This window comes from Myxine glutinosa, chromosome 1 (genome assembly GCF_964187855.1).
Source record: "Myxine glutinosa chromosome 1, kmMyxGlut1.1, whole genome shotgun sequence".
In the NCBI taxonomy this organism is placed as follows: Eukaryota; Metazoa; Chordata; class Myxini; order Myxiniformes; family Myxinidae; genus Myxine; species Myxine glutinosa.
In genome coordinates, this window is record NC_136261.1 from 214,548,100 (window position 1) to 214,619,723 (window position 71,624).

Below are 71,624 nucleotides of genomic sequence, written 5' to 3' on the forward strand. Positions count from 1 at the left end.
AACAACAAGTTTATTGCCAAAAACTCTTCATTTCAGTAAATAGGAGTGCTTTTGCATTCACAATGTTCCACAATTTGATGAAACACGTGTTTCAATATTTGAAGTGTGATTCGGGACAATGAGGGTGCAATTTGTGCAGACAATAAGTTTTTGCTCCAAAACGCCTCTTTTCACGACAGCGGAGGAGTTTTTGTATGAATCATTGCACACTCTGCAAAATGCGGAGACACAAAGTTTTTGGTCCAAAGCGCGACATTTCAGGGAAAGGACTGTTTTCCATTCACAATGTTCTTCGTGGAAATGACTTGTGCAAATGTAATAATTCTCGGGGAAACGTCCTGATTATAGATAAATAAATCTTTAGTCGGAGATACTCCGGGGTTAAGAATTTCTTGTCAATCGATCCAACGGTGGCTGAGAATTTTTTTTTTTTTAATGCAGACACGCACACACACACACACACACACACAAACACACACACACACACACACACACACACACCCGATCGCTGAAACCTGCTTTGCACTTCGCAAGCACAGTATAAAAATTAAGCTGCGATGACCAGGAATCGAACCCGGGTCAACTGCTTGGAAGGCAGCTATGCTCACCACTATACCACCATCGCTCCATGAAAAATATTCTTTTCAAATGTTAAATATTTTATTCATACAATTACCAAACTTATCAAATATCCTTTCATCAATAATTATAAACCAACATCAGTGAGTGAGTCATTCTGTGAATAAGTGAGTGAATGATTGAGTGTGAGTGAATGAGGGAGTGAGTGAGTGCTGGAGTGAATGAGTGAGTGTGTGACTGAATGAATGAAGGAATGAGAGGGGCAAACACTTCAGTCATTAGCGTTTGAACCAAACACACAGAATTTGACAAATCTTGGCCAGAAACTTCATGTCTGATATATCTCACGAAGGCATATTTCGTAAATCGGATTTCAGTAAATAGGAGTGCAATTGCATTCACAATCTTCCTCGTGGAAAATGTGTTGTTTTGCTTGGTACGTCAACTCAGGTGCAAACTATATGATGAAACACGCATTTCTGCATTGGAAGTGTAATTCGGGACAATAAGTGTGCAAAATGTGCAAACAACAAGTTTATTGCCAAAAACGCTTCATTTCAGTAAATCGGAGTGCTATTGCATTCACAATCTTCCTCGTGATCGGATTTCAGTAAACAGGAGTGTAATTGCATTCACAATCTTCCGAGTGGAAAATGTGTGGTTTTGCGAAGGACGTACAACTCAGGTGCACACGATATGATTAAACACGCATTTCTGAATTAAAGTGTAATTCGGGACAAGAAGTGTGCAAAATGTGCAAACAACAACTTTATTGCAAAAAACGCTTCATTTCAGTATATAGGAATGCTTTTGCATTCAAAATGTTCCACAATTTGATGAAACACGCGTAAGAAGAGTGATTCGGGAAAATATGGGTGCAAAATGTGCAAACAACAAGTTTATTGCCAAAAACTCTTCATTTCAGTAAATAGGAGTGCTTTTGCATTCACAATGTTCCACAATTTGATGAAACACCTGTTTCAATATTTGAAGTGTGATTCGGGACAATGAGGGTGCAATTTGTGCAGACAATAAGTTTTTGGTCCAAAACGCTTATTTTCAGGAAATAGGACTGTTTTTACATTCACAATGTTCAACTGTTTGAGGAAACACGCGTTTCAATATTAGAAGTGTGATTCGGGACAATGAGGGTGCAATTTGTGCAGACAATAAGTTTTTGCTCCAAAACGCCTCTTTTCACGACAGAGGAGGAGTTTTTGTATGAATCATTGCACACTCTGCAAAATGCGGAGACACAAAGTCTTTGGTCCAAAGCTCAACATTTCAGGGAAAGGACTGTTTTCCATTCACAATGTTCTTCGTGGAAATGACTTGTGCAAATGTAATAATTCTCGGGGAAACGTCCTGATTATCGATAAATAAATCTTTAGTCGGAGATACTCCGGGGTTAAGAATTTCTTGTCAATCGATCCAACGGTGGCTGAGAATTTATTTTTTTTAATGCAGACACGCACACACACACACACACCCGATCGCTGAAACCTGCTTTGCACTTCGCAAGCACAGTATAAATAATTAAGCTGCGATGACCAGGAATCGAACCCGGGTCAACTGCTTGGAAGGCAGCTATGCTCACCACTATAACACCATTGCTCCATGAAAAATATTCTTTTCAAATGTTAAATATTTTATTCATACAATTACCAAACTTATCAAATATCCTTTCATCAATAATTATAAACCAACATCAGTGAGTGAGTCATTCTGTGAATAAGTGAGTGAATGATTGAGTGTGAGTGAATGAGGGAGTGAGTGAGTGCTGGAGTGAATGAGTGAGTGTGTGACTGAATGAATGAAGGAATGAGAGGGGCAAACACTTCAGTCATTAGCGTTTGAACCAAACACACAGAATTTGACAAATCTTGGCCAGAAACTTCATGTCTGATATATCTCACGAAGGCGTATTTCGTAAATCGGATTTCAGTAAATAGGAGTGCAATTGCATTCACAATCTTCCTCGTGGAAAATGTGTTGTTTTGCTTGGTACGTCAACTCAGGTGCAAACTATATGATGAAACACGCATTTCTGCATTGGAAGTGTAATTCGGGACAATAAGTGTGCAAAATGTGCAAACAACAAGTTTATTGCCAAAAACGCTTCATTTCAGTAAATCGGAGTGCTATTGCATTCACAATCTTCCTCGTGATCGGATTTCAGTAAACAGGAGTGTAATTGCATTCACAATCTTCCGAGTGGAAAATGTGTGGTTTTGCGAAGGACGTACAACTCAGGTGCACACGATATGATGAAACACGCATTTCTGCATTAAAGTGTAATTCGGGACAAGAAGTGTGCAAAATGTGCAAACAACAACTTTATTGCAAAAAACGCTTCATTTCAGTAAATAGGAATGCTTTTGCATTCAAAATGTTCCACAATTTGATGAAACACGCGTAAGAAGAGTGATTCGGGAAAATATGGGTGCAAAATGTGCAAACAACAAGTTTATTGCCAAAAGCTCTTCATTTCAGTAAATAGGAGTGCTTTTGCATTCACAATGTTCCACAATTTGATGAAACACCTGTTTCAATATTTGAAGTGTGATTCGGGACAATGAGGGTGCAATTTGTGCAGACAATAAGTTTTTGGTCCAAAACGCTTATTTTCAGGAAATAGGACTGTTTTTACATTCACAATGTTCAACTGTTTGAGGAAACACGCGTTTCAATATAAGAAGTGTGATTCGGGACAATGAGGGTGCAATTTGTGCAGACAATAAGTTTTTGCTCCAAAACGCCTCTTTTCACGACAGAGGAGGAGTTTTTGTATGAATCATTGCACACTCTGCAAAATGCGGAGACACAAAGTTTTTGCTCCAAAGCGCGACATTTCAGGGAAAGGACTGTTTTCCATTCACAATGTTCTTCGTGGAAATGACTTGTGCAAATGTAATAATTCTCGGGGAAACGTCCTGATTATAGATAAATAAATCTTTAGTCGGAGATACTCCGGGGTTAAGAATTTCTTGTCAATCGATCCAACGGTGGCTGAGAATTTTTTTTTTTTAATGCAGACACGCACACACACACACACACCCGATCGCTGAAACCTGCTTTGCACTTCGCAAGCACAGTATAAAAATTAAGCTGCGATGACCAGGAATCGAACCCGGGTCAACTGCTTGGAAGGCAGCTATGCTCACCACTATACCACCATCGCTCCATAAAAAATATTCTTTTCAAATGTTAAATATTTTATTCATACAATTACCAAACTTATCAAATATCCTTTCATCAATAATTATAAACCAACATCAGTGAGTGAGTCATTCAGTGAATAAGTGAGTGAATGATTGAGTGTGAGTGAATGAGGGAGTGAGTGAGTGCTGGAGTGAATGAGTGAGTGTGTGACTGAATGAATGAAGGAATGAGAGGGGCAAACACTTCAGTCATTAGCGTTTGAACCAAACACACAGAATTTGACAAATCCTGGCCAGAAACTTCATGTCTGATATATCTCACGAAGGCGTATTTCGTAAATCGGATTTCAGTAAATAGGAGTGCAATTGCATTCACAATCTTCCTCGTGGAAAATGTGTTGTTTTGCTTGGTACGTCAACTCAGGTGCAAACTATATGATGAAACACGCATTTCTGCATTGGAAGTGTAATTCGGGACAATAAGTGTGCAAAATCTGCAAACAACAAGTTTCTTGCCAAAAACGCTTCATTTCAGTAAATCGGAGTGCTATTGCATTCACAATCTTCCTCGTGATCGGATTTCAGTAAACAGGAGTGTAATTGCATTCACAATCTTCCGAGTGGAAAATGTGTGGTTTTGCGAAGGACGTACAACTCAGGTGCACACGATATGATGAAACACGCATTTCTGCATTAAAGTGTAATTCGGGACAAGAAGTGTGCAAAATGTGCAAACAACAACTTTATTGCAAAAAACGCTTCATTTCAGTAAATAGGAATGCTTTTGCATTCAAAATGTTCCACAATTTGATGAAACACGCGTAAGAAGAGTGATTCGGGAAAATATGGGTGCAAAATGTGCAAACAACAAGTTTATTGCCAAAAACTCTTCATTTCAGTAAATAGGAGTGCTTTTGCATTCACAATGTTCCACAATTTGATGAAACACCTGTTTCAATATTTGAAGTGTGATTCGGGACAATGAGGGTGCAATTTGTGCAGACAATAAGTTTTTGGTCCAAAACGCTTATTTTCAGGAAATAGGACTGTTTTTACATTCACAATGTTCAACTGTTTGAGGAAACACGCGTTTCAATATTAGAAGGTCTTAGGTCTTTCCCTCGCGGTCCCTATGTGCTGTCTTTGTCTTTCCCTCACGGTCCCCATGTGCTGTCTTTGTCTTTCCCTCGCGGTCCCCATGTGCTGTCTTTGTCTTTCCCTCGCGGTCCCCATGTGCTGTTTTTGTCTTTCCCTCGCGGTCCCCATGTACTGTCTTTGTCTTTCCCTCGCGGTCCCTATGTGCTGTCTTTGTCTTTCCCTCGCGGTCCCCATGTGCTGTCTTTGTCTTTCCCTCGCGGTCCCTATGTGCTGTCTTTGTCTTTCCCTCGCGGTCCCCATGTGCTGTCTTTGTCTTTCCCTCGTGGTCCCCATGTACTGTCTTTGTCTTTCCCTCGCGGTCCCCATGTGCTGTTTTTGTCTTTCCCTCGCGGTCCCCATGTACTGTCTTTCCCTCGCGGTCCCCATGTACTGTCTTTCCCTCGCGGTCCCCATGTACTGTCTTTGTCTTTCCCTCGCGGTCCCCATGTGCTGTTTTTGTCTTTCCCTCGCGGTCCCCATGTACTGTCTTTCCCTCGCGGTCCCCATGTGCTGTTTTTGTCTTTCCCTCGCGGTCCCCATGTACTGTCTTTGTCTTTCCCTCGCGGTCCCTATGTGCTGTCTTTGTCTTTCCCTCGCGGTCCCCATGTACTGTCTTTGTCTTTCCCTCGCGGTCCCTATGTGCTGTCTTTGTCTTTCCCTCGCGGTCCCCATGTACTGTCTTTGTCTTTCCCTCGCGGTCCCTATGTGCTGTCTTTGTCTTTCCCTCGCGGTCCCTATGTGCTGTTTTTGTCTTTCCCTCGCGGTCCCTATGTGCTGTCTTTGTCTTTCCCTCGCGGTCCCCATGTGCTGTTTTTGTCTTTCCCTCGCGGTCCCCATGTACTGTCTTTGTCTTTCCCTCGCGGTCCCTATGTGCTGTCTTTGTCTTTCCCTCGCGGTCCCCATGTGCTGTTTTTGTCTTTCCCTCGCGGTCCCCATGTACTGTCTTTCCCTCGCGGTCCCCATGTACTGTCTTTGTCTTTCCCTCGCGGTTGTCAGCTCTTTCACGAGCCTCGATTCAGTATAGAAAAAAAAAGAAAAAAAAAGAAGTGTGATTCGGGACAATGAGGGTGCAATTTGTGCAGACAATAAGTTTTTGCTCCAAAACGCCTCTTTTCACGACAGAGGAGGAGTTTTTGTATGAATCATTGCACACTCTGCAAAATGCGGAGACACAAAGTTTTTGGTCCAAAGCGCGACATTTCAGGGAAAGGCCTGTTTTCCATTCACAATGTTCTTCGTGGAAATGACTTGTGCAAATGTAATAATTCTCGGGGAAACGTCCTGATTATAGATAAATAAATCTTTAGTCGGAGATACTCCGGTGTTAAGAATTTCTTGTCAATCGATCCAACGGTGGCTGAGAATTATTTTTTTTAATGCAGACATGCACACACACACACACACACACACACACCCGATCGCTGAAACCTGCTTTGCACTTCGCAAGCACAGTATAAAAATTAAGCTGCGATGACCAGGAATCGAACCCGGGTCAACTGCTTGGAAGGAAGCTATGCTCACCACTATACCACCATCGCTCCATGAAAAATATTCTTTTCAAATGTTAAATATTTTATTCATACAATTACCAAACTTATCAAATATCCTTTCATCAATAATTATAAACCAACATCAGTGAGTGAGTCATTCAGTGAATAAGTGAGTGAATGATTGAGTGTGAGTGAATGAGGGAGTGAGTGAGTGCTGGAGTGAATGAGTGAGTGTGTGACTGAATGAATGAAGGAATGAGAGGGGCAAACACTTCAGTCATTAGCGTTTGAACCAAACACACAGAATTTGACAAATCCTGGCCAGAAACTTCATGTCTGATATATCTCACGAAGGCGTATTTCGTAAATCGGATTTCAGTAAATAGGAGTGCAATTGCATTCACAATCTTCCTCGTGGAAAATGTGTTGTTTTGCTTGGTACGTCAACTCAGGTGCAAACTATATGATGAAACACGCATTTCTGCATTGGAAGTGTAATTCGGGACAATAAGTGTGCAAAATCTGCAAACAACAAGTTTATTGCCAAAAACGCTTCATTTCAGTAAATCGGAGTGCTATTGCATTCACAATCTTCCTCGTGATCGGATTTCAGTAAACAGGAGTGTAATTGCATTCACAATCTTCCGAGTGGAAAATGTGTGGTTTTGCGAAGGACGAACAACTCAGGTGCACACGATATGATGAAACACGCATTTCTGCATAAAAGTGTAATTCGGGACAAGAAGTGTGCAAAATGTGCAAACAACAACTTTATTGCAAAAAACGCTTCATTTCAGTAAATAGGAATGCTTTTGCATTCAAAATGTTCCACAATTTGATGAAACACGCGTAAGAAGAGTGATTCGGGAAAATATGGGTGCAAAATGTGCAAACAACAAGTTTATTGCCAAAAACTCTTCATTTCAGTAAATAGGAGTGCTTTTGCATTCACAATGTTCCACAATTTGATGAAACACCTGTTTCAATATTTGAAGTGTGATTCGGGACAATGAGGGTGCAATTTGTGCAGACAATAAGTTTTTGGTCCAAAACGCTTATTTTCAGGAAATAGGACTGTTTTTACATTCACAATGTTCAACTGTTTGAGGAAAGACGCGTTTCAATATTAGAAGTGTGATCATCCACACCATGACCATGGAAGACCACATTAAGCAAATCCATGCATTTTTTCAGACGATGTCCGAGGCAGGTCTGACCATCAACTTAGCCAAGAGTGATGTTACATATTTATGTGAATGTATGTGGATTACCATTCAGGTCTTTGCTTATCCGTGTGTAGTATATTAAGGGTTGTTGTGATTGGAGGGTCAGGAGCCCTTCTGAACAAGTGGCCGGAAACGGAAGTGACCGGAAAGGGAGGAGGAAAAGACACGAGGAAAAAAGGACGAGGCTTCTTCTTCCTCGCCCGCACCGACGAAAGGTGGGATTGATTGAGCCGTGTGGAAAGGCGGCATTCCGAAGCCCGCCTGGCGAGAGGAATCACCGGGACGTGTACCTGCACGGTGGAGACGTCAAGTTGACGTGGGGCCGTGCATCGACCCCGCGTCTGGCACCGTTCCCAACACCGTCTAAAAAGACGCGTACGGGTCGCCCGTTGGGGCCTAACACGCCTGGCAAGCGGCGTGGGGCTTTTGGCTTGCTTTCCCGTCCCCGCGTCGCGTGGCCGCGAGGGGCTGTAGCCGGGGTGCCGGGTACGATACCTGCCCGGTGGAAACACGTCCACCCGGGGTTCGTTCAACCGCCCGAGTGCGGCGACGCCGACTATCATCTTGGTCAGGAGGGGCCCAGGGACATTGTGCGGGACCGAGACCAAAAGGGTGTCGTGAGTACTCACCGGGACACACGTATATAAGATGGCCATCTTACTCATAGGGAATTGATTGTGGCTGGGGAATTGTTGATGGTAGTGTATTGTTGATTGCTCGGGGAAAATCTCCGTGGTTGTGTCATTGAAATATTGTTGATGGTTGTGTATTGTTGATTGCTCGGGGAAAATCTCCGTGGTTGTGTCATTGAAATTGTATGGTATCATTACCATTGGAAATATATCCTTGAACATCAGTTGTCTCCTGGGTGAAATTCATATGGATTGCGTGGCGAAAGCGCATATATAATACAGCTTGCTGGCGGAGTTCCTCTCACGGTCCGGGGGTCACCGAGACCAGGTATTCACCGAGGGGACCACGTAACAGAATTGGGGGCTCGTCCAAATTACGATTTGCGGTTTCGCAATTGGGTCTACGTCCGGGATTTAAAATTGTATAAAATAATAAAATAATAATTTTTTATTAATTAAAATTTATTAATTAATTATTAATTGGTAAATTTTTTTGAGAAATTGGGGTAAAGTCTTGGGTGAAGGTTAACAGGTGTTAACGATAGGCACCATGGCGTTTGTGGCACAGAACTTTGGGGTAACCCCGAGTGAGGCACAGTTCCGAGCGTTGCTAAAGTCGGACCTCTTGAAATTGGCCAAACATTTTAACTTGGAGGTCCGAACTAATTTGAGGAAGGCAGAGTTGCAGGCCACGGTGATACAATCTATGGTGGGATTAGGAACATGGGACGAGTTAGCCTGGGAGTGGCTACCCGAAGAACCAGAAGACGTTGAGCTCCGGAAACTGGAGTTGCAATTACGGAGCCAGGAACGGATTAAAGAAGAAGAAAGGAAAGCAGAAAAGGAAAGAGCAGAAGAAGAAAGGAAAGCAGAAAAGGAAAGAGCAGAAGAAGAAAGGAAAGCAGAAAAGGAAAGAGCAGAAGAAGAAAGGAAAGCAGAAGAGAGGAGGGAAGAGAAACAAGCGGAGGAAAGGAGAGTGGAACGAGAACTCCAGGAAAGGTTAGAAGACAAAAAAGCAGAGGAAAGGAGAGTGGAACGAGAACTCCAGGAAAGGTTGGAAGAGAAAACAGCACAAGAAAGAACCGAGGAAAGGAGAGTGGAAAGAGAACTCCAGGAAAGAAGAGAAAAGGAACAAGCAGAGGAAAGGAGAGCTGCAAGGGACCTCGAAGCAGAAGAGAGAAAAGCGGAAAGGGAATTAAAGGAACGTGACATGGAGCTTCAGCAAGAAATCAAATTCAAGGAGCTGGAGTTAATGAGGGAACGGGGAGAGGCACCACCCTTGCTGACGGGGTCGACACCTAACCAGAAAACCTGGGATGTGGGCAGACATGTGAGGCTGGTTCCACCGTTCAGTGAAAAGGAAGTCGCGAAATTTTTCCCACACTTTGAGAAAGTGGCTCGACAATTAAACTGGCCGGAGGAGGCCTGGACCATACTCGTGCAAAGTGTGCTGGTGGGGAAAGCTCAGGAAATTTATTCGGCGCTACCAATGGACCAATGTGCAGATTATGAGGTACTGAAGACGCACATCCTCAAAGCGTATGAGTTTGTTCCGGAAGCTTACAGGCAAAAATTCAGGAATGCCAGGAAGAGGGAGAGTGAGACCCATGTGGAGTTTGCCAGAGTGATAGAAAACATGTTTGATCGGTGGTGTGAGTCAAAAGGAGTCGGGAAAGACTTCGAGACATTGCGGGATTTGATCCTGGTGGAGGAATTCCAGCAGTGTGTCCACGAGGACATCAAAGTGTACCTGCAGGAAAAGAAGGTACCAAAGTTGTGGGACGCAGCCACCATGGCAGATGATTATGCCTTAACCCACCGAATAGGGGTCCACGAACCTAACTCCTCGCCTAGATCTCCGCAGGGGAGGTGGGGAACAGCAGGTGCGGAGAACGACCATACATGGCGGCGGCCTCGAGATGATTATGGGGACAACTATGATACCCCACCTGTTCGAAATCAGAGGGATGCGGGCCCAAGACAAACTTATAGTTCGGGGGGCCCGAGGCAGACCACGAGTTTTTCCTCTGGGCCTACTTGCGCTTTTTGCAAGAAACCTGGACACTTGATGTCCAGTTGCTACCGCATGAAAAGCGAAGACCCAGAGCGGAGTCCGACTACTACGACTCCAAACGCAATGGCCATTGTGAGAAATCGCCATCAAAAGGGTTACCAACCATTTATTTCAGAGGGGTTTGTGTCACGGGATGGAGCCTCGACTAACCGGAAACCGGTTAGGATATTGAGGGACACAGGGGCACATCAATCTTTAATGCTGGAAGGCATTTTGCCATGGTCCGAGGAGACGGCAACGGGGGATAGTGTTCGTTTACAGGGGATCGGGGGCGGTGTTAGTGCTCCCCTTCATGTCATCCATTTGGAGTCCGATTTGGTGTCAGGACCGGTCACCGTCGGTTTACAAGCCACGCTTCCTGTAGAGGGTGTATCTGTGGTTATCGGGAATGATTTGGCCGGGGGTCAAGTTTATGGTAACCTGAGGGTTGGTAAAGAGCCCAGCAGGGAAAATAACGCCACACCAGCTCGGGATGGCGACAAAAGTGCCAAGTTATTTGTAGGGGGACTGAACTTCAAAACAGAGGAAGAAGTTCTGACCTCTGTCTTCAACAGATATGGGCCGCTGGTGGAAGTGCGGTTGGTAAGAGACTGGGAAACGCAACAGTCAAGAGGGTTCGGCTTTGTCACGTTTGCCAGCACAAAAGACGCCAGAGAGGCAGAGAAGAATTGGAATGGCAGGGATTTGGAGGGTCGGACCATAACAGTAGGGAAGGCATTTCGTAGACGTCGAGAGGTCTACAGGAGAGGACAACTGGGCGGTAGTGTTGGTGGTGGCCGCAATCAATATTATTATGGAGGCTCCCTGAGTTACGGCCGCTCCCGAAGGAAGGATTGGCAAAGTAGTGGCCGAGAAGGAGACCGCTATTCATGGGACTACAGGGACAAGTGGTCCCACCCTAATTATTAGGGAAGTTCTGAGAAGTTGAAGCACTGAATGCGGCGGAGCCGCCGAGCCAAGATTCCTACACGGATTAACCGTGAACGCCGTTCCTAAAGGCGTCCATGTAGTGAACTTTCATGCACAGACTAACCGTGAACTCCACGTTCCTCAAGGCGCCCATGTAGAGAACTTTCCTGCACGGACTAACCGTGAACTCCACGTTCCTAAAGGCATCCATGTAGTGAATACTCGGCTTGGCCTCCCAGAAAAAGTGCTATCGAGTGGCTTAACTTTGGATCTGTGATCAACCCCTTAACCTTCATTCACAAGAAACTGGCGGTCAAAGTCAGAGGGTCATGAGATGGAGTTTGATTTGGCAGGGACAATGTCGTTGCTGGTGCTTAGTCCAGAGTGAGTAATCTGGAGGGGTTGTGGTGAAATTTTGGTTGCTTTATTTTTAAGTGATAACTGTGCCCGGGGGCAACTGATAATGTGGGGGGGTTGAGTTATCTGGTTTGTTTCTCCAAATTGGCCGGCAAAGAAAGTTTTCGCTGGGTTCAAACTTTCTTTCTTGAAGGGGGGGAGTGTTACATATTTATGTGAATGTATGTGGATTACCATTCAGGTCTTTGCTTATCCGTGTGTAGTATATTAAGGGTTGTTGTGATTGGAGGGTCAGGAGCCCTTCTGAACAAGTGGTCGGAAACGGAAGTGACCGGAAAGGGAGGAGGAAAAGACACGAGGAAAAAAGGACGAGGCTTCTTCTTCCTCGCCCGCACCGACGAAAGGTGGGATTGATTGAGCCGTGTGGAAAGGCGGCGTTCCGAAGCCCGCCTGGCGAGAGGAATCACCGGGACGTGTACCTGCCCGGTGGAGACGTCAAGTTGACGTGGGGCCGTGCATCGACCCCGCGTCTGGCACCGTTCCCAACACCGTCTAAAAAGACGCGTACGGGTCGCCCGTTGGGGCCTAACACGCCTGGCAAGCGGCGTGGGGCTTTTGGCTTGCTTTCCCGTCCCCGCGTCGCGTGGCCGCGAGAGGCTGTAGCCGGGGTGCCGGGTACGATACCTGCCCGGTGGAAACACGTCCACCCGGGGTTCGTTCAACCGCCCGAGTGCGGCGACGCCGACTATCATCTTGGTCAGGAGGGGCCCAGAGACATTGTGCGGGACCGAGACCAAAAGGGTGTCGTGAGTACTCACCGGGACACACGTATATAAGATGGCCATCTTACTCATAGGGAATTGATTGTGGCTGGGGAATTGTTGATGGTAGTGTATTGTTGATTGCTCGGGGAAAATCTCCGTGGTTGTGTCATTGAAATATTGTTGATGGTTGTGTATTGTTGATTGCTCGGGGAAAATCTCCGTGGTTGTGTCATTGAAATTGTATGGTATCATTACCATTGGAAATATATCCTTGAACATCAGTTGTCTCCTGGGTGAAATTCATATGGATTGCGTGGCGAAAGCGCATATATAATACAGCTTGCTGGCGGAGTTCCTCTCACGGTCCGGGGGTCACCGAGACCAGGTATTCACCGAGGGGACCACGTAACAGAATTGGGGGCTCGTCCAAATTACGATTTGCGGTTTCGCAATTGGGTCTACGTCCGGGATTTAAAATTGTATAAAATAATAAAATAATAATTTTTTATTAATTAAAATTTATTAATTAATTATTAATTGGTAAAAAATTTTGAGAAATTGGGGTAAAGTCTTGGGTGAAGGTTAACAGGTGTTAACGATAGGCACCATGGCGTTTGTGGCACAGAACTTTGGGGTAACCCCGAGTGAGGCACAGTTCCGAGCGTTGCTAAAGTCGGACCTCTTGAAATTGGCCAAACATTTTAACTTGGAGGTCCGAACTAATTTGAGGAAGGCAGAGTTGCAGGCCACGGTGATACAATCTATGGTGGGATTAGGAACATGGGACGAGTTAGCCTGGGAGTGGCTACCCGAAGAACCAGAAGACGTTGAGCTCCGGAAACTGGAGTTGCAATTACGGAGCCAGGAACGGATTAAAGAAGAAGAAAGGAAAGCAGAAAAGGAAAGAGCAGAAGAAGAAAGGAAAGCAGAAAAGGAAAGAGCAGAAGAAGAAAGGAAAGCAGAAAAGGAAAGAGCAGAAGAAGAAAGGAAAGCAGAAGAGAGGAGGGAAGAGAAACAAGCGGAGGAAAGGAGAGTGGAACGAGAACTCCAGGAAAGGTTAGAAGACAAAAAAGCAGAGGAAAGGAGAGTGGAACGAGAACTCCAGGAAAGGTTGGAAGAGAAAACAGCACAAGAAAGAACCGAGGAAAGGAGAGTGGAAAGAGAACTCCAGGAAAGAAGAGAAAAGGAACAAGCAGAGGAAAGGAGAGCTGCAAGGGACCTCGAAGCAGAGGAGAGAAAAGCGGAAAGGGAATTAAAGGAACGTGACATGGAGCTTCAGCAAGAAATCAAATTCAAGGAGCTGGAGTTAATGAGAGAACGGGGAGAGGCACCACCCTTGCTGACGGGGTCGACACCTAACCAGAAAACCTGGGATGTGGGCAGACATGTGAGGCTGGTTCCACCGTTCAGTGAAAAGGAAGTCGCGAAATTTTTCCCACACTTTGAGAAAGTGGCTCGACAATTAAACTGGCCGGAGGAGGCCTGGACCATACTCGTGCAAAGTGTGCTGGTGGGGAAAGCTCAGGAAATTTATTCGGCGCTACCAATGGACCAATGTGCAGATTATGAGGTACTGAAGACGCACATCCTCAAAGCGTATGAGTTTGTTCCGGAAGCTTACAGGCAAAAATTCAGGAATGCCAGGAAGAGGGAGAGTGAGACCCATGTGGAGTTTGCCAGAGTGAAAGAAAACATGTTTGATCGGTGGTGTGAGTCAAAAGGAGTCGGGAAAGACTTCGAGACATTGCGGGATTTGATCCTGGTGGAGGAATTCCAGCAGTGTGTCCACGAGGACATCAAAGTGTACCTGCAGGAAAAGAAGGTACCAAAGTTGTGGGACGCAGCCACCATGGCAGATGATTATGCCTTAACCCACCGAATAGGGGTCCACGAACCTAACTCCTCGCCTAGATCTCCGCAGGGGAGGTGGGGAACAGCAGGTGCGGAGAACGACCATACATGGCGGCGGCCTCGAGATGATTATGGGGACAACTATGATACCCCACCTGTTCGAAATCAGAGGGATGCGGGCCCAAGACAAACTTATAGTTCGGGGGGCCCGAGGCAGACCACGAGTTTTTCCTCTGGGCCTACTTGCGCTTTTTGCAAGAAACCTGGACACTTGATGTCCAGTTGCTACCGCATGAAAAGCGAAGACCCAGAGCGGAGTCCGACTACTACGACTCCAAACGCAATGGCCATTGTGAGAAATCGCCATCAAAAGGGTTACCAACCATTTATTTCAGAGGGGTTTGTGTCACGGGATGGAGCCTCGACTAACCGGAAACCGGTTAGGATATTGAGGGACACAGGGGCACATCAATCTTTAATGCTGGAAGGCATTTTGCCATGGTCCGAGGAGACGGCAACGGGGGATAGTGTTCGTTTACAGGGGATCGGGGGCGGTGTTAGTGCTCCCCTTCATGTCATCCATTTGGAGTCCGATTTGGTGTCAGGACCGGTCACCGTCGGTTTACAAGCCACGCTTCCTGTAGAGGGTGTATCAGTGGTTATCGGGAATGATTTGGCCGGGGGTCAAGTTTATGGTAACCTGAGGGTTGGTAAAGAGCCCAGCAGGGAAAATAACGCCACACCAGCTCGGGATGGCGACAAAAGTGCCAAGTTATTTGTAGGGGGACTGAACTTCAAAACAGAGGAAGAAGTTCTGACCTCTGTCTTCAACAGATATGGGCCGCTGGTGGAAGTGCGGTTGGTAAGAGACTGGGAAACGCAACAGTCAAGAGGGTTCGGCTTTGTCACGTTTGCCAGCACAAAAGACGCCAGAGAGGCAGAGAAGAATTGGAATGGCAGGGATTTGGAGGGTCGGACCATAACAGTAGGGAAGGCATTTCGTAGACGTCGAGAGGTCTACAGGAGAGGACAACTGGGCGGTAGTGTTGGTGGTGGCCGCAATCAATATTATTATGGAGGCTCCCTGAGTTACGGCCGCTCCCGAAGGAAGGATTGGCAAAGTAGTGGCCGAGAAGGAGACCGCTATTCATGGGACTACAGGGACAAGTGGTCCCACCCTAATTATTAGGGAAGTTCTGAGAAGTTGAAGCACTGAATGCGGCGGAGCCGCCGAGCCAAGATTCCTACACGGATTAACCGTGAACGCCGTTCCTAAAGGCGTCCATGTAGTGAACTTTCATGCACAGACTAACCGTGAACTCCACGTTCCTCAAGGCGCCCATGTAGAGAACTTTCCTGCACGGACTAACCGTGAACTCCACGTTCCTAAAGGCATCCATGTAGTGAATACTCGGCTTGGCCTCCCAGAAAAAGTGCTATCGAGTGGCTTAACTTTGGATCTGTGATCAACCCCTTAACCTTCATTCACAAGAAACTGGCGGTCAAAGTCAGAGGGTCATGAGATGGAGTTTGATTTGGCAGGGACAATGTCGTTGCTGGTGCTTAGTCCAGAGTGAGTAATCTGGAGGGGTTGTGGTGAAATTTTGGTTGCTTTATTTTTAAGTGATAACTGTGCCCGGGGGCAACTGATAATGTGGGGGGGTTGAGTTATCTGGTTTGTTTCTCCAAATTGGCCGGCAAAGAAAGTTTTCGCTGGGTTCAAACTTTCTTTCTTGAAGGGGGGGAGTGTTACATATTTATGTGAATGTATGTGGATTACCATTCAGGTCTTTGCTTATCCGTGTGTAGTATATTAAGGGTTGTTGTGATTGGAGGGTCAGGAGCCCTTCTGAACAAGTGGTCGGAAACGGAAGTGACCGGAAAGGGAGGAGGAAAAGACACGAGGAAAAAAGGACGAGGCTTCTTCTTCCTCGCCCGCACCGACGAAAGGTGGGATTGATTGAGCCGTGTGGAAAGGCGGCGTTCCGAAGCCCGCCTGGCGAGAGGAATCACCGGGACGTGTACCTGCCCGGTGGAGACGTCAAGTTGACGTGGGGCCGTGCATCGACCCCGCGTCTGGCACCGTTCCCAACACCGTCTAAAAAGACGCGTACGGGTCGCCCGTTGGGGCCTAACACGCCTGGCAAGCGGCGTGGGGCTTTTGGCTTGCTTTCCCGTCCCCGCGTCGCGTGGCCGCGAGAGGCTGTAGCCGGGGTGCCGGGTACGATACCTGCCCGGTGGAAACACGTCCACCCGGGGTTCGTTCAACCGCCCGAGTGCGGCGACGCCGACTATCATCTTGGTCAGGAGGGGCCCAGAGACATTGTGCGGGACCGAGACCAAAAGGGTGTCGTGAGTACTCACCGGGACACACGTATATAAGATGGCCATCTTACTCATAGGGAATTGATTGTGGCTGGGGAATTGTTGATGGTAGTGTATTGTTGATTGCTCGGGGAAAATCTCCGTGGTTGTGTCATTGAAATATTGTTGATGGTTGTGTATTGTTGATTGCTCGGGGAAAATCTCCGTGGTTGTGTCATTGAAATTGTATGGTATCATTACCATTGGAAATATATCCTTGAACATCAGTTGTCTCCTGGGTGAAATTCATATGGATTGCGTGGCGAAAGCGCATATATAATACAGCTTGCTGGCGGAGTTCCTCTCACGGTCCGGGGGTCACCGAGACCAGGTATTCACCGAGGGGACCACGTAACAGAATTGGGGGCTCGTCCAAATTACGATTTGCGGTTTCGCAATTGGGTCTACGTCCGGGATTTAAAATTGTATAAAATAATAAAATAATAATTTTTTATTAATTAAAATTTATTAATTAATTATTAATTGGTAAATTTTTTTGAGAAATTGGGGTAAAGTCTTGGGTGAAGGTTAACAGGTGTTAACGATAGGCACCATGGCGTTTGTGGCACAGAACTTTGGGGTAACCCCGAGTGAGGCACAGTTCCGAGCGTTGCTAAAGTCGGACCTCTTGAAATTGGCCAAACATTTTAACTTGGAGGTCCGAACTAATTTGAGGAAGGCAGAGTTGCAGGCCACGGTGATACAATCTATGGTGGGATTAGGAACATGGGACGAGTTAGCCTGGGAGTGGCTACCCGAAGAACCAGAAGACGTTGAGCTCCGGAAACTGGAGTTGCAATTACGGAGCCAGGAACGGATTAAAGAAGAAGAAAGGAAAGCAGAAAAGGAAAGAGCAGAAGAAGAAAGGAAAGCAGAAAAGGAAAGAGCAGAAGAAGAAAGGAAAGCAGAAAAGGAAAGAGCAGAAGAAGAAAGGAAAGCAGAAGAGAGGAGGGAAGAGAAACAAGCGGAGGAAAGGAGAGTGGAACGAGAACTCCAGGAAAGGTTAGAAGACAAAAAAGCAGAGGAAAGGAGAGTGGAACGAGAACTCCAGGAAAGGTTGGAAGAGAAAACAGCACAAGAAAGAACCGAGGAAAGGAGAGTGGAAAGAGAACTCCAGGAAAGAAGAGAAAAGGAACAAGCAGAGGAAAGGAGAGCTGCAAGGGACCTCGAAGCAGAGGAGAGAAAAGCGGAAAGGGAATTAAAGGAACGTGACATGGAGCTTCAGCAAGAAATCAAATTCAAGGAGCTGGAGTTAATGAGAGAACGGGGAGAGGCACCACCCTTGCTGACGGGGTCGACACCTAACCAGAAAACCTGGGATGTGGGCAGACATGTGAGGCTGGTTCCACCGTTCAGTGAAAAGGAAGTCGCGAAATTTTTCCCACACTTTGAGAAAGTGGCTCGACAATTAAACTGGCCGGAGGAGGCCTGGACCATACTCGTGCAAAGTGTGCTGGTGGGGAAAGCTCAGGAAATTTATTCGGCGCTACCAATGGACCAATGTGCAGATTATGAGGTACTGAAGACGCACATCCTCAAAGCGTATGAGTTTGTTCCGGAAGCTTACAGGCAAAAATTCAGGAATGCCAGGAAGAGGGAGAGTGAGACCCATGTGGAGTTTGCCAGAGTGAAAGAAAACATGTTTGATCGGTGGTGTGAGTCAAAAGGAGTCGGGAAAGACTTCGAGACATTGCGGGATTTGATCCTGGTGGAGGAATTCCAGCAGTGTGTCCACGAGGACATCAAAGTGTACCTGCAGGAAAAGAAGGTACCAAAGTTGTGGGACGCAGCCACCATGGCAGATGATTATGCCTTAACCCACCGAATAGGGGTCCACGAACCTAACTCCTCGCCTAGATCTCCGCAGGGGAGGTGGGGAACAGCAGGTGCGGAGAACGACCATACATGGCGGCGGCCTCGAGATGATTATGGGGACAACTATGATACCCCACCTGTTCGAAATCAGAGGGATGCGGGCCCAAGACAAACTTATAGTTCGGGGGGCCCGAGGCAGACCACGAGTTTTTCCTCTGGGCCTACTTGCGCTTTTTGCAAGAAACCTGGACACTTGATGTCCAGTTGCTACCGCATGAAAAGCGAAGACCCAGAGCGGAGTCCGACTACTACGACTCCAAACGCAATGGCCATTGTGAGAAATCGCCATCAAAAGGGTTACCAACCATTTATTTCAGAGGGGTTTGTGTCACGGGATGGAGCCTCGACTAACCGGAAACCGGTTAGGATATTGAGGGACACAGGGGCACATCAATCTTTAATGCTGGAAGGCATTTTGCCATGGTCCGAGGAGACGGCAACGGGGGATAGTGTTCGTTTACAGGGGATCGGGGGCGGTGTTAGTGCTCCCCTTCATGTCATCCATTTGGAGTCCGATTTGGTGTCAGGACCGGTCACCGTCGGTTTACAAGCCACGCTTCCTGTAGAGGGTGTATCAGTGGTTATCGGGAATGATTTGGCCGGGGGTCAAGTTTATGGTAACCTGAGGGTTGGTAAAGAGCCCAGCAGGGAAAATAACGCCACACCAGCTCGGGATGGCGACAAAAGTGCCAAGTTATTTGTAGGGGGACTGAACTTCAAAACAGAGGAAGAAGTTCTGACCTCTGTCTTCAACAGATATGGGCCGCTGGTGGAAGTGCGGTTGGTAAGAGACTGGGAAACGCAACAGTCAAGAGGGTTCGGCTTTGTCACGTTTGCCAGCACAAAAGACGCCGGAGAGGCAGAGAAGAATTGGAATGGCAGGGATTTGGAGGGTCGGACCATAACAGTAGGGAAGGCATTTCGTAGACGTCGAGAGGTCTACAGGAGAGGACAACTGGGCGGTAGTGTTGGTGGTGGCCGCAATCAATATTATTATGGAGGCTCCCTGAGTTACGGCCGCTCCCGAAGGAAGGATTGGCAAAGTAGTGGCCGAGAAGGAGACCGCTATTCATGGGACTACAGGGACAAGTGGTCCCACCCTAATTATTAGGGAAGTTCTGAGAAGTTGAAGCACTGAATGCGGCGGAGCCGCCGAGCCAAGATTCCTACACGGATTAACCGTGAACGCCGTTCCTAAAGGCGTCCATGTAGTGAACTTTCATGCACGGACTAACCGTGAACTCCACATTCCTCAAGGCGCCCATGTAGAGAACTTTCCTGCACGGACTAACCGTGAACTCCACGTTCCTAAAGGCATCCATGTAGTGAATACTCGGCTTGGCCTCCCAGAAAAAGTGCTATCGAGTGGCTTAACTTTGGATCTGTGATCAACCCCTTAACCTTCATTCACAAGAAACTGGCGGTCAAAGTCAGAGGGTCATGAGATGGAGTTTGATTTGGCAGGGACAATGTCGTTGCTGGTGCTTAGTCCAGAGTGAGTAATCTGGAGGGGTTGTGGTGAAATTTTGGTTGCTTTATTTTTAAGTGATAACTGTGCCTGGGGGCAACTGATAATGTGGGGGGGTTGAGTTATCTGGTTTGTTTCTCCAAATTGGCCGGCAAAGAAAGTTTTCGCTGGGTTCAAACTTTCTTTCTTGAAGGGGGGGAGTGTTACATATTTATGTGAATGTATGTGGATTACCATTCAGGTCTTTGCTTATCCGTGTGTAGTATATTAAGGGTTGTTGTGATTGGAGGGTCAGGAGCCCTTCTGAACAAGTGGCCGGAAACGGAAGTGACCGGAAAGGGAGGAGGAAAAGACACGAGGAAAAAAGGACGAGGCTTCTTCTTCCTCGCCCGCACCGACGAAAGGTGGGATTGATTGAGCCGTGTGGAAAGGCGGCGTTCCGAAGCCCGCCTGGCGAGAGGAATCACCGGGACGTGTACCTGCCCGGTGGAGACGTCAAGTTGACGTGGGGCCGTGCATCGACCCCGCGTCTGGCACCGTTCCCAACACCGTCTAAAAAGACGCGTACGGGTCGCCCGTTGGGGCCTAACACGCCTGGCAAGCGGCGTGGGGCTTTTGGCTTGCTTTCCCGTCCCCGCGTCGCGTGGCCGCGAGGGGCTGTAGCCGGGGTGCCGGGTACGATACCTGCCCGGTGGAAACACGTCCACCCGGGGTTCGTTCAACCGCCCGAGTGCGGCGACGCCGACTATCATCTTGGTCAGGAGGGGCCCAGAGACATTGTGCGGGACCGAGACCAAAAGGGTGTCGTGAGTACTCAACGGGACACACGTATATAAGATGGCCATCTTACTCATAGGGAATTGATTGTGGCTGGGGAATTGTTGATGGTAGTGTATTGTTGATTGCTCGGGGAAAATCTCCGTGGTTGTGTCATTGAAATATTGTTGATGGTTGTGTATTGTTGATTGCTCGGGGAAAATCTCCGTGGTTGTGTCATTGAAATTGTATGGTATCATTACCATTGGAAATATATCCTTGAACATCAGTTGTCTCCTGGGTGAAATTCAAATGGATTGCGTGGCGAAAGCGCATATATAATACAGCTTGCTGGCGGTGTTCCTCTCACGGTCCGGGGGTCACCGAGACCAGGTATTCACCGAGGGGACCACGTAACAAGGGTGCAATTTGTGCAGACAATAAGTTTTTGGTCCAAAACGCTTATTTTCAGGAAATAGGACTGTTTTTACATTCACAATGTTCAACTGTTTGAGGAAAGACGCGTTTCAATATTAGAAGTGTGATTTGGGACAATGAGGGTGCAATTTGTGCAGACAATAAGTTTTTGCTCCAAAACGCCTCTTTTCACGACAGAGGAGGAGTTTTTGTATGAATCATTGCACACTCTGCAAAATGCGGAGACACAAAGTTTTTGGTCCAAAGCGCGACATTTCAGGGAAAGGACTGTTTTCCATTCACAATGTTCTTCGTGGAAATGACTTGTGCAAATGTAATAATTCTCGGGGAAACGTCCTGATTATAGATAAATAAATCTTTAGTCGGAGATACTCCGGTGTTAAGAATTTCTTGTCAATCGATCCAACGGTGGCTGAGAATTTTTTTTTTTTTAATGCAGACACGCACACACACACACACACCCGATCGCTGAAACCTGCTTTGCACTTCGCAAGCACAGTATAAAAATTAAGCTGCGATGACCAGGAATCGAACCCGGGTCAACTGCTTGGAAGGCAGCTATGCTCACCACTATACCACCATCGCTCCATGAAAAATATTCTTTTCAAATGTTAAATATTTTATTCATACAATTACCAAACTTATCAAATATCCTTTCATCAATAATTATAAACCAACATCAGTGAGTGAGTCATTCTGTGAATAAGTGAGTGAATGATTGAGTGTGAGTGAATGAGGGAGTGAGTGAGTCCTGGAGTGAATGAGTGAGTGTGTGACTGAATGAATGAAGGAATGAGAGGGGCAAACACTTCAGTCATTAGCGTTTGAACCAAACACACAGAATTTGACAAATCTTGGCCAGAAACTTCATGTCTGATATATCTCACGAAGGCGTATTTCGTAAATCGGATTTCAGTAAATAGGAGTGCAATTGCATTCACAATCTTCCTCGTGGAAAATGTATTGTTTTGCTTGGTACGTCAAATCAGGTGCAAACTATGTTCGTTTCCCATGAATCGTACACTTTTCAAAATCCAATCTCACCCCTCCCCTCCAAATCCTCCCCATCACCCATCCCTTTCAAATCTCCCCCCTTGCCCCTTCCCTCCCCTCCCTCCTAAACTCCCCCCACACCCCTCCCCTCCGAGACTCTCCCTCGCTCCTCCCCTCCTAGACTCCCCTCTCACCCCTCCTCCTCAAAGCATCCTCCCTGCTTCTTCCTCCTTCCAACTTTCACCTTCATCTCCCCAAACCTTCTGCCTTGCTCTCCCCCCTCCTCAAATAACACCTCACTGTGCCTCACCCAATCTCCATCAAACCTTTTGTCCGCCCCATTCTTCCCTTTCTCCAAGCTATTCTGAAATCTCTGACACACCTTCAACAGCTCTCCCTACCTCTTCCTCCTCTTCCACATCTTACCCTACCCCTCCCCCCCCCTGTTCTGGACCCGATGCTCCCCCTTCCTCTTCATTAACGGTATGGACCTCAAACATCCGGGGCCTTCGCTCAAACTTGACTGACCTCTCCATACAGGTTGCTTCTGACAAACCAGATGTGATCTGCTTAACAGAAACTTTCCTCCTTCATGATGTCTCTGATGCCTTGGTATCTCTCCCAGGTTACTCCCTCCTCCGGTATGATAGACCTGAGCCTCGTCCTGGAGGTGGGGTTGCTATCTTTATAAAAAACTCTCTTCCTCACTCGCCCTCCACTGCCCTCTCTCCACCTCACCCCCAGGAATACCTTTGGCTACGGCTTCCCCTTCGCTCCCACCTTTTGTTCATATGTGTGTTGTACCGTCCACCAACCAGCGATGACTCCATCTACATCTCACTGTCTGATAATATGGACCAACTTCTATCTACCCATCCCAACTCTCTCTTCCTCATATGTGGTGATTTCAATTGTCACCATGCCAGTTGGCTGGGTGTGGGTACCTCTCTCACCAGCCATGGCTCTTCAGCAAAGGAATTCTGCGACTCACTGGGACTGACACAATCTGTCAATTTCCCGACCCGGATCTCAGTCAACGGAGCATCTTCTCTTCTGGATTTGGTTATGACAAACTTCCCTGAAAATGTCTGCTGCTCTTCTTCTGCTCCAATCGGCTCATCTGATCATGTGCTTGTCAAAGTGGACATCTCTCTGACCATTCTCAGAGAGCCTCCTCAGCGTCGACGAGTCTGGCATTTCACTCAGGCCAACTGGCACGGTCTTCAAGCAGCCATCAATCATCTGGACTGGTCTCCCATCTCTACCGCCTCTGACATCAACTCATCCTGGGAATTCTTTCAAAGTAAATTGCTCTCTCTCATGCACAGATTTATACCATCTCGTCTTCAGTTGTCATACCCTTCCTCCCGTCCATGGTACACGGAATCTTGTGGTGAGGCTGTTGCCCTGAAACAACTTGCTTTCGTCTCCTGGAAAGCAAATCCAACGGAAGGAAATCTCATTTCCTTTCACAAAGCCCGAAACAAGTGTGTGTCCACCCTCAGGAGAGCCAGGAAACAATATCTCACCATTCTCAAGACCGAACTCTCTTATCTGTCTCCCTCTTCCAAATCCTGGTGGCGTCTGGTCAAATCTGTTTCTGGTGTTTGTTCCCCCTCCATCCCCTCCCTCACCTCAAACGGCTTAACGGCTGACTCCGCACGTGAAAAAGCTGAATGCCTCAACTCTGTGTTTGCCTCTAAATCTTGTGTCCCAAACCCATCCCTCTCTGTACCCACCGTACCCAGTCGTACCCAGCTGCTCCTGGACTCTGTGTCCTTTCCTCCTGACAAGGTGGAAAAGTTTCTGGCAACCCTCGACTCTGATTCTGCAACTGGTCCTGACGGCATCAGCCCACGGGTCCTAAAATCATGTTCTTCTGCACTTTCACTCCCTCTTTCTGTTCTCTTCACCCTCTCTTTTGCTCAAGGTCATCTGCCATCTGCTTGGAAATCAGCCAACATCACCGCTTTGCACAAAAAAGGTGCAAAAACAGATCTCAGCAACTACAGACCAATCAGCCTTCTCCCAATTATCAGCAAAGTCATGGAATCCATCATTGCTTCAGATATTAAATCTTTCCTCTTCTCCAATGGCTTGATCTCTGATCATCAATTTGGTTTCAGACCTGGTCACTCTACTCTGGACATGCTGCTTCTGCTTTCTCAACAATGGATGGAGGTCCTCAACGCCAAACAGGAAATTAGAGCTGTCTCCCTTGACATTTCACGTGCCTTCGATACGGTCTGGCACCCTGCTCTGCTCTCCAAACTCTCCTCCTTTGGTATCCATGGAAATCTCCACGCATGGCTGGCGGACTTCCTCTCTGGTCGTAGTCAACGTGTGGCCCTGAATGGGTTTCTCTCATCTCCTCTTCCTGTTCAGGCTGGAGTTCCCCAAGGTAGTGTTCTGGGCCCTGTGCTTTTTCTGGTCTTCATCAATGATCTCTCTGACTCTCTTGAAAATCCTCTCTATCTCTTTGCTGACGACTCTACTCTCTGTCGCTCCATTCCTCATCCCTCAGATCGGCAGTCTGCAGCCTCCTCACTCTCTGCAGACCTGGACAAAATCACAGACTGGTCAAACAAGTGGAACATGTCTTTCAATCCTGACAAATCTCACACTCTTACAATGTCTCTCCGAAAGGACCGACTGGACAACCCTCCCATCTACTTTCTCAACAATCCTCTCCAAGAAGTTCTGTCGCTCAAGCTTTTGGGTCTCACTATCTGCCATGATCTTTCTTGGGAAAACCACATTTCCAAGCTGGCCTCCAAAGCCAGTCGCCGACTGGGCATCCTCCGTCGTGCGAAGTCCTTCCTTGGCACACCTGAGCTCCTCACCACATACAAGGCTTTCATCCGCAGCTCAATGGAATACTGTTCCCCCCTCTGGGCTGGTGCTCCTGCCTCACACCTTGCTCGGCTTCACGCTGTTGAGGCCAAAGCTTTCAGAATCATTGGAATCTCCTGCGATGTAGTCAACGCCGAGGGCCTTTCACTCACTCACCGCAGGCAGGTTGGTGGTCTTTCTGTCTTCTACCGACTCCTCTCCGGCCTTGCTCCCCCAGCTCTCTCTGTGCTCTGTCCCCCCAATATTCCTTCAGGTCGCACAAGATCTGCCTGCAACCCTCTTCTGGTTAAACTGCCAAAGTCTAGGCTCTCTGCTCACCTTCACTCTTTCATTCCCCTTTTCTCCCGCCTCTGGAACAAACTCCCCCACTCCCTTCAATCCCACTCCTCCCTCCAGGTCTTTAAAACAGCTGTTCACCACCATCTCTTATCTTCCCCCATCGAAAACCTTGATCTTTTCTACCCCCGGTAATTCACCCCAGAGTCCTTGCAGTGTTCATATGTTTTAATCCTCTCCCACCTCCCCCCAAGTCCTCCCGATGTCCCTGTTCTCAAATGTTGTGTTTGTGTCCTTCCCCCTCTCTTTTGTGTCCTTCCCCCTCTCTCACCATCTTGTCTACCGCTCCCCTTGTTTTTTGTGTTTTGTGTGTCGGTTTGTCTTTTTGTGTGATTAATGTTAGCTCTTTCACGAGCCTCGATCTTGTATACAAAAAAAAAAAAAAAAAAAAAAAAAAAAAAAAACTATATGATGAAACACGCATTTCTGCATTGGAAGTGTAATTCGGGACAATAAGTGTGCAAAATCTGCAAACAACAAGTTTATTGCCAAAAACGCTTCATTTCAGTAAATCGGAGTGCTATTGCATTCACAATCTTCCTCGTGATCGGATTTCAGTAAACAGGAGTGTAATTGCATTCACAATCTTCCGAGTGGAAAATGTGTGGTTTTGCGAAGGACGTACAACTCAGGTGCACACGATATGATGAAACACGCATTTCTGCATTAAAGTGTAATTCGGGACAAGAAGTGTGCAAAATGTGCAAACAACAACTTTATTGCAAAAAACGCTTCATTTCAGTAAATAGGAATGCTTTTGCATTCAAAATGTTCCACAATTTGATGAAACACGCGTAAGAAGAGTGATTCGGGAAAATATGGGTGCAAAATGTGCAAACAACAAGTTTATTGCCAAAACTCTTCATTTCAGTAAATAGGAGTGCTTTTGCATTCACAATGTTCCACAATTTGATGAAACACCTGTTTCAATATTTGAAGTGTGATTCGGGACAATGAGGGTGCAATTTGTGCAGACAATAAGTTTTTGGTCCAAAACGCTTATTTTCAGGAAATAGCACTGTTTTTACATTCACAATGTTCAACTGTTTGAGGAAACACGCGTTTCAATATAAGAAGTGTGATTCGGGACAATGAGGGTGCAATTTGTGCAGACAATAAGTTTTTGCTCCAAAACGCCTCTTTTCACGACAGAGGAGGAGTTTTTGTATGAATCATTGCACACTCTGCAAAATGCGGAGACACAAAGTTTTTGGTCCAAAGCGCGACATTTCAGGGAAAGGACTGTTTTCCATTCACAATGTTCTTCGTGGAAATGACTTGTGCAAATGTAATAATTCTCGGGGAAACGTCCTGATTATAGATAAATAAATCTTTAGTCGGAGATACTCCGGGGTTAAGAATTTCTTGTCAATCGATCCAACGGTGGCTGAGAATTTTTTTTTTTTAATGCAAACACGCACACACACACACACACACACACCCGATCGCTGAAACCTGCTTTGCACTTCGCAAGCACAGTATAAAAATTAAGCTGCGATGACCAGGAATCGAACCCGGGTCAACTGCTTGGAAGGCAGCTATGCTCACCACTATACCACCATCGCTCCATGAAAAATATTCTTTTCAAATGTTAAATATTTTATTCATACAATTACCAAACTTATCAAATATCCTTTCATCAATAATTATAAACCAACATCAGTGAGTGAGTCATTCTGTGAATAAGTGAGTGAATGATTGAGTGTGAGTGAATGAGGGAGTGAGTGAGTGCTGGAGTGAATGAGTGAGTGTGTGACTGAATGAATGAAGGAATGAGAGGGGCAAACACTTCAGTCATTAGCGTTTGAACCAAACACACAGAATTTGACAAATCTTGGCCAGAAACTTCATGTCTGATATATCTCACGAAGGCGTATTTCGTAAATCGGATTTCAGTAAATAGGAGTGCAATTGCATTCACAATCTTCCTCGTGGAAAATGTGTTGTTTTGCTTGGTACGTCAACTCAGGTGCAAACTATATGATGAAACACGCATTTCTGCATTGGAAGTGTAATTCGGGACAATAAGTGTGCAAAATGTGCAAACAACAAGTTTATTGCCAAAAACGCTTCATTTCAGTAAATCGGAGTGCTATTGCATTCACAATCTTCCTCGTGATCGGATTTCAGTAAACAGGAGTGTAATTGCATTCACAATCTTCCGAGTGGAAAATGTGTGGTTTTGCGAAGGACGTACAACTCAGGTGCACACGATATGATGAAACACGCATTTCTGCATTAAAGTGTAATTCGGGACAAGAAGTGTGCAAAATGTGCAAACAACAACTTTGTTGCAAAAAACGCTTCATTTCAGTAAATAGGAATGCTTTTGCATTCAAAATGTTCCACAATTTGATGAAACACGCGTAAGAAGAGTGATTCGGGAAAATATGGGTGCAAAATGTGCAAACAACAAGTTTATTGCCAAAAACTCTTCATTTCAGTAAATAGGAGTGCTTTTGCATTCACAATGTTCCACAATTTGATGAAACACGTGTTTCAATATTTGAAGTGTGATTCGGGACAATGAGGGTGCAATTTGTGCAGACAATAAGTTTTTGGTCCAAAACGCTTCTTTTCAGGAAATAGCACTGTTTTTACATTCACAATGTTCAACTGTTTGAGGAAAACACGCGTTTCAATATTAGAAGTGTGATTCGGGACAATGAGGGTGCAATTTGTGCAGACAATAAGTTTTGGCTCCAAAACGCCTCTTTTCACGACAGAGGAGGAGTTTTTGCATGAATCATTGCACACTCTGCAAAATGCGGAGACACAAAGTTTTTGGTCCAAAGCGCGACATTTCAGGGAAAGGACTGTTTTCCATTCACAATGTTCTTCGTGGAAATGACTTGTGCAAATGTTATAATTCTCGGGGAAACGTCCTGATTATAGATAAATAAATCTTGAGTCGGAGATACTCCGGGGTTAAGAATTTCTTGTCAATCGATCCAACGGTGGCTGAGAATTTATTTTTTTTAATGCAGACACGCACACACACACACACCCGATCGCTGAAACCTGCTTTGCACTTCGCAAGCACAGTATAAAAATTAAGCTGCGATGGCCAGGAATCGAACCCGGGTCAACTGCTTGGAAGGCAGCTATGCTCACCACTATACCACCATCGCTCCATGAAAAAAATTCTTTTCAAATGTTAAATATTTTATTCATACAATTACCAAACTTATCAAATATCCTTTCATCAATAATTATAAACCAACATCAGTGAGTGAGTCATTCTGTGAATAAGTGAGTGAATGATTGAGTGTGAGTGAATGAGGGATTGAGTGAGTGCTGGAGTGAATGAGTGAGTGTGTGACTGAATGAATGAAGGAATGAGAGGGGCAAACACTTCAGTCATTAGCGTTTGAACCAAACACACAGAATTTTACAAATCTTGGCCAGAAACTTCATGTCTGATATATCTCACGAAGGCGTATTTCGTAAATCGGATTTCAGTAAATAGGAGTGCAATTGCATTCACAATCTTCCTCGTGGAAAATGTGTTGTTTTTCTTGGTACGTCAACTCAGGTGCAAACTATATGATGAAACACGCATTTCTGCATTGGAAGTGTAATTCGGGACAATAAGTGTGCAAAATCTGCAAACAACAAGTTTATTGCCAAAAACGCTTCATTTCAGTAAATCGGAGTGCTATTGCATTCACAATCTTCCTCGTGATCGGATTTCAGTAAACAGGAGTGTAATTGCATTCACAATCTTCCGAGTGGAAAATGTGTGGTTTTGCGAAGGACGTACAACTCAGGTGCACACGATATGATGAAACACGCATTTCTGCATTAAAGTGTAATTCGGGACAAGAAGTGTGCAAAATGTGCAAACAACAACGTTATTGCAAAAAACGCTTCATTTCAGTAAATAGGAGTGCTTTTGCATTCAAAATGTTCCACAATTTGATGAAACAAGCGTAAGAAGAGTGATTCGGGAAAATATGGGTGCAAAATGTGCAAACAATAAGTTTATTGCCAAAAACTCTTCATTTCAGTAAATAGGAGTGCTTTTGCATTCACAATGTTCCACAATTTGATGAAACACCTGTTTCAATATTTGAAGTGTGATTCGGGACAATGAGGGTGCAATTTGTGCAGACAATAAGTTTTTGGTCCAAAACGCTTCTTTTCAGGAAATAGGACTGTTTTTACATTCACAATGTTCAACTGTTTGAGGAAACACGCGTTTCAATATTAGAAGTGTGATTCGGGACAATGAGGGTGCAATTTGTGCAGACAATAAGTTTTTGCTCCATAACGCCTCTTTTCACGACAGAGGAGGAGTTTTTGTATGAATCATTGCACACTCTGCAAAATGCGTAGACACAAAGTTTTTGGTCCAAAGCGCGACATTTCAGGGAAAGGACTGTTTTCCATTCACAATGTTCTTCGTGGAAATGACTTGTGCAAATGTAATAATTCTCGGGGAAACGTCCTGATTATAGATAAATAAATCTTTAGTCGGAGATACTCCGGGGTTAAGAATTTCTTGTCAATCGATCCAACGGTGGCTGAGAATTTTTTTTTTTAATGCAGACACGCACACACACACACACACCCGATCGCTGAAACCTGCTTTGCACTTCGCAAGCACAGTATAAAAATTAAGCTGCGATGGCCAGGAATCGAACCCGGGTCAACTGCTTGGAAGGCAGCTATGCTCACCACTATACCACCATCGCTCCATGAAAAATATTCTTTTCAAATGTTAAATATTTTATTCATACAATTACCAAACTTATCAAATATCCTTTCATCAATAATTATAAACCAACATCAGTGAGTGAGTCATTCTGTGAATAAGTGAGTGAATGATTGAGTGTGAGTGAATGAGGGAGTGAGTGAGTGCTGGAGTGAATGAGTGAGTGTGTGACTGAATGAATGAAGGAATGAGAGGGGCAAACACTTCAGTCATTAGCGTTTGAACCAAACACACAGAATTTGACAAATCTTGGCCAGAAACTTCATGTCTGATATATCTCACGAAGGCGTATTTCGTAAATCGGATTTCAGTAAATAGGAGTGCAATTGCATTCACAATCTTCCGCGTGGAAAATGTGTTGTTTTCTTGGTACGTCAACTCAGGTGCAAACTATATGATGAAACACGCATTTCTGCATTGGAAGTGTAATTCGGGACAATAAGTGTGCAAAATGTGCAAACAACAAGTTTATTGCCAAAAACGCTTCATTTCAGTAAATCGGAGTGCTATTGCATTCACAATCTTCCTCGTGATCGGATTTCAGTAAACAGGAGTGTAATTGCATTCACAATCTTCCGAGTGGAAAATGTGTGGTTTTGCGAAGGACGTACAACTCAGGTGCACACGATATGATGAAACACGCATTTCTGCATTAAAGTGTAATTCGGGACAAGAAGTGTGCAAAATGTGCAAACAACAACTTTATTGCAAAAAAGCGCTTCATTTCAGTAAATAGGAATGCTTTTGCATTCAAAATGTTCCACAATTTGATGAAACACGCGTAAGAAGAGTGATTCGGGAAAATATGGGTGCAAAATGTGCAAACAACAAGTTTATTGCCAAAAACTCTTCATTTCAGTAAATAGGAGTGCTTTTGCATTCACAATGTTCCACAATTTGATGAAACACGTGTTTCAATATTTGAAGTGTGATTCGGGACAATGAGGGTGCAATTTGTGCAGACAATAAATTTTTGGTCCAAAACGCTTCTTTTCAGGAAATAGCACTGTTTTTACATTCACAATGTTCAACTGTTTGAGGAAAACACGCGTTTCAATATTAGAAGTGTGATTCGGGACAATGAGGGTGGAATTTGTGCAGACAATAAGTTTTTGCTCCAAAACGCCTCTTTTCACGACAGAGGAGGAGTTTTTGCATGAATCATTGCACACTCTGCAAAATGCGGAGACACAAAGTTTTTGGTCCAAAGCGCGACATTTCAGGGAAAGGACTGTTTTCCATTCACAATGTTCTTCGTGGAAATGACTTGTGCAAATGTAACAAGTGAATCCTCTTGGATTGCGCTGAGGTTCGGGCATGGAATTTCTAGGAGGAAGTATAATTTGTATGCAATGAAAGTACATGTAATATGGGATCGAGTAAGATCGACTAAGCTTCACCAGTGCGCGTGCGCGAATTTACGTCACGTCGGCAGCGAGAAGGCGTTCCCCAACACGAACCAATCAGGAACTGCCACGCCCACTTATATGATCTCAGAATTCCTGTGACAGGAATTAGCGTGACACTGGCTGGAAGTCAATCGCTAAAGGCGCTTCCTCAGCGCCAATAATTCTCGGGGAAACGTCCTGATTATAGATAAATAAATCTTGAGTCGGAGATACTCTGGTGTTAAGAATTTCTTGTCAATCGATCCAACGGTGGCTGAGAATTTTTTTTTTTTTAATGCAGACACGCACACACACACACACACACACACACACACACACACACACACACACACACACACACACACACACACACACACACACCCGATCGCTGAAACCTGCTTTGCACTTCGCAAGCACAGTATAAAAATTAAGCTGCGATGGCCAGGAATCGAACCCGGATCAACTGCTTGGAAGGCAGCTATGCTCACCACTATACCACCATCGCTCCATGAAAAATGTTCTTTTCAAATGTTAAATATTTTATTCATACAATTACCAAACTTATGAAATATCCTTTCATCAATAATTATAAACCAACATCAGTGAGTGAGTCATTCTGTGAATAAGTGAGTGAATGATTGAGTGTGAGTGAATGAGGGAGTGAGTGAGTGCTGGAGTGAATGAGTGAGTGTGTGACTGAATGAATGAAGGAATGAGAGGGGCAAACACTTCAGTCATTAGCGTTTGAACCAAACACACAGAATTTTACAAATCTTGGCCAGAAACTTCATGTCTGATATATCTCACGAAGGCGTATTTCGTAAATCGGATTTCAGTAAATAGGAGTGCAATTGCATTCACAATCTTCCTCGTGGAAAATGTGTTGTTTTTCTTGGTACGTCAACTCAGGTGCAAACTATATGATGAAACACGCATTTCTGCATTGGAAGTGTAATTCGGGACAATAAGTGTGCAAAATCTGCAAACAACAAGTTTATTGCCAAAAACGCTTCATTTCAGTAAATCGGAGTGCTATTGCATTCACAATCTTCCTCGTGATCGGATTTCAGTAAACAGGAGTGTAATTGCATTCACAATCTTCCGAGTGGAAAATGTGTGGTTTTGCGAAGGACGTACAACTCAGGTGCACACGATATGATGAAACACGCATTTCTGCATTAAAGTGTAATTCGGGACAAGAAGTGTGCAAAATGTGCAAACAACAACGTTATTGCAAAAAACGCTTCATTTCAGTAAATAGGAGTGCTTTTGCATTCAAAATGTTCCACAATTTGATGAAACAAGCGTAAGAAGAGTGATTCGGGAAAATATGGGTGCAAAATGTGCAAACAATAAGTTTATTGCCAAAAACTCTTCATTTCAGTAAATAGGAGTGCTTTTGCATTCACAATGTTCCACAATTTGATGAAACACCTGTTTCAATATTTGAAGTGTGATTCGGGACAATGAGGGTGCAATTTGTGCAGACAATAAGTTTTTGGTCCAAAACGCTTCTTTTCAGGAAATAGGACTGTTTTTACATTCACAATGTTCAACTGTTTGAGGAAACACGCGTTTCAATATTAGAAGTGTGATTCGGGACAATGAGGGTGCAATTTGTGCAGACAATAAGTTTTTGCTCCATAACGCCTCTTTTCACGACAGAGGAGGAGTTTTTGTATGAATCATTGCACACTCTGCAAAATGCGTAGACACAAAGTTTTTGGTCCAAAGCGCGACATTTCAGGGAAAGGACTGTTTTCCATTCACAATGTTCTTCGTGGAAATGACTTGTGCAAATGTAATAATTCTCGGGGAAACGTCCTGATTATAGATAAATAAATCTTTAGTCGGAGATACTCCGGGGTTAAGAATTTCTTGTCAATCGATCCAACGGTGGCTGAGAATTTTTTTTTTTAATGCAGACACGCACACACACACACACACCCGATCGCTGAAACCTGCTTTGCACTTCGCAAGCACAGTATAAAAATTAAGCTGCGATGGCCAGGAATCGAACCCGGGTCAACTGCTTGGAAGGCAGCTATGCTCACCACTATACCACCATCGCTCCATGAAAAATATTCTTTTCAAATGTTAAATATTTTATTCATACAATTACCAAACTTATCAAATATCCTTTCATCAATAATTATAAACCAACATCAGTGAGTGAGTCATTCTGTGAATAAGTGAGTGAATGATTGAGTGTGAGTGAATGAGGGAGTGAGTGAGTGCTGGAGTGAATGAGTGAGTGTGTGACTGAATGAATGAAGGAATGAGAGGGGCAAACACTTCAGTCATTAGCGTTTGAACCAAACACACAGAATTTGACAAATCTTGGCCAGAAACTTCATGTCTGATATATCTCACGAAGGCGTATTTCGTAAATCGGATTTCAGTAAATAGGAGTGCAATTGCATTCACAATCTTCCGCGTGGAAAATGTGTTGTTTTCTTGGTACGTCAACTCAGGTGCAAACTATATGATGAAACACGCATTTCTGCATTGGAAGTGTAATTCGGGACAATAAGTGTGCAAAATGTGCAAACAACAAGTTTATTGCCAAAAACGCTTCATTTCAGTAAATCGGAGTGCTATTGCATTCACAATCTTCCTCGTGATCGGATTTCAGTAAACAGGAGTGTAATTGCATTCACAATCTTCCGAGTGGAAAATGTGTGGTTTTGCGAAGGACGTACAACTCAGGTGCACACGATATGATGAAACACGCATTTCTGCATTAAAGTGTAATTCGGGACAAGAAGTGTGCAAAATGTGCAAACAACAACTTTATTGCAAAAAAGCGCTTCATTTCAGTAAATAGGAATGCTTTTGCATTCAAAATGTTCCACAATTTGATGAAACACGCGTAAGAAGAGTGATTCGGGAAAATATGGGTGCAAAATGTGCAAACAACAAGTTTATTGCCAAAAACTCTTCATTTCAGTAAATAGGAGTGCTTTTGCATTCACAATGTTCCACAATTTGATGAAACACGTGTTTCAATATTTGAAGTGTGATTCGGGACAATGAGGGTGCAATTTGTGCAGACAATAAATTTTTGGTCCAAAACGCTTCTTTTCAGGAAATAGCACTGTTTTTACATTCACAATGTTCAACTGTTTGAGGAAAACACGCGTTTCAATATTAGAAGTGTGATTCGGGACAATGAGGGTGGAATTTGTGCAGACAATAAGTTTTTGCTCCAAAACGCCTCTTTTCACGACAGAGGAGGAGTTTTTGCATGAATCATTGCACACTCTGCAAAATGCGGAGACACAAAGTTTTTGGTCCAAAGCGCGACATTTCAGGGAAAGGACTGTTTTCCATTCACAATGTTCTTCGTGGAAATGACTTGTGCAAATGTAACAAGTGAATCCTCTTGGATTGCGCTGAGGTTCGGGCATGGAATTTCTAGGAGGAAGTATAATTTGTATGCAATGAAAGTACATGTAATATGGGATCGAGTAAGATCGACTAAGCTTCACCAGTGCGCGTGCGCGAATTTACGTCACGTCGGCAGCGAGAAGGCGTTCCCCAACACGAACCAATCAGGAACTGCCACGCCCACTTATATGATCTCAGAATTCCTGTGACAGGAATTAGCGTGACACTGGCTGGAAGTCAATCGCTAAAGGCGCTTCCTCAGCGCCAATAATTCTCGGGGAAACGTCCTGATTATAGATAAATAAATCTTGAGTCGGAGATACTCTGGTGTTAAGAATTTCTTGTCAATCGATCCAACGGTGGCTGAGAATTTTTTTTTTTTAATGCAGACACGCACACACACACACACACACACACACACACACACACACACACACACACACACCCGATCGCTGAAACCTGCTTTGCACTTCGCAAGCACAGTATAAAAATTAAGCTGCGATGGCCAGGAATCGAACCCGGATCAACTGCTTGGAAGGCAGCTATGCTCACCACTATACCACCATCGCTCCATGAAAAATGTTCTTTTCAAATGTTAAATATTTTATTCATACAATTACCAAACTTATGAAATATCCTTTCATCAATAATTATAAACCAACATCAGTGAGTGAGTCATTCTGTGAATAAGTGAGTGAATGATTGAGTGTGAGTGAATGAGGGAGTGAGTGAGTGCTGGAGTGAATGAGTGAGTGTGTGACTGAATGAATGAAGGAATGAGAGGGGCAAACACTTCAGTCATTAGCGTTTGAACCAAACACACAGAATTTGACAAATCTTGGCCAGAAACTTCATGTCTGATATATCTCACGAAGGCGTATTTCGTAAATCGGATTTCAGTAAATAGGAGTGCAATTGCATTCACAATCTTCCTCGTGGAAAATGTATTGTTTTGCTTGGTACGTCAAATCAGGTGCAAACTATATGATGAAACACGCATTTCTGCATTGGAAGTGTAATTCGGGACAATAAGTGTGCAAAATCTACAAACAACAAGTTTATTGCCAAAAACGCTTCATTTCAGTAAATCGGAGTGCTATTGCATTCACAATTTTCCTCGTGATCGGATTTCAGTAAACAGGAGTGTAAATGCATTCACAATCTTCCGAGTGGAAAATGTGTGGTTTTGCGAAGGTCGTACAACTCAGGTGCACACGATATGATGAAACACGCATTTCTGCATTAAAGTGTAATTCGGGACAAGAAGTGTGCAAAATGTGCAAACAACAACTTTATTGCAAAAAACGCTTCATTTCAGTAAATAGGAATGCTTTTGCATTCAAAATGTTCCACAATTTGATGAAACATGCGTAAGAAGAGTGATTCGGGAAAATATGGGTGCAAAATGTGCAAACAACAAGTTTATTGCCAAAACTCTTCATTTCAGTAAATAGGAGTGCTTTTGCATTCACAATGTTCCACAATTTGATGAAACACCTGTTTCAATATTTGAAGTGTGATTCGGGACAATGAGGGTGCAATTTGTGCAGACAATAAGTTTTTGGTCCAAAACGCTTATTTTCAGGAAATAGCACTGTTTTTACATTCACAATGTTCAACTGTTTGAGGAAACACGCGTTTCAATATAAGAAGTGTGATTCGGGACAATGAGGGTGCAATTTGTGCAGACAATAAGTTTTTGCTCCAAAACGCCTCTTTTCACGACAGAGGAGGAGTTTTTGTATGAATCATTGCACACTCTGCAAAATGCGGAGACACAAAGTTTTTGGTCCAAAGCGCGACATTTCAGGGAAAGGACTGTTTTCCATTCACAATGTTCTTCGTGGAAATGACTTGTGCAAATGTAATAATTCTCGGGGAAACGTCCTGATTATAGATAAATAAATCTTTAGTCGGAGATACTCCGGGGTTAAGAATTTCTTGTCAATCGATCCAACGGTGGCTGAGAATTTTTTTTTTTTAATGCAAACACGCACACACACACACACACACACCCGATCGCTGAAACCTGCTTTGCACTTCGCAAGCACAGTATAAAAATTAAGCTGCGATGACCAGGAATCGAACCCGGGTCAACTGCTTGGAAGGCAGCTATGCTCACCACTATACCACCATCGCTCCATGAAAAATATTCTTTTCAAATGTTAAATATTTTATTCATACAATTACCAAACTTATCAAATATCCTTTCATCAATAATTATAAACCAACATCAGTGAGTGAGTCATTCTGTGAATAAGTGAGTGAATGATTGAGTGTGAGTGAATGAGGGAGTGAGTGAGTGCTGGAGTGAATGAGTGAGTGTGTGACTGAATGAATGAAGGAATGAGAGGGGCAAACACTTCAGTCATTAGCGTTTGAACCAAACACACAGAATTTGACAAATCTTGGCCAGAAACTTCATGTCTGATATATCTCACGAAGGCGTATTTCGTAAATCGGATTTCAGTAAATAGGAGTGCAATTGCATTCACAATCTTCCTCGTGGAAAATGTGTTGTTTTGCTTGGTACGTCAACTCAGGTGCAAACTATATGATGAAACACGCATTTCTGCATTGGAAGTGTAATTCGGGACAATAAGTGTGCAAAATGTGCAAACAACAAGTTTATTGCCAAAAACGCTTCATTTCAGTAAATCGGAGTGCTATTGCATTCACAATCTTCCTCGTGATCGGATTTCAGTAAACAGGAGTGTAATTGCATTCACAATCTTCCGAGTGGAAAATGTGTGGTTTTGCGAAGGACGTACAACTCAGGTGCACACGATATGATGAAACACGCATTTCTGCATTAAAGTGTAATTCGGGACAAGAAGTGTGCAAAATGTGCAAACAACAACTTTGTTGCAAAAAACGCTTCATTTCAGTAAATAGGAATGCTTTTGCATTCAAAATGTTCCACAATTTGATGAAACACGCGTAAGAAGAGTGATTCGGGAAAATATGGGTGCAAAATGTGCAAACAACAAGTTTATTGCCAAAAACTCTTCATTTCAGTAAATAGGAGTGCTTTTGCATTCACAATGTTCCACAATTTGATGAAACACGTGTTTCAATATTTGAAGTGTGATTCGGGACAATGAGGGTGCAATTTGTGCAGACAATAAGTTTTTGGTCCAAAACGCTTCTTTTCAGGAAATAGCACTGTTTTTACATTCACAATGTTCAACTGTTTGAGGAAAACACGCGTTTCAATATTAGAAGTGTGATTCGGGACAATGAGGGTGCAATTTGTGCAGACAATAAGTTTTGGCTCCAAAACGCCTCTTTTCACGACAGAGGAGGAGTTTTTGCATGAATCATTGCACACTCTGCAAAATGCGGAGACACAAAGTTTTTGGTCCAAAGCGCGACATTTCAGGGAAAGGACTGTTTTCCATTCACAATGTTCTTCGTGGAAATGACTTGTGCAAATGTTATAATTCTCGGGGAAACGTCCTGATTATAGATAAATAAATCTTGAGTCGGAGATACTCCGGGGTTAAGAATTTCTTGTCAATCGATCCAACGGTGGCTGAGAATTTTTTTTTTTTAATGCAGACACGCACACACACACACACCCGATCGCTGAAACCTGCTTTGCACTTCGCAAGCACAGTATAAAAATTAAGCTGCGATGGCCAGGAATCGAACCCGGGTCAACTGCTTGGAAGGCAGCTATGCTCACCACTATACCACCATCGCTCCATGAAAAAAATTCTTTTCAAATGTTAAATATTTTATTCATACAATTACCAAACTTATCAAATATCCTTTCATCAATAATTATAAACCAACATCAGTGAGTGAGTCATTCTGTGAATAAGTGAGTGAATGATTGAGTGTGAGTGAATGAGGGATTGAGTGAGTGCTGGAGTGAATGAGTGAGTGTGTGACTGAATGAATGAAGGAATGAGAGGGGCAAACACTTCAGTCATTAGCGTTTGAACCAAACACACAGAATTTTACAAATCTTGGCCAGAAACTTCATGTCTGATATATCTCACGAAGGCGTATTTCGTAAATCGGATTTCAGTAAATAGGAGTGCAATTGCATTCACAATCTTCCTCGTGGAAAATGTGTTGTTTTTCTTGGTACGTCAACTCAGGTGCAAACTATATGATGAAACACGCATTTCTGCATTGGAAGTGTAATTCGGGACAATAAGTGTGCAAAATCTGCAAACAACAAGTTTATTGCCAAAAACGCTTCATTTCAGTAAATCGGAGTGCTATTGCATTCACAATCTTCCTCGTGATCGGATTTCAGTAAACAGGAGTGTAATTGCATTCACAATCTTCCGAGTGGAAAATGTGTGGTTTTGCGAAGGACGTACAACTCAGGTGCACACGATATGATGAAACACGCATTTCTGCATTAAAGTGTAATTCGGGACAAGAAGTGTGCAAAATGTGCAAACAACAACGTTATTGCAAAAAACGCTTCATTTCAGTAAATAGGAGTGCTTTTGCATTCAAAATGTTCCACAATTTGATGAAACAAGCGTAAGAAGAGTGATTCGGGAAAATATGGGTGCAAAATGTGCAAACAATAAGTTTATTGCCAAAAACTCTTCATTTCAGTAAATAGGAGTGCTTTTGCATTCACAATGTTCCACAATTTGATGAAACACCTGTTTCAATATTTGAAGTGTGATTCGGGACAATGAGGGTGCAATTTGTGCAGACAATAAGTTTTTGGTCCAAAACGCTTCTTTTCAGGAAATAGGACTGTTTTTACATTCACAATGTTCAACTGTTTGAGGAAACACGCGTTTCAATATTAGAAGTGTGATTCGGGACAATGAGGGTGCAATTTGTGCAGACAATAAGTTTTTGCTCCATAACGCCTCTTTTCACGACAGAGGAGGAGTTTTTGTATGAATCATTGCACACTCTGCAAAATGCGTAGACACAAAGTTTTTGGTCCAAAGCGCGACATTTCAGGGAAAGGACTGTTTTCCATTCACAATGTTCTTCGTGGAAATGACTTGTGCAAATGTAATAATTCTCGGGGAAACGTCCTGATTATAGATAAATAAATCTTTAGTCGGAGATACTCCGGGGTTAAGAATTTCTTGTCAATCGATCCAACGGTGGCTGAGAATTTTTTTTTTTAATGCAGACACGCACACACACACACACACCCGATCGCTGAAACCTGCTTTGCACTTCGCAAGCACAGTATAAAAATTAAGCTGCGATGGCCAGGAATCGAACCCGGGTCAACTGCTTGGAAGGCAGCTATGCTCACCACTATACCACCATCGCTCCATGAAAAATATTCTTTTCAAATGTTAAATATTTTATTCATACAATTACCAAACTTATCAAATATCCTTTCATCAATAATTATAAACCAACATCAGTGAGTGAGTCATTCTGTGAATAAGTGAGTGAATGATTGAGTGTGAGTGAATGAGGGAGTGAGTGAGTGCTGGAGTGAATGAGTGAGTGTGTGACTGAATGAATGAAGGAATGAGAGGGGCAAACACTTCAGTCATTAGCGTTTGAACCAAACACACAGAATTTGACAAATCTTGGCCAGAAACTTCATGTCTGATATATCTCACGAAGGCGTATTTCGTAAATCGGATTTCAGTAAATAGGAGTGCAATTGCATTCACAATCTTCCGCGTGGAAAATGTGTTGTTTTCTTGGTACGTCAACTCAGGTGCAAACTATATGATGAAACACGCATTTCTGCATTGGAAGTGTAATTCGGGACAATAAGTGTGCAAAATGTGCAAACAACAAGTTTATTGCCAAAAACGCTTCATTTCAGTAAATCGGAGTGCTATTGCATTCACAATCTTCCTCGTGATCGGATTTCAGTAAACAGGAGTGTAATTGCATTCACAATCTTCCGAGTGGAAAATGTGTGGTTTTGCGAAGGACGTACAACTCAGGTGCACACGATATGATGAAACACGCATTTCTGCATTAAAGTGTAATTCGGGACAAGAAGTGTGCAAAATGTGCAAACAACAACTTTATTGCAAAAAAGCGCTTCATTTCAGTAAATAGGAATGCTTTTGCATTCAAAATGTTCCACAATTTGATGAAACACGCGTAAGAAGAGTGATTCGGGAAAATATGGGTGCAAAATGTGCAAACAACAAGTTTATTGCCAAAAACTCTTCATTTCAGTAAATAGGAGTGCTTTTGCATTCACAATGTTCCACAATTTGATGAAACACGTGTTTCAATATTTGAAGTGTGATTCGGGACAATGAGGGTGCAATTTGTGCAGACAATAAATTTTTGGTCCAAAACGCTTCTTTTCAGGAAATAGCACTGTTTTTACATTCACAATGTTCAACTGTTTGAGGAAAACACGCGTTTCAATATTAGAAGTGTGATTCGGGACAATGAGGGTGGAATTTGTGCAGACAATAAGTTTTTGCTCCAAAACGCCTCTTTTCACGACAGAGGAGGAGTTTTTGCATGAATCATTGCACACTCTGCAAAATGCGGAGACACAAAGTTTTTGGTCCAAAGCGCGACATTTCAGGGAAAGGACTGTTTTCCATTCACAATGTTCTTCGTGGAAATGACTTGTGCAAATGTAACAAGTGAATCCTCTTGGATTGCGCTGAGGTTCGGGCATGGAATTTCTAGGAGGAAGTATAATTTGTATGCAATGAAAGTACATGTAATATGGGATCGAGTAAGATCGACTAAGCTTCACCAGTGCGCGTGCGCGAATTTACGTCACGTCGGCAGCGAGAAGGCGTTCCCCAACACGAACCAATCAGGAACTGCCACGCCCACTTATATGATCTCAGAATTCCTGTGACAGGAATTAGCGTGACACTGGCTGGAAGTCAATCGCTAAAGGCGCTTCCTCAGCGCCAATAATTCTCGGGGAAACGTCCTGATTATAGATAAATAAATCTTGAGTCGGAGATACTCTGGTGTTAAGAATTTCTTGTCAATCGATCCAACGGTGGCTGAGAATTTTTTTTTTTAATGCAGACACGCACACACACACACACACACACACACACACACACACACACACACACACACACACACACCCGATCGCTGAAACCTGCTTTGCACTTCGCAAGCACAGTATAAAAATTAAGCTGCGATGGCCAGGAATCGAACCCGGATCAACTGCTTGGAAGGCAGCTATGCTCACCACTATACCACCATCGCTCCATGAAAAATGTTCTTTTCAAATGTTAAATATTTTATTCATACAATTACCAAACTTATGAAATATCCTTTCATCAATAATTATAAACCAACATCAGTGAGTGAGTCATTCTGTGAATAAGTGAGTGAATGATTGAGTGTGAGTGAATGAGGGAGTGAGTGAGTGCTGGAGTGAATGAGTGAGTGTGTGACTGAATGAATGAAGGAATGAGAGGGGCAAACACTTCAGTCATTAGCGTTTGAACCAAACACACAGAATTTGACAAATCTTGGCCAGAAACTTCATGTCTGATATATCTCACGAAGGCGTATTTCGTAAATCGGATTTCAGTAAATAGGAGTGCAATTGCATTCACAATCTTCCTCGTGGAAAATGTATTGTTTTGCTTGGTACGTCAAATCAGGTGCAAACTATATGATGAAACACGCATTTCTGCATTGGAAGTGTAATTCGGGACAATAAGTGTGCAAAATCTACAAACAACAAGTTTATTGCCAAAAACGCTTCATTTCAGTAAATCGGAGTGCTATTGCATTCACAATTTTCCTCGTGATCGGATTTCAGTAAACAGGAGTGTAAATGCATTCACAATCTTCCGAGTGGAAAATGTGTGGTTTTGCGAAGGTCGTACAACTCAGGTGCACACGATATGATGAAACACGCATTTCTGCATTAAAGTGTAATTCGGGACAAGAAGTGTGCAAAATGTGCAAACAACAACTTTATTGCAAAAAACGCTTCATTTCAGTAAATAGGAATGCTTTTGCATTCAAAATGTTCCACAATTTGATGAAACATGCGTAAGAAGAGTGATTCGGGAAAATATGGGTGCAAAATGTGCAAACAACAAGTTTATTGCCAAAAACTCTTCATTTCAGTAAATAGGAGTGCTTTTGCATTCACAATGTTCCACAATTTGATGAAACACGTGTTTCAATATTTGAAGTGTGATTCGGGACAATGAGGGTGCAATTTGTGCAGACAATAAGTTTTTGGTCCAAAACGCTTCTTTTCAGGAAATAGGACTGTTTTTACATTCACAATGTTCAACTGTTTGAGGAAACACGCGTTTCAATATTAGAAGTGTGATTCGGGACAATGAGGGTGCAATTTGTGCAGACAATAAGTTTTTGCTCCAAAACGCCTCTTTTCACGACAGAGGAGGAGTTTTTGCATGAATCATTGCACACTCTTCAAAATGCGGAGACACAAAGTTTTTGGTCCAAAGCACGACATTTCAGGGAAAGGACTGTTTTCCATTCACAATGTTCTTCGTGGAAATGACTTGTGCAAATGTAATAATTCTCGGGGAAACGTCATGATTATAGATAAATAAATCTTTAGTCGGAGATACTCCGGTGTTAAGAATTTCTTGTCAATCGATCCAACGGTGGCTGAGAATTTTTTTTTTTAATGCAGACACGCACACACACACACACACACCCGATCGCTGAAACCTGCTTTGCACTTCGCAAGCACAGTATAAAAATTAAGCTGCGATGACCAGGAATCGAACCCAGGTCAACTGCTTGGAAGGCAGCTATGCTCACCACTATACCACCATCGCTACATGAAAAATATTCTTTTCAAATGTTAAATATTTTATTCATACAATTACCAAACTTATCAAATATCCTTTCATCAATAATTATAAACCAACATCAGTGAGTGAGTCATTCTGTGAATAAGTGAGTGAATGATTGAGTGTGAGTGAATGAGGGAGTGAGTGAGTGCTGGAGTGAATGAGTGAGTGTGTGGCTGAATGAATGAAGGAATGAGAGGGGCAAACACTTCAGTCATTAGCGTTTGAACCAAACACACAGAATTTGACAAATCCTGGGTCAGAAACTTCATGTCTGATATATCTCACGAAGGCGTATTTCGTAAATCGGATTTCAGTAAATAGGAGTGCAATTGCATTCACAATCTTCCTCGTGGAAAATGTGTTGTTTTGCTTGGTACGTCAAATCAGGTGCAAACTATATGATGAAACACGCATTTCTGCATTGGAAGTGTAATTCGGGACAATAAGTGTGCAAAATCTGCAAACAACAAGTTTATTGCCAAAAACGCTTCATTTCAGTAAATCGGAGTGCTATTGCATTCACAATCTTCCTCGTGATCGGATTTCAGTAAACAGGAGTGTAATTGCATTCACAATCTTCCGAGTGGAAAATGTGTGGTTTTGCGAAGGACGTACAACTCAGGTGCACACGATATGATGAAACACGCATTTCTGCATTAAAGTGTAATTCGGGACAAGAAGTGTGCAAAATGTGCAAACAACAACTTTATTGCAAAAAACGCTTCATTTCAGTAAATAGGAATGCTTTTGCATTCAAAATGTTCCACAATTTGATGAAACATGGGTAAGAAGAGTGATTCGGGAAAATATGGGTGCAAAATGTGCAAACAACAAGTTTATTGCCAAAAACTCTTCATTTCAGTAAATAGGAGTGCTTTTGCATTCACAATGTTCCACAATTTGATGAAACACGTGTTTCAATATTTGAAGTGTGATTCGGGACAATGAGGGTGCAATTTGTGCAGACAATAAGTTTTTGCTCCAAAACGCCTCTTTTCACGACAGAGGAGGAGTTTTTGCATGAATCATTGCACACTCTGCAAAATGCGGAGACACAAAGTTTTTGGTCCAAAGCGCGACATTTCAGGGAAAGGACTGTTATCCATTCACAATGTTCTTCGTGGAAATGACTTGTGCAAATGTAATAATTCTCGGGGAAACGTCCTGATTATAGATAAATAAATCTTTAGTCGGAGATATTCCGGTGTTAGGAATTTCTTGTCAATCGATCCAACGGTGGCTGAGAATTTTTTTTTTTTAATGCAGACACGCACACACAAACACACCCGATCGCTGAAACCTGCCTTGCACTTCGCAAGCACAGTATAAAAATTGAGCTGCGATGGCCAGGAATCGAACCCGGGTCAACTGCTTGGAAGGCAGCTATGCTCACCACTATACCACCATCGCTCCATGAAAAATGTTCTTTTCAAATGTTAAATATTTTATTCATACAATTACCAAACTTATCAAATATCCTTTCATCAATAATTATAAACCAACATCAGCGAGTGAGTCATTCGGTCAATGAGTGAGTGAATGATTGAGTGTGAGTGAATGAGGGAGTGAGTGAGTGCTGGAGTGAATGAGTGAGTGTGTGACTGAATGAATGAAGGAATGAGAGGGGCAAACACTTCAGTCATTAGCGTTTGAACCAAACACACAGAATTTGACAAATCCTGGCCAGAAACTTCATGTCTGATATATCTCACGAAGGCGTATTTCGTAAATCGGATTTCAGTAAATAGGAGTGCAATTGCATTCACAATCTTCCTCGTGGAAAATGTGTTGTTTTGCTTGGTATGTCAAATCAGGTGCAAACTATATGATGAAACACGCATTTCTGCATTGGAAGTGTAATTCGGGACAATAAGTGTGCAAAATCTGCAAACAACAAGTTTATTGCCAAAAACGCTTCATTTCAGTAAATCGGAGTGCTATTGCATTCACAATCTTCCTCGTGATCGGATTTCAGTAAACAGGAGTGTAATTGCATTCACAATCTTCCGAGTGGAAAATGTGTGGTTTTGCGAAGGACGTACAACTCAGGTGCACACGATATGATGAAACACGCATTTCTGCATTAAAGTGTAATTCGGGACAAGAAGTGTGCAAAATGTGCAAACAACAACTTTATTGCAAAAAACGCTTCATTTCAGTAAATAGGAATGCTTTTGCATTCAAAATGTTCCACAATTTGATGAAACATGGGTAAGAAGAGTGATTCGGGAAAATATGGGTGCAAAATGTGCAAACAACAAGTTTATTGCCAAAAACTCTTCATTTCAGTAAATAGGAGTGCTTTTGCATTCACAATGTTCCACAATTTGATGAAACACGTGTTTCAATATTTGAAGTGTGATTCGGGACAATGAGGGTGCAATTTGTGCAGACAATAAGTTTTTGCTCCAAAACGCCTCTTTTCACGACAGAGGAGGAGTTTTTGCATGAATCATTGCACACTCTGCAAAATGCGGAGACACAAAGTTTTTGGTCCAAAGCGCGACATTTCAGGGAAAGGACTGTTATCCATTCACAATGTTCTTCGTGGAAATGACTTGTGCAAATGTAATAATTCTCGGGGAAACGTCCTGATTATAGATAAATAAATCTTTAGTCGGAGATACTCCGGTGTTAGGAATTTCTTGTCAATCGATCCAACGGTGGCTGAGAATTTATTTTTTTTAACGCAGACACGCACACACACACACACCCGATCGCTGAAACCTGCTTTGCACTTCGCAAGCACAGTATAAAAATTAAGCTGCGATGGCCAGGAATCGAACCCGGATCAACTGCTTGGAAGGCAGCTATGCTCACCACTATACCACCATCGCTCCATGAAAAATGTTCTTTTCAAATGTTAAATATTTTATTCATACAATTACCAAACTTATGAAATATCCTTTCATCAATAATTATAAACCAACATCAGTGAGTGAGTCATTCTGTGAATAAGTGAGTGAATGATTGAGTGTGAGTGAATGAGGGAGTGAGTGAGTGCTGGAGTGAATGAGTGAGTGTGTGACTGAATGAATGAAGGAATGAGAGGGGCAAACACTTCAGTCATTAGCGTTTGAACCAAACACACAGAATTTGACAAATCTTGGCCAGAAACTTCATGTCTGATATATCTCACGAAGGCGTATTTCGTAAATCGGATTTCAGTAAATAGGAGTGCAATTGCATTCACAATCTTCCTCGTGGAAAATGTATTGTTTTGCTTGGTACGTCAAATCAGGTGCAAACTATATGATGAAACACGCATTTCTGCATTGGAAGTGTAATTCGGGACAATAAGTGTGCAAAATCTACAAACAACAAGTTTATTGCCAAAAACGCTTCATTTCAGTAAATCGGAGTGCTATTGCATTCACAATTTTCCTCGTGATCGGATTTCAGTAAACAGGAGTGTAAATGCATTCACAATCTTCCGAGTGGAAAATGTGTGGTTTTGCGAAGGTCGTACAACTCAGGTGCACACGATATGATGAAACACGCATTTCTGCATTAAAGTGTAATTCGGGACAAGAAGTGTGCAAAATGTGCAAACAACAACTTTATTGCAAAAAACGCTTCATTTCAGTAAATAGGAATGCTTTTGCATTCAAAATGTTCCACAAATTTGATGAAACATGCGTAAGAAGAGTGATTCGGGAAAATATGGGTGCAAAATGTGCAAACAACAAGTTTATTGCCAAAAACTCTTCATTTCAGTAAATAGGAGTGCTTTTGCATTCACAATGTTCCACAATTTGATGAAACACGTGTTTCAATATTTGAAGTGTGATTCGGGACAATGAGGGTGCAATTTGTGCAGACAATAAGTTTTTGGTCCAAAACGCTTCTTTTCAGGAAATAGGACTGTTTTTACATTCACAATGTTCAACTGTTTGAGGAAACACGCGTTTCAATATTAGAAGTGTGATTCGGGACAATGAGGGTGCAATTTGTGCAGACAATAAGTTTTTGCTCCAAAACGCCTCTTTTCACGACAGAGGAGGAGTTTTTGCATGAATCATTGCACACTCTGCAAAATGCGGAGACACAAAGTTTTTGGTCCAAAGCACGACATTTCAGGGAAAGGACTGTTTTCCATTCACAATGTTCTTCGTGGAAATGACTTTTGCAAATGTAATAATTCTCGGCGAAACGTCATGATTATAGATAAATAAATCTTTAGTCGGAGATACTCCGGTGTTAAGAATTTCTTGTCAATCGATCCAACGGTGGCTGAGAATTTTTTTTTTTAATGCAGACACGCACACACACACACACACACCCGATCGCTGAAACCTGCTTTGCACTTCGCAAGCACAGTATAAAAATTAAGCTGCGATGACCAGGAATCGAACCCGGATCAACTAGCTTGGAAGGCAGCTATGCTCACCACTATACCACCATCGCTACATGAAAAATATTCTTTTCAAATGTTAAATATTTTATTCATACAATTACCAAACTTATCAAATATCCTTTCATCAATAATTATAAACCAACATCAGTGAGTGAGTCATTCTGTGAATAAGTGAGTGAATGATTGAGTGTGAGTGAATGAGGGAGTGAGTGAGTGCTGGAGTGAATGAGTGAGTGTGTGACTGAATGAATGAAGGAATGAGAGGGGCAAACACTTCAGTCATTAGCGTTTGAACCAAACACACAGAATTTGACAAATCCTGGGTCAGAAACTTCATGTCTGATATATCTCACGAAGGCGTATTTCGTAAATCGGATTTCAGTAAATAGGAGTGCAATTGCATTCACAATCTTCCTCGTGGAAAATGTGTTGTTTTGCTTGGTACGTCAAATCAGGTGCAAACTATATGATGAAACACGCATTTCTGCATTGGAAGTGTAATTCGGGACAATAAGTGTGCAAAATCTGCAAACAACAAGTTTATTGCCAAAAACGCTTCATTTCAGTAAATCGGAGTGCTATTGCATTCACAATCTTCCTCGTGATCGGATTTCAGTAAACAGGAGTGTAATTGCATTCACAATCTTCCGAGTGGAAAATGTGTGGTTTTGCGAAGGACGTACAACTCAGTTGCACACGATATGATGAAACACGCATTTCTGCATTAAAGTGTAATTCGGGACAAGAAGTGTGCAAAATGTGCAAACAACAACTTTATTGCAAAAAACGCTTCATTTCAGTAAATAGGAATGCTTTTGCATTCAAAATGTTCCACAATTTGATGAAACATGGGTAAGAAGAGTGATTCGGGAAAATATGGGTGCAAAATGTGCAAACAACAAGTTTATTGCCAAAAACTCTTCATTTCAGTAAATAGGAGTGCTTTTGCATTCACAATGTTCCACAATTTGATGAAACACGTGTTTCAATATTTGAAGTGTGATTCGGGACAATGAGGGTGCAATTTGTGCAGACAATAAGTTTTTGCTCCAAAACGCCTCTTTTCACGACAGAGGAGGAGTTTTTGCATGAATCATTGCACACTCTGCAAAATGCGGAGACACAAAGTTTTTGGTCCAAAGCGCGACATTTCAGGGAAAGGACTGTTATCCATTCACAATGTTCTTCGTGGAAATGACTTGTGCAAATGTAATAATTCTCGGGGAAACGTCCTGATTATAGATAAATAAATCTTTAGTCGGAGATATTCCGGTGTTAGGAATTTCTTGTCAATCGATCCAACGGTGGCTGAGAATTTTTTTTTTTTAATGCAGACACGCACACACAAACACACCCGATCGCTGAAACCTGCTTTGCACTTCGCAAGCACAGTATAAAAATTAAGCTGCGATGGCCAGGAATCGAACCCGGGTCAGCTGCTTGGAAGGCAGCTATGCTCACCACTATACCACCATCGCTCCATGAAAAATGTTCTTTTCAAATGTTAAATATTTTATTCATACAATTACCAAACTTATGAAATATCCTTTCATCAATAATTATAAACCAACATCAGTGAGTGAGTCATTCTGTGAATAAGTGAGTGGATGATTGAGTGTGAGTGAATGAGGGAGTGAGTGAGTGCTGGAGTGAATGAGTGAGTGTGTGACTGAATGAATGAAGGAATGAGAGGGGCAAACACTTCAGTCATTAGCGTTTGAACCAAACACACAGAATTCGACAAATCTTGGCCAGAAACTTCATGTCTGATATATCTCACGAAGGCGTATTTCGTAAATCGGATTTCAGTAAATAGGAGTGCAATTGCATTCACAATCTTCCTCGTGGAAAATGTATTGTTTTGCTTGGTACGTCAAATCAGGTGCAAACTATATGATGAAACACGCATTACTGCATTGGAAGTGTAATTCGGGACAATAAGTGTGCAAAATCTACAAACAACAAGTTTATTGCCAAAAACGCTTCATTTCAGTAAATCGGAGTGCTATTGCATTCACAATCTTCCTCGTGATCGGATTTCAGTAAACAGGAGTGTAAATGCATTCACAATCTTCCGAGTGGAAAATGTGTGGTTTTGCGAAGGTCGTACAACTCAGGTGCACACGATAAGATGAAACACGCATTTCTGCATTAAAGTGTAATTCGGGACAAGAAGTGTGCAAAATGTGCAAACAACAACTTTATTGCAAAAAACGCTTCATTTCAGTAAATAGGAATGCTTTTGCATTCAAAATGTTCCACAATTTGATGAAACATGCGTAAGAAGAGTGATTCGGGAAAATATGGGTGCAAAATGGGCAAACAACAAGTTTATTGCCAAAAACTCTTCATTTCAGTAAATAGGAGTGCTTTTGCATTCACAATGTTCCACAATTTGATGAAACACGTGTTTCAATATTTGAAGTGTGATTCGGGACAATGAGGGTGCAATTTGTGCAGACAATAAGTTTTTGGTCCAAAACGCTTCTTTTCAGGAAATAGGACTGTTTTTACATTCACAATGTTCAACTGTTTGAGGAAACACGCGTTTCAATATTAGAAGTGTGATTCGGGACAATGAGGGTGCAATTTGTGCAGACAATACGTTTTTGCTCCAAAACGCTTCTTTTCACGACAGAGGAGTGCTTTTGCATGAATCATTGCACACTCTGCAAAATGTGCAGACAATAAGTTTTTGGTCCAAAGCGCGACATTTCAGGAAAAAAGGACTGTTTTTCCATTCACAATGTTCTTCGTGGAAATGACGTGTGCAAATGTCATAATTCTCGTGGAAACGTCATGATTATAGATAAATAAATCTTTAGTCGGAGATACTCCAGTGGGAAGAATTTCTTGTCAATCGATCCAACGGTGGCTGAGAATTTATTTTTTTTAATGTAGACGCGCACACACACACCCGATCGCTGAAGCCTGCTTTGCACTTTGCGAGCACAGTATAAAAATTAAGCTGCGATGGCCAGGAAACGAACCCAGGTCAACTGCTTGAAAGGAAGCTACGCTCACCACTATACCACCATCGCTCCATGAAGCATATTCTTTTCAAATGTTAAATATTTTATTCATACAATTAACAAACTTATCAAATATCCTTTCATCAATAATTATAAACCAACATCAGCGAGTGAGTCATTCGGTCAATGAGTGAGTGAATGATTGAGTGTGAGTTAATGAGGGAGTGAGTGAGTGCTGGAGTGAATGAGTGAGTGTGTGACTGAATGAATGAAGGAATGAGAGGGGCAAACACTTCAGTCATTAGCGTTTGAACCAAACACACAGAATTTGACAAAACTTGGCCAGAAACTTCATATCTGATATATCTCACGAAGGTGTATTTAGTAAATCGGATTTCAGTAAATATGAGTGCAATTTGCATTCACAATCTTCTCGATTTCAGTAAATAGGAGTGCAATTGCATTCACAATCTTCCTCGTGGAAAATGTGTTGTTTTGCTTGGTACGTACAACTCAGGTGCAAACTATATGATGAAACACGCATGTCTGCATTGGAAGTGTAATTCGGGACTATAAGTGTCAAAATGTGCAATTTTTCCCCTTGCCTTCCACCTTTTGCCCTGTTCAAGTGACTCGTGGTCGTCGCTCTAGGCTTCCTCTCCCCATTAGTATTTTTGTGAATATAAGATTGTTCTTCACAGTTCTGTTTAAATATGTTTCAACTATTCCCCTTCCCCTTTAGTGTTTTATTCAGTGGTTTATTACAACACGCTGTTTTTCTTCTTATTTAAAAGGCTCCTTTCAATTTCCTCTTCAACTCATTCCATTTCAAAAAAATATTCAATCTCTTATGATTCCAAATCACTCCATGCTCTAAATTCTCATTCATTCCATCCCTCCTCCATCGTTCTTAAACGAATCGCTAACTTGAAAATCACAACAAACCCAATTTGTTATATATGTTCATCTTTCATTAATCATCCACTTTCTAAACTCTCCCCTTGCCCCTCCCCTTCAAATCTCCCCCCCAACCATCCCTCCCAAATTCTCCCTCCTCCCACCTCCTTCTCAAAGCTGCCTCCTCCCCACTTCGTCTCCCTTCTATGTCATACCTCCACCTCCCCCAACCTTCTACTTTCCTCTGCCCCCCCTCAAACAAACTCTCACTGTGCCTCATTCCATCACCATCAAACCTTTCGTCCTCCTCATCCTTCCCTTTCTTGTAACTCTTCTGTAATCTCTGACACACTATCAACTGCTCTTCCTACATCCCCCTCTCACCCTTCATCTGACCCTACCCCTCCCCTCCCCTGTCCTGCACCCGATGCTCCCCCTCTCTCCTCACTAACGGTATGGACCTCAAACATCCGGGGCCTTCGCTCAAACCTGATTGATCTCTCCATTCAGGTTGCTTCTGAAAATCCAGACTTGATCTGCTTAACAGAAACTATCCTCCTTCAAGATGTCTCTGATTCCTTAATATCTCTTCCTGGTTACTCCCTCCTCCGGTACGATAGACCTGAGCCTCGTCCTGGTGGTGGGGTGGCTATCTTTATCAAAAACTCTCTTCCTCACTCTCCCTGCACTGCCCTCTCTCCACCCCACCCACAGGAGTACCTCTGGCTACGGCTTCCTCTCCGCTCCCACCTCTTGTTCATATGTGTTCTGTACCGTCCTCCAAACAGTGATGACTCCATTTACATTTCTCTGTCGGACAACATGGACCAACTTCTATCAACTCATCCAAACTCTCTCTTCCTCATATGTGGCGACTTCAACTGTCATCATGCCAGCTGGCTGGGTGTGGGTTCATCTCTCACCAGCCATGGCACCTCAGCAAAGGACTTCTGCGACTCATTGGGACTGACACAATCTGTCAATTTCCCGACCCGGATCTCAGTCAATGGAGTATCTTCTCTTCTGGACTTGGTTATGACTAACTTCCCTGCAAATGTCTGCTGCTCTTCTTCTGCTCCAATCGGTTCTTCTGATCATGTGCTTGTTAAAGTGGACATCTCTCTGGCCATTCTCAGAGAGCCTCCTCAGCGTCGACGAGTCTGGCATTTCACTCAGGCCGACTGGCACGGTATGCAAGCAGCCATCAATCAACTGGACTGGTCTCCCATCTCTAATGCCTCTGACATCAATTCTTCCTGGGAATTCTTCCAAAGCAAACTGCTCTCTCTCATGCACAGATTTATCCCATCTCGTCTTCAGTTGTCTTACCCTTCCTCCCGTCCATGGTACACTGAATCTTGTGGTGAGGCAGTTGCCCTGAAACAACTTGCCTTTGCATCTTGGAAGGCAAATCCAACTGAAGGCAATCTCAGTTCCTTCCACCAAGCTCGAAACAACTGTGTTTCTACCATCAGGAGTGCCAGGAAGCACTATCTCTCCACACTCAAGATTGAACTCTCAAACCTGTCTCCTTCCTCCAAATCCTGATGGCATCTGGTCAAATCCGTTTCTGGTGTTTGTTCCCCCTCCATCCCCTCCCTTACCTCAAATGGCTACACAGTTGACACCGCACGTGACAAAGCCGAATGCCTCAACTCTGTGTTTGCCTCAAAATCTTGTGTCCCAAAGCCATCTCTCTCTGTTCCCACCTTTCCCAGTCGAACCCAACTGCTCCTGGACTCTGTGTCCTTCTCTCCTGACAAGGTGGAGAAGTTTTTATCAAACCTCGACTCTGAATCTGCAACTGGACCAGATGGCATCAGCCCTCGGGTCCTAAAATCCTGCTCTGCCGCTCTATCTCACCCTCTCTCTGTTCTTTTCACCCTCTCTTTTGCTCAAGGTAATCTGCCAGCAACTTGGAAATCAGCAAACATCACCGCTTTACACAAAAAAGGTGCAAAAACAGATCCTTGCAACTACAGACCAATCAGCCTGCTCCCAATTATCAGCAAAGTCATGGAATCCATCATTGCTTCAGATATCAAATCCTTCCTCTTCTCCAATGGCTTGATCTCTGATCATCAATTTGGATTCAGACCAGGTCATTCTACTCTGGACATGTTGCTTCTGCTGTCTCAACAATGGATGGAGGTCCTCAATGCCAAACAGGAAATCAGAGCTGTCTCACTTGACATATCACGTGCCTTCGATACGGTCTGGCACCCAGCTCTGCTCACCAAACTCACCTCCTATGGTATTCAGGGAAATCTCCACTCATGGCTTGCAGATTTCCTCTCTGGTCGTAGGCAACGTGTGGCCCTGAATGGATTTCTCTCATCTTCCCTTCCTGTTCTGGCTGGAGTTCCCCAAGGTAGTGTTCTGGGCCCTGTGCTATTTCTGGTCCTCATCAATGATCTCTCCGACTCTCTGGAAAATCCTCTCTATCTCTTTGCTGATGACTCCACTATCTGCCGCTCCATTCCTCATCCCTCAGATCGGCAGTCTGCAGCCTCCTCACTCTCTGCAGACCTGGACAAAATCACAGACTGGTCAAACAAGTGGAACATGTCTTTCAATCCTGACAAATCTCACACTCTTACAATGTCTCTCCGAAAGGACCGACTGGACAACCCTCCCATCTACTTTCTCAACAATCCTCTCCAAGAAGTTCTGTCGCTCAAGCTTTTGGGTCTCACTATCTGCCATGATCTTTCTTGGGAAAACCACATTTCCAAGCTGGCCTCCAAAGCTAGTCGCCGACTGGGCATCCTCCGTCGTGCGAAGTCCTTCCTTGGCACACCTGAGCTCCTCACCACATACAAGGCTTTCATCCGCAGCTCAATGGAATACTGTTCCCCCCTCTGGGCTGGTGCTCCTGCCTCACACCTTGCTCGGCTTCACGCTGTTGAGGCCAAAGCTTTCAGAATCATTGGAATCTCCTGCGATGTAGTCAACTCCGAGGGCCTTTCACTCACTCACCGCAGGCAGGTTGGTGGTCTTTCTGTCTTCTACCGACTCCTCTCCGGCCTTGCTCCCCCAGCTCTCTCTGTGCTCTGTCCCCCCAATATTCCTTCAGGTCGCACAAGATCTGCCTGCAACCCTCTTATGGTTAAACTGCCAAAGTCTAGGCTCTCTGCTCACCTTCACTCTTTCATTCCCCTTTTCTCCCGCCTCTGGAACAAACTCCCCCACTCCCTTCAATCCCACTCCTCCCTCCAGGTCTTTAAAACAGCTGTTCACCACCATCTCTTATCTTCCCCCATCGAAAACCTTGATCTTTTCTACCCCCGGTAATTCACCCCAGAGTCCTTGCAGTGTTCATATGTTTTATTCCTCTCCCACCTCCCCCCAAGTCCTCCCGATGTCCCTGCTCTCAAATGTTGTGTTTGTGTCCTTCCCCCTATCTCCCCATCTTGTCTGCCGCTCCCCTTGTTTTTTGTGTTTTGTGTGTCGGTTTGTCTTTTTGTGTGATTAATGTTAGCTCTTTCACGAGCCTCGATGTTGTATACAAAAAAAAAAACAACAACAACAAAAAAAAAAAAAAACTTTAATGCCAAAAACGCTTCATTTCAGTAAATCGGAGTGCGATTGCATTCACAATCTTCCTCGTGATCGGATTTCAGTAAACAGGAGTGTAATTGCATTCACAATCTTTTGAGTGGAAAATGTGTTGTTTTGCGAAGTATGTACAACTCAGGTGCACACGATATGATGAAACACGCATTTCTGCATTAAAGTGTAATTCGGGACAATAAGTGTGCAAAATGTGCAAACAACAAGTTTATTGCCAAAAACGCTTCATTTCAGTAAATAGGAATGCTTTTGCATTCACAATGTTCCACAATTTGATGAAACACGCGTAAAAAGAGTGATTCAGGAAAATATGGGTGCAAAATGTGCAAACAACAAGTTTGTTGCCAAAAACTCTTCATTTCAGTAAATAGGAGTTCTTTTGCATTCACAATGTTCCACAATTTGATGAAACACGTGTTTCAATATTTGAAGTGTGATTCGGTACAATGAGGTGCAATTTGTGCAGACAATACGTTTTTGCTCCAAAACGCTTCTTTTCACGACAGAGGAGGAGCTTTTGCATGAATCATTGCACACTCTGCAAAATGTGGAGACAATAATTTTTTGGTCCAAAGCCCGACATTTCAGAAAAAGGACAGTTTTCCATTCACAATGTTCTTCGTGGAAATGACTTGTGCAAATGTAATAATACTCGGGGAAACGTCCTGTTTATAGATAGATAAATCTTCAGTCGGAGATGCTTCGGTGGGAAGAATTTCTTGTCAATCGATCCAACGGTAGCTGAGAAAAATTGTTTTTAAAATGCAGACGCACACACACACAAACACCCGATCGCTGAAACCTGCTTTGCACTTCGCGAGCACAGTATAAAGGTTAAGCTGCGATAGCCTGGAATCGAACCTGGGTCAACTGGTTGGAAGGAAGCTATACTCACCACGAAAACACCATTGCTCCATGACACATATTCTTTTCAAATGTTAAATATTTTATTCATACAATTAACAAACTTATCAAAACTCCTTTCATCAATAATGAAAAACCAACATCAGTGAGTGAGTCATTCCGTGAATGAGTGAGTGAATGATTGAGTGTGAGTGAATGAGGGAGTGAGGGAGTGCTGGAGTGATTGAGTGAGTGTGTGACTGAATGAATGAAGGAATGAGAAGAGCAAACACTTCAGTCTTTAGCGTTTGAACGAAACACACAGAATTTGACAAAACTTGGCCAGAAACTTCATGTCTGATATATCTCACGAAGGTGTATTTAGTAAATCGGATTTCAGTAAATATGAGTGCAATTGCATTCACAATCTTCCGGATTTCAGTAAATATGAGTGCAATTGCATTCACAATCTTCCGGATTTCAGTAAATAGGAGTGCAATTGCATTCACAATCTTCCGGATTTCAGTAAATAGGAGTGCAATAATTGCATTCACAATCTTCCTCGTGGAAAATGTGTTGTTTTGCTTGGTACGTACAACTCAGGTGCAAACTATATGATGAAACACGTATGTCTGCATTGGAAGTGTAATTCGGGACTATAAGTGTGCAAAATGTGCAAACAAGTTTATTTCCAAAAAGGCTTCATTTCAGTAAATCGGAGTGCTATTGCATTCACAATCTTCCTCATGATCGGATTTCAGTAAACAGGAGTGTAATTGCATTCACAATCTTCCGAGTGGAAAATGTGTTGTTTTGCAAAGTACGTACAACTCAGTTGCACACGATATGATGAAACACGCATTTCTGCATTAAAGTGTAATTCGGGACAATAAGTGTGCAAAATGTGCAAACAACAAGTTTATTGCCAAAAACGCTTCATTTCAGTAAATAGGAATGCTTTTGCATTCACAATCTTCCTCGTGATCGGATTTCAGTAAACAGGAGTGTAATTGCATTCACAATCTTCCGAGTGGAAAATGTGTTGTTTTGCGAAGGACGTACAACTCAGGTGCACACGATATGATGAAACACGCATTTCTGCATTAAAGTGTAATTCAAGTGTAATTCGGGACAATACGTGTGCAAAATGTGCAAACAACAACTTTATTGCAAAAAACGCTTCATTTCAGGAAATAGGAATTCTTTTGCATTCACAATGTTCCACAATTTGATGAAGCACGCGTAAGAAGAGTGATTCGGGAAAATATGGGTGCAAAATGTGCAAACCACAAGTTTATTGCCAAAAACTCTTAATTTCAGTAAATACGAGTGCTTCTGCATTCACAATGTTCCACAATTTGATGAAACACGTGTTTCAATATTTGAAGTGTGATTCGGGACAATGAGGTGCAATTTGTGCAGACAATACGTTTTTGCTCCAAAATGCTTCTTTTCACGACAGAGGAGGAGCTTTTGCATGAATCATTGCACACCCTGCAAAATGTGGAGACAATAAGTTTTTGGTCCAAAGCGCGACATTTCATAAAAAGGACAGTTTTTCATTCACAATGTTCTTCGTGGAAATGACTTGTGCAAATGTAATAATTCTCGGGGAAACGTCCTGGTTATAGATAAATAAATCTTCAGTTGGAGATACTCCGGTGGGAAGAATTTCTTGTCAATCGATCCAACGGTGGCTGAGAATTTTTTTTTCTTTAATGCAGACACGCGCACACACACACACACACACACACACCCGATCGCTGAAACCTGCTTTGCACTTCGCGAGCACAGTATAGAAGTTAAGCTGCAATAGCCAGGAATCGAACCTGGGTCAACTGCTTGGAAGGACAGCGATGCTTCACCACTATACCACCATCGCTCCATGAAACATATTGTTACGGGTCGCGGACAAGATGTTATTTTGACCGAGCGGTGGTGTATTACCGCGACCTAACAGTTCCCCCGATTCTTCCCCAACTCACCCGATTCACCCCAAACTTTGGCCGTATCGCACCGCAGCTGCCCAATCTGGAAAACTCTAAAACGACCGAATGCAAAGAGGAAAAGGAATAAGACGAGAAGACGGACAGAAGAGTAATTGGATTTATTATACACACAAGCAAAAAGAAAGCAGTCACGTTTATTTACAGACGAGATTAGATACACAGTGCAACGCTAGCTTACCTACAGTCTTAATTAACCCAGGGACAGAACAAACAAAAGACAGACTCACGTACGCAAATGGATGGAAATTGTAGGCAGGAATGACAGGAGGTGGGTGGCTGGAGGAAGGCCCGGAGCTGGCTGGAGTTTGATCCCGCACGGGACGTCGGGCTGGACCTCGACGGCCGCCGATGCCACCGATCCTGTCGTGTGCGCGGGGTAGCGGGTCGGAGCTGCTTGGTGGAGCCAAGCCAACGCTGCTGGTGGGGGGGTCTGGCGTGACGGGTTCTCTCGCGTGACGGGTTCTCTCTCTTACTATCTCCAGGACTCTTTGTAAGTCCAACTCTTCCTCACCACCGACAACTCAACGCAACCCCTCCACTCTACGCAAACACTGACCACTACTGACGACCAACCCAGCTCTGACCAAAAAAAACACACACTCCGCTCTTGTCGTAGCTCATCCCGTCAAAAGCTCATCTCCTTTGGACACGCCCTGCCTTGGGTTATATAGGCCCCGCCCCTCAACCTTTGCGAACCTCCCCGATCGCTCTTCCTCCGCCCTCTCTAGCCAAACCCCTGGCTCATGGTTGGTCGAGTGGGGCTGGCTCACTCCTCCCCTCTATGACGAGGTGGAGACACGCCTTTCTTCTCCGACCCTGCCTCGTGGTCAATGGCGGTAATTGGAGCGGAGGTAGTTTCTAATCGACGAAAAGGGGGAATGGAGGTTTTGGGAATGGGAATGAAGGGAATCTATCTCTTTCACTTGGTGCAATGGAGTACTTCTATTAATGGGAGACACAGCCTTACCCTAAAACACAGAATAAGATATAACTATTGAACAGGGGTATTCTATGATTGGCTTTGGTGTGGATGCTTTCTGGACTAATGATGGGATGCCCTTTGACCTTTACACAGCTCTGGAGGCAGGAGGCGCAGAATAAACAATAATAATAATTCACACAATCAAAAAAATATACAGTCCTCATATCCGCAACACTGCACCCTCCTCCTCTTAGGCCCCCTCCCGGGCCTACAACTTTTATTTAGTGTGACACGTAGGTGTAGTTCCCTCTACTTTTAACCTGACCCTGAGTGCGACAGTTTTAAAACATAAATAAATGTGTCCCGCTGCTCCATTGCACCCTGCCTAACAGACTTACGCCCACAGTTAACCGAATTGCGGAATGGTCTTCAAACTACACACTGATGGTGGGGAGCATTATTTACAATGACGCTATTTTTATTTTCAAGACTAACCCAGGACCTGTGATTGTTCTTTCTGGGGGGGGGGGACAGTCTGCTCTGCATCAATGCACCATGAAAGCACCCAAAAACGCACCAATACACCCCCAAGCACCAATCGGTGCAGTCACCACAGTTCATCAGTGTTCAATAATAAAAAATAACCAAACAACCCCGAACCCTGCAGGTGATCTCTTGCTCTTCGGCTCCCTCTGCTGGTTATTATTATTTGTTCTTCCAGATGTTGTCTTTCTTTCATTTTCTTACTGGCGGCCTATTTGCAATAAAGTGTGCCCAACGTGTCCATTTTATTTTCTTTATTTATGGCCCACAGGGCCGACTACGTGTGGTTCACCTGTGGGGCATCGGTGCCCTGTGGCCAAGGTCCGCCAGCAAGATTTCGGGCCCTCATGGCCGGTTCCAGCAGAGGGGCCATGCCCCAACCCATGGGGTCCATAAGTGGTGCTCGGCCACAGACATGTGGTCCATCATGTGGTGCATCGATGCAGACAGCTGGTTCTGAGAGTGCCGGGCGCAGAATGGCCGCCTCACGCACGTTCCCCTCGGCGCCCAATGGCGCACAGGTCATGTGGGAGACAAAAGAGAGACAAGAGAAATGAGCGAGGGGTAAGGTCACAAGGGTACACGTCAAAAAGGCAATGCAAGGCGAAATGCGCACAGAGAGCGAAATGAGAAAGCTCGTCCCTACCGTACGTCACCCCCCTGTCACCTACACTACCCTTGCCCTTACCCCATATGTACAAAAATCTACACATTACCAATCCGTCGCTACCGTCACGTCTTCCCCTTATTTCCCTTATACCAAATTCGTCTTCCCTCCCCCACTATCCAAAATTTGCCATCACCCAATTCGTCATCAATCCTCATAAGGAGGGAGAGATGGAATTACGCACAATGTCACACCCACGTCATGATGCGTCTCACAATCCAAAACATTTGCATTAATGAAAAATAATAAAACATGGCATGGTGTGGAGTTACCTCATCTCAGGTGAGTGGATGCAGATGGTGCGAGGAGACTTCAATCCTAACTATCCTCTAAATGACATTAACACACTTTACACTACCCGGGGTCTTTCCCTGCCAATCCATTGGCCACTTACACTTTGGGTTCTAATAACCAATTCCCATTGCCCAAACTGTGGTGCTTCTCAATTTGGGGTCTCACTCCCCCGATTCATCTCCCGGTGCCCTTGCACAATTTCTGGGCTGTGACGTGTAGCTCTCCCAGCAGGTCTACCCACATGCACACCTCCACCACTGCAGTTGCCACCCGAGCTTACCTAGCTCCTCACCCTAACCTATCTAGCTGGGGAAGGCCCTCCTGGCTCTGTCACCCCACTCGGTGCCCTCTGGCACTGGGCTACCCGGGTCCATCCTCCGGATCCTCGGGCCCCATCCACAACAACTCTACCGGCTCCCAGAGCCCACCTGCGGCCTCACCTGGCCGACATCCTCACAGTGGTGGAGTGCCTAAACCAACTACACACACTAACAGGCTACACGCCCAGCCATTTCCACAACACTAATGCACCCATCCAAATACCATTCTCTCACCCGCACCACAGATGCCAATATCCAACCACAATTTACCTATACCCTCTACCTAACACTTACACTACCCACCCCGGGTATTCGTGATGGGGGTCCACTCTTCCCCCATTCACACCTCCGCACCATCCACTCCACTCCACAACTTCCACCATACTCACTCCACAACCATCCATTCCAATACTCCAGATATTCCACACTACCATTTATTCCATACACCTGTTCCTCATACCTGTTGTTGCACACCTGTGCACTCACCTGGTGCCACCTGCACCCTCCTTCTCCCTGGACCATTTGGTCAACACAACACGCAATCACCACTACTCCCTCATACACTGCTCCACACACCTGTTCAGTTGCACACCTGTGCAATCACACCTGTTCAATCCTCAAACACACGGCATCATCTCATCTAACTACTCCCCTCTGAAACTTGCGCTTCCCAGTTGCCCCTTTAAACTATTGCGCTCCCACGTCATTATCATCCACTCTACTCTACCTGCGTCCCCACTACAGGTATCCTTGTCACTAACTAACCTTAACGTTACCTAATGTCATCTTCTAGGGCCCTACACACAATATCCTAACCCGGGCTAGTTTTCACTGCCATACACCCCATAAATCTAGTGCTCCTTTGCCCCCCTCGTCTGTGAGGGATGACAGAGTTGCCATCCCACCACATCGGGGAGGTCCTACTATCAATTTCGCTCGTCCAAATCCAACAAATCAAAAATTTGTCATTTACTGCTAATCACCGTACCATCATCAAATTTTGCTTTGTTTTCTAATTTCGGGGCCAAAACACAAACCTCATCACTCGTCTACTTATTAGATCCTCTCGGTGCACCAATTCCCTTCTAAAGCTCGGCTTCGTACAGCCGAGCAATGAATGCGGGTTGTTTTGTGCCAGCATATGGATACGTCCCGCATTCGGGGCAGGGAGGGGGGCTTACCCGGGCCGAGATCCCACGCACCACCTCGGCGTGGAGCCATCCAATGTCCCGATCTCGACCTGCCGGCACGTCTCAACAAAAAGTGGTCGCCATGACGACCCTTCCTATCGAGCTGCCCGCTCCGCCTAGTGGAGCACGGACATGGCCGTTCCAAGCGAGGCCCAGCGTGGATCGCGTACGGCGGTCCTTTCGAGCCCGCCGTGGCTCGGATCCCCGCTGGTTCTCGCGGCACGCGAAGCCCGGCACGCACCGAGGGCCCGATTCGGCTAAAAGTCGCTTTAACCGCTAACCCGGTTACCGTCGATGCCTCACCTGCATGCTTACACGCATACGCTACCCCTTTCTTGCTCCTACCTCCAGCTGTTCCCATGCTCCTCGTACCTTTCCTTACACACCTCGGTACACTCATTCCGCTCACCGACTTGGTCACACACCTGACCACCGAACACCTTGGCACACATTCGTCGCTCGCACACCTCACCAACACACCTATTCGCGCCCCCTCCTCGGTCACCTCCTCTGTGACAATCACAGGTGTGCTCTCACTCGCACACCCAACCACGTGCCTCACGACCAACTCAAGTGTGCATTCCCACACACGCTCTACCATTCCAGGTGTGCATCCTTCCATTCCAGGTGTACATCCTCGCTCACCTGTCACAACCAACTCACGCTCCTTGTCACTCTCACTACTTTCACCTCCATTCTTGACAGCGCACTCACCCTTACTCTCGACAGCACACTCTTTCCTCATGCACCCATCCGTTACACACCTTTGTCACGCACACTCTTGCGCACACTCTCCCGTTACATCCTCTGTAACGCTCACCACAGGCGTACACTTTCTCGTTACATCCTCTGTAACACTCACCACAGGCGTGCATTCCCCCTTACTCTTGACAGCGCACTCTTTCCCCATGCACCTGTCTGTTACACACCTTTCTCGCGCATCCTCTTGCGCACACTCTTTCGTTACTTCCTCCGTAACACTTACCACACCGCGCTTCCATGTACCCCCTCGCACACGCGCTTCGACCAACTCACTCTTGACGGCACACTCACTCCTCGGCGTGCACTTTTTCCTCACACACCCCATGGTCGGACATTCTCGCACACCTCTTTCTTTGCACACCAGACCTGTCGCACACTTCACCAACGGCCTTTCACGAACACCCGGATCCAAACCAATCCCCAAGCCGACTGAAGCTCCCCTCACATCATGTACATTTCCTCGTATATCGCCACTCACCTTGGCACCTCGTCTCCGCACCTCCTCTGCCACGTGCAAACTCTTTATTTGGTTAGTGAGCAGCACGTCATGAGTTGAGCACCGACCTTGTACCAATTCCATTACCTCCTCCTTTATTTCTCTCTTAGTTTCTGTCCGTCTCTTCTTAATTTCACTCACCTCTTCTTCCACTTCCTCTAATTTTTGCTTCACCTCTTTTATTTCCCGGTGCGTCTCCTCAAGTTCGTCCTCTAAGGCTACCGTGACCGTCTCTATGTGCATCCTCACCTGCCGGTCCTTTGTCTCCATTACCTCTGTCACCTCGTCCAACCTCATTGTCAGCCCCTCACGTACCATCTGACATTCCTTTTGTGTCGCTATTAATTCGTTCTTAATGTCTTTTTGTGTCGCTTTTAACCCCCCGATTATTGCCGTGTTCTTTTCCACTTGGTCCGCTAATTCCCTTTGTCCTACTGTCAGCTGTTCTACTCCCTCCGTCAGATCTTCTATTCCCCCTTGTAACTTTGCCGTCCCATTTCTCACCTCTTTCTCCATACGCTTCTCACCTCGCTTTACCTCCTCGCGTAGCCCCGAAACCTCCTCACTTACACCTCGTCGTATCCCCTCTTTCATCTCCTCCATCTCTTTTGTAGATGCCACCCTCATCTGTCCCAATTCATCCCTCTGAGCATCCAGTTTACTTTCTAACCCGATTTGCACCTCCTCTATCTGGTTCCCCATTCGTTTGATTTCCCTGGCAGATTGTTCCCCTATTTCCCGCAATTTGTCTTCCATCCTATTTTCTAACCCCATTAACCCATTTTTCACCCCCTCTAACCCATTGTCTAATCCCTCAAATTTCTTGTCTAATCCCTCAAATTTAGCTTCTAGCCGTTCCCCCATTTCTCCCATTTTGCCCCCCATTTCCCCCATTTTGCCCCCCATTTGCTCACTCTGTCGCTCACTATTAGCCCTCAATCCCACAATTTGGTTTCCCAACCGCTCACCCATTTCTCTTCGCTCTCGGGTGGACTTATCATTTTGGGCATCCATTTTGCCATCATTTGAATCATAAAGACTCGCATGTACTCCGGCATTTCTGGCTCGGCTGCCGCGACCACGTGCGCAGCAAAACTTGGTGCTGCTACGATCACAGGTGCAGCAAAATTTGGTGCCGCTACAACCACGTGCGCGATAGCGCCATTTTGTGCGTCTAATACCCCCTCAACCACCTCCTCCATATACATTACCCCGAGGTCCTGGGTTACTCCTAACCCCTCCTCTAGCTCACCCACCAGCATCCGATCGCCTTGACCAGCCATGGCGCGATTTCAAAATTCGGGTTTTTGTAAAACAACACAAATTTCCAGCAGCTTGTAATTTTGAGCGCGTTAAGCGCGCTTCGGGTCCGTATCTCACTCCCGACACCAATTGTTACGGGTCGCGGACAAGATGTTATTTTGACCGAGCGGTGGTGTATTACCGCGACCTAACAGTTCCCCCGATTCTTCCCCAACTCACCCGATTCACCCCAAACTTTGGCCGTATCGCACCGCAGCTGCCCAATCTGGAAAACTCTAAAACGACCGAATGCAAAGAGGAAAAGGAATAAGACGAGAAGACGGACAGAAGAGTAATTGGATTTATTATACACACAAGCAAAAAGAAAGCAGTCACGTTTATTTACAGACGAGATTAGATACACAGTGCAACGCTAGCTTACCTACAGTCTTAATTAACCCAGGGACAGAACAAACAAAAGACAGACTCACGTACGCAAATGGATGGAAATTGCAGGCAGGAATGACAGGAGGTGGGTGGCTGGAGGAAGGCCCGGAGCTGGCTGGAGTTTGATCCCGCACGGGACGTCGGGCTGGACCTCGACGGCCGCCGATGCCACCGATCCTGTCGTGTGCGCGGGGTAGCGGGTCGGAGCTGCTTGGTGGAGCCAAGCCAACGCTGCTGGTGGGGGGGTCTGGCGTGACGGGTTCTCTCGCGTGATGGGTTCTCTCTCTTACTAACTCCAGGACTCTTTGTAAGTCCAACTCTTCCTCACCACCGACAACTCAACGCAACCCCTCCACTCTACGCAAACACTGACCACTACTGACGACCAACCCAGCTCTGACCAAAAAAACCACACACTCCGCTCTTGTCGTAGCTCATCCCGTCAAAAGCTCATCTCCTTTGGACACGCCCTGCCTTGGGTTATATAGGCCCCGCCCCTCAACCTTTGCGAACCTCCCCGATCGCTCTTCCTCCGCCCTCTCTAGCCAAACCCCTGGCTCATGGTTGGTCGAGTGGGGCTGGCTCACTCCTCCCCTCTATGACGAGGTGGAGACACGCCTTTCTTCTCCGACCCTGCCTCGTGGTCAATGGCGGTAATTGGAGCGGAGGTAGTTTCTAATCGACGAAAAGGGGGAATGGAGGTTTTGGGAATGGGAATGAAGGGAATCTATCTCTTTCACTTGGTGCAATGGAGTACTTCTATTAATGGGAGACACAGCCTTACCCTAAAACACAGAATAAGATATAACTATTGAACAGGGGTATTCTATGATTGGCTGTGGTGTGGATGCTTTATGGACTAATGATGGGATGCCCTTTGACCTTTACACAGCTCCGGAGGCGGGGGGCGCAGAATAAACAATAATAAGAATTCACACAATCAAAAAAATATACAGTCCTCATATCCGCAACAATATTCTTTTCAAATGTTAAATATTTTATTCATACAATTAACAAACTTATCAAATATCCTTTTATCAATAATTAAAACCAACATCAGTGAGTGAGTCATTCGGTGAATGAGTGATTGAATGATTGAGTGTGAGTGAATGAGATAGTGAGTGAGTGCTGGAGTGAATGAGCGAGTGTGTGACTGAATGAATGAAGGAATGAGAGGAGCAAACACTTCAGTCATTAGCGTTTGAACCAAACACACAGAATTTGACAAAACTTGGCCAGAAACTTCATATCTGATATATCTCACGAAGGTGTATTTAGTAAATCGGATTTCAGTAAATATGAGTGCAATTGCATTCACAATCTTCCTCGTGGAAAATGTGTTGTTTTGCTTGGTACGTACAACTGAGGTGCAAACTATATGATGAAACACGCATGTCTGCATTGGAAGTGTAATTCGGGACTATAAGTGTGCAAAATGTGCAAACAACAAGTTTATTGCCAAAAACGCTTCATTTCAGTAAATCGGAGTGCGATTGCATTCACAATCTTCCTCGTGATCGGATTTCAGTAAACAGGAGTGCAATTGCATTCACAATCTTCCGAGTGGAAAATGTGTTCTTTTGCCAAGTACGTACAACTCAGGTGCACACGATATGATGAAACACGCATTTCTGCATTAAAGTGTAATTCGGGACAATAAGTGTGCAAAATGTGCAAACAACAAGTTTATTGCCAAAAACGCTTCATTTCAGTAAATAGGAATGCTTTTGCATTCACAATGTTCCACAATTTGATGAAACACACGTAAGAAGAGTGATTCGGGAAAATATGGGTGCAAAATGTGCAAACAACAAGTTTATTGCCAAAAACTCTTAATTTCAGTAAATACGAGTGCTATTGCATTCACAATGTTCCACAATTTGATGAAACACGTGTTTCAATATTTGAAGTGTGATTCGGGACAATGAGGGTGCAATTTGTGCAGACAATAAGTTTTTGGTCCAAAACGCTTCTTTTCAGGAAATAGGACTGTTTTTACATTCACAATGTTCAACTGTTTGAGGAAACACGCGTTTCAATATTAGAAGTGTGATTCGGGACAATGAGGGTGCAATTCGTGCAGACAATAAGTTTTTGCTCCAAAACGCCTCTTTTCACGACAGAGGAGGAGTTTTTGCATGAATCATTGCACACTCTGCAAAATGCGGAGACACAAAGTTTTTGGTCCAAAGCGCGACATTTCAGGGAAAGGACTGTTTTCCATTCACAATGTTCTTCGTGGAAATGACTTGTGCAAATGTAATAATTCTCGGGGAAACGTCCTGATTATAGATAAATAAATCTTTAGTCGGAGATACTCCGGTGTTATGAATTTCTTGTCAATCGATCCAACGGTGGCTGAGAATTTTTTTTTTTTATGCAGACACGCACACACACACACACACACCCGATCGCTGAAACCTGCTTTGCACTTCGCAAGCACAGTATAAAAATTAAGCTGCGATGGCCAGGAATCGAACCGGGTCAACTGCTTGGAAGGCAGCTATGCTCAACACTATACCACCATCGCTCCATGAAAAATGTTCTTTTCAAATGTTAAATATTTTATTCATACAATTACCAAACTTATCAAATATCCTTTCATCAATAATTATAAACCAACATCAGTGAGTGAGTCATTCTGTGAATAAGTGAGTGAATGATTGAGTGTGAGTGAATGAGGGAGTGAGTGAGTGCTGGAGTGAATGAGTGAGTGTGTGACTGAATGAATGAAGGAATGAGAGGGGCAAACACTTCAGTCATTAGCGTTTGAACCAAACACACAGAATTTGACAAATCTTGGCCAGAAACTTCATGTCTGATATATCTCACGAAGGCGTATTTCGTAAATCGGATTTCAGTAAATAGGAGTGCAATTGCATTCACAATCTTCCTCGTGGAAAATGTGTTGTTTTGCTTGGTACGTCAAATCAGGTGCAAACTATATGATGAAACACGCATTTCTGCATTGGAAGTGTAATTCGGGACAATAAGTGTGCAAAATCTGCAAACAACAAGTTTATTGCCAAAAACGCTTCATTTCAGTAAATCGGAGTGCTCTTGCATTCACCATCTTCCTCGTGATCGGATTTCAGTAAACAGGAGTGTAATTGCATTCACAATCTTCCGAGTGGAAAATGTGTGGTTTTGCGAAGGACGTACAACTCAGGTGCACACGATATGATGAAACACGCATTTCTGCATTAAAGTGTAATTCGGGACAAGAAGTGTGCAAAATGTGCAAACAACAACTTTATTGCAAAAAACGCTTCATTTCAGTAAATAGGAATGCTTTTGCATTCAAAATGTTCCACAATTTGATGCAACACGCGTAAGAAGAGTGATTCGGGAAAATATGGGTGCAAAATGTGCAAACAACAAGTTTATTGCCAAAAACTCTTCATTTCAGTAAATAGGAGTGCTTTTGCATTCACAATGTTCCACAATTTGATGAAACGCGTGTTTCAATATTTGAAGTGTTTTTCGGGACAATGGGGGTGCAATTTGTGCAGACAATACGTTTTTGCTCCAAAACGCTTCTTTTCACGACAGAGGAGTGCTTTTGCATGAATCATTGCACACTCTGCAAAATGTGCAGACAATAATTTTTTGGTCCAAAGCGCGACATTTCAGGTAAAAAGGACTGTTTTTCCATTCACAATGTTCTTCGTGGAAATGACGTGTGCAAATGTCATAATTCTCGTGGAAACGTCATGATTATAGATAAATAAATCTTCAGTCGGAGATACTCCGGTGGGAAGAATTTCTTGTCAATCGATCCAACGGTGGCTGAGAATTTTTTTTTTTTTATGCAGACACACACACACACACACACACACACACACCCGATCGCTGAAGCCTGCTTTGCACTTTGCGAGCACAGTATAAAAATTAAGCTGCGATGGACAGGAATCGACGCCAGGTCAACTGCTTGGAAGGCAGCTATGCTCACCACTATACCACCATCGCTCCATGAAGCATATTCTTTTCAAATGTTAAATATTTTATTCATACAATTAACAAACTTATCAAATATCCTTTCATCAATAATTATAAACAAACATCAGCGAGTGAGTCATTCGGTCAATGAGTGAGTGAATGATTGAGTGTGAGTGAATGAGGGAGTGAGTGAGTGCTGGAGTGAATGAGTGAGTGTGTGACTGAATGAATGAAGGAATGAGAGGGGCAAACACTTCAGTCATTAGCGTTTGAACCAAACACACAGAATTTGACAAAACTTGGCCAGAAACTTCATATCTGATATATCTCACGAAGGTGTATTTAGTAAATCGGATTTCAGCAAATATGAGTGCAATTTGCATTCACAATCTTCTCGATTTCAGTAAATAGGAGTGCAATTGCATTCACAATCTTCCTCGTGGAAAATGTGTTGTTTTGCTTGGTCCGTACAACTCAGGTGCAAACTATATGATGAAACACGCATGTCTGCATTGGAAGTGTAATTCGGGACTACAAGTGTCAAAATGTGCAAACAACAAGTTTATTGCCAAAAACGCTTCATTTCAGTAAATCGGAGTGCGATTGCATTCACAATCTTCCTCGTGATCGGATTTCAGTAAACAGGAGTGTAATTGCATTCACAATCTTTTGAGTGGAAAATGTGTTGTTTTGCGAAGGACGTACAACTCAGCTGCACACGATATGATGAAACACGCATTTCTGCATCAAAGAACACGCATTCGGGACAATAAGTGTGCAAAATGTGCAAAGAACAAGTTTATTGCCAAAAACGCTTCATTTCAGTAAATAGGAATGCTTTTGCATTCACAATGTTCCACAATTTGATGAAACACGCGTAAGAAGAGTGATTCGGGAAAATATGGGTGCAAAATGTGCAAACAACAAGTTTGTTGCCAAAAACTCTTCATTTCAGTAAATAGGAGTGCTTTTGCATTCACAATGTTCCACAATTTGATGAAACACGTGTTTCAATATTTGAAGTGTGATTCGGGACAATGAGGTGCAATTTGTGCAGACAATACGTTTTTGCTCCAAAATGCTTCTTTTCACGACAGAGGAGTGCTTTTGCATGAATCATTGCACACTCTGCAAAATGTGCAGACAATACGTTTTTGCTCCAAAACGCTTCTTTTCACGACAGAGGAGGAGCTTTTGCATGAATCATTGCACACTCTGCAAAATGTGGAGACAATAAGTTTTTGGTCCAAAGCGCGACATTTCAGAAAAAGGACAGTTTTCCATTCACAATGTTCTTCGTGGAAATGACTTGCGCAAATGTAATAATACTCGGGGAAACGTCCTGGTTAGAGATAGATAAATCTTCAGTCGGAGATGCTCCGGTGGGAAGAATTTCTTGTCAATCGATCCAACGGTAGCTGAGAAAAATTGTTTTTAAAATGCAGACGTACACACACACACACACACACACACAAACACCCGATCGCTGAAGCGTGCTTTGCACTTCGCGAGCACAGTATGGAAGTTAAGCTGCGATAGCCTGGAAGTTAAGCTGCGATAGCCAGGAATCGAACCTGGGTCAACTGCTTGGTTTAAGAGCAGTTATGCTCACCACTATACCACCATCGCTCCATGAAACATACTCTTTTCAAATGTTAAATATTTTATTCATACAATTGTTACATATTTATGTGAATGTATGTGAATTACCATTCAGGTCTTTGCTTATCCATGTTTAGTAGATTAAGGGTTGTTGTGGTTGGAGGGTCAGGAGCCCTTCTGAAAAAGTGTCCGGAAACGGAAGTGACCGGAAACGGAAGAAGAAAAGACACGAGGAAGAAAAGCGACGAGTATTCTTCTTCCTCGCCCCGCTCCGACGAAAGGTGGGATCGACCTTGCGCTGCGTGGAAAAGCGGCGTTCCGAAGCCCGTCTGGCGAGAGGAGTTACCGGGACGTGTACCTACCCGGTGGAGACGTCAAGTTGACGTGGGGCCGTGCATCGACCCCGCGTCTGGCACCGTTCGCGGCACCGTCTAAACAGACGCGTACGGGTCGCACGTTGGGGCCTAACACGCCTTGCAAGCGGCGTGGGGCTTTTGGCTCGCTTTACCGTACCCGCTTCGCGTGGCCACGAGGGGCTGCAGCCGCGGTGCCTGGTACGATACCTGCCCGGTGGAAACACGTCCACCCGGGGTTCGTTCAACCGCCCGAGTGCGGCGACGCCGACCAGCATCTTGGTCAGGAGGGGCCCAGAGACATTGTGAGGGGCAGAGACCAAAAGGGGGTCGTGAGTACAGAAGGGGACACACATATATAAGATGGCCATCTTAATCATATAGGGAATTGATTGTGGATTGGGAATTGTTGATGGTTGTTTGTTGTTGATTGCTCGGGGAATATCCGTGATTGTATCCTTGAAATCGTATGATATCCTTACCCTGGAAATATATCATTGAACATCAGTTTCTCTTGGGTGGAATTCATAGGGATTGTGTTGCGAAAGCGCATATATAATACTACTTTCTGGCGAAGGTCCTCTCATGGTCCGGGGGTCACCGAGACCAGGTAGTCACCGAGGGGACCACGTAACAGAATTGGGGGCTCGTCCAAATTACGATTTGCGGATTCGCAATTGGGTCTACG

General features: G+C 44.0%; 17 non-coding genes across 17 annotated transcripts; all 17 read right to left on the bottom strand.

Annotated features, from left to right (window-relative positions):
* Nucleotides 1-553: 553 nt before the first annotated feature.
* Nucleotides 554-625, bottom strand: TRNAG-UCC (transfer RNA glycine (anticodon UCC)). Its single transcript has one exon. It is a non-coding gene; the product is annotated as a tRNA-Gly (tRNA).
* Nucleotides 626-3,688: 3,063 nt separating this feature from the next.
* Nucleotides 3,689-3,760, bottom strand: TRNAG-UCC (transfer RNA glycine (anticodon UCC)). Its single transcript has one exon. It is a non-coding gene; the product is annotated as a tRNA-Gly (tRNA).
* Nucleotides 3,761-21,594: 17,834 nt separating this feature from the next.
* On the bottom strand, nt 21,595-21,666 carry TRNAG-UCC (transfer RNA glycine (anticodon UCC)). The gene has a single exon. It is a non-coding gene; the product is annotated as a tRNA-Gly (tRNA).
* A 5,090-nt stretch (nt 21,667-26,756) lies between these two features.
* Nucleotides 26,757-26,828, bottom strand: TRNAG-UCC (transfer RNA glycine (anticodon UCC)). The gene has a single exon. It is a non-coding gene; the product is annotated as a tRNA-Gly (tRNA).
* Nucleotides 26,829-28,322: 1,494 nt separating this feature from the next.
* On the bottom strand, nt 28,323-28,394 carry TRNAG-UCC (transfer RNA glycine (anticodon UCC)). Its single transcript has one exon. It is a non-coding gene; the product is annotated as a tRNA-Gly (tRNA).
* A 1,494-nt stretch (nt 28,395-29,888) lies between these two features.
* Nucleotides 29,889-29,960, bottom strand: TRNAG-UCC (transfer RNA glycine (anticodon UCC)). The gene has a single exon. It is a non-coding gene; the product is annotated as a tRNA-Gly (tRNA).
* Nucleotides 29,961-31,801: 1,841 nt separating this feature from the next.
* TRNAG-UCC (transfer RNA glycine (anticodon UCC)) lies at nt 31,802-31,873 on the bottom strand. The gene has a single exon. It is a non-coding gene; the product is annotated as a tRNA-Gly (tRNA).
* Nucleotides 31,874-33,367: 1,494 nt separating this feature from the next.
* On the bottom strand, nt 33,368-33,439 carry TRNAG-UCC (transfer RNA glycine (anticodon UCC)). Its single transcript has one exon. It is a non-coding gene; the product is annotated as a tRNA-Gly (tRNA).
* Nucleotides 33,440-35,255: 1,816 nt separating this feature from the next.
* Nucleotides 35,256-35,327, bottom strand: TRNAG-UCC (transfer RNA glycine (anticodon UCC)). Its single transcript has one exon. It is a non-coding gene; the product is annotated as a tRNA-Gly (tRNA).
* Nucleotides 35,328-36,825: 1,498 nt separating this feature from the next.
* Nucleotides 36,826-36,897, bottom strand: TRNAG-UCC (transfer RNA glycine (anticodon UCC)). The gene has a single exon. It is a non-coding gene; the product is annotated as a tRNA-Gly (tRNA).
* A 1,494-nt stretch (nt 36,898-38,391) lies between these two features.
* On the bottom strand, nt 38,392-38,463 carry TRNAG-UCC (transfer RNA glycine (anticodon UCC)). The gene has a single exon. It is a non-coding gene; the product is annotated as a tRNA-Gly (tRNA).
* Nucleotides 38,464-39,957: 1,494 nt separating this feature from the next.
* TRNAG-UCC (transfer RNA glycine (anticodon UCC)) lies at nt 39,958-40,029 on the bottom strand. The gene has a single exon. It is a non-coding gene; the product is annotated as a tRNA-Gly (tRNA).
* Nucleotides 40,030-41,850: 1,821 nt separating this feature from the next.
* Nucleotides 41,851-41,922, bottom strand: TRNAG-UCC (transfer RNA glycine (anticodon UCC)). The gene has a single exon. It is a non-coding gene; the product is annotated as a tRNA-Gly (tRNA).
* A 1,496-nt stretch (nt 41,923-43,418) lies between these two features.
* TRNAG-UCC (transfer RNA glycine (anticodon UCC)) lies at nt 43,419-43,490 on the bottom strand. Its single transcript has one exon. It is a non-coding gene; the product is annotated as a tRNA-Gly (tRNA).
* A 1,356-nt stretch (nt 43,491-44,846) lies between these two features.
* TRNAG-UCC (transfer RNA glycine (anticodon UCC)) lies at nt 44,847-44,918 on the bottom strand. The gene has a single exon. It is a non-coding gene; the product is annotated as a tRNA-Gly (tRNA).
* A 1,355-nt stretch (nt 44,919-46,273) lies between these two features.
* Nucleotides 46,274-46,345, bottom strand: TRNAG-UCC (transfer RNA glycine (anticodon UCC)). The gene has a single exon. It is a non-coding gene; the product is annotated as a tRNA-Gly (tRNA).
* A 2,926-nt stretch (nt 46,346-49,271) lies between these two features.
* On the bottom strand, nt 49,272-49,343 carry TRNAG-UCC (transfer RNA glycine (anticodon UCC)). The gene has a single exon. It is a non-coding gene; the product is annotated as a tRNA-Gly (tRNA).
* Nucleotides 49,344-71,624: the final 22,281 nt, after the last annotated feature.